The 71,634-nt window shown below is 43.9% G+C and overlaps 3 protein-coding genes, 1 long non-coding RNA gene, 8 other non-coding genes and 1 pseudogene across 14 annotated transcripts; 2 read left to right on the forward strand and 11 right to left on the reverse strand.

The window, feature by feature from the left end:
• The first annotated feature begins 1,023 nt into the window (after positions 1 to 1,023).
• LOC147973100 (triphosphate tunnel metalloenzyme 3-like) lies at positions 1,024 to 1,676 on the forward strand (annotated as a pseudogene).
• Positions 1,677 to 21,243: 19,567 nt separating this feature from the next.
• On the reverse strand, positions 21,244 to 23,865 carry LOC125507398 (uncharacterized). 3 transcript variants are annotated; one of them, XR_015602765.1, is made up of 3 exons: positions 23,103 to 23,117; positions 22,373 to 22,725; positions 21,244 to 21,563 (listed from the first exon to the last, which is right to left on the reverse strand). It is a non-coding gene; the product is annotated as an uncharacterized LOC125507398 (long non-coding RNA). The 3 variants fall into 3 exon arrangements; XR_015602766.1 differs by having other exon boundaries at positions 22,373 to 22,728; XR_015602764.1 differs by having other exon boundaries at positions 22,373 to 23,865.
• Positions 21,661 to 21,741, reverse strand: LOC125511729 (small nucleolar RNA SNORD18). The gene has a single exon (XR_007285084.2). It is a non-coding gene; the product is annotated as a small nucleolar RNA SNORD18 (small nucleolar RNA).
• LOC125511751 (small nucleolar RNA Z105) lies at positions 21,840 to 21,906 on the reverse strand. The gene has a single exon (XR_007285103.1). It is a non-coding gene; the product is annotated as a small nucleolar RNA Z105 (small nucleolar RNA).
• Positions 21,969 to 22,055, reverse strand: LOC125511909 (small nucleolar RNA SNOR75). The gene has a single exon (XR_007285179.1). It is a non-coding gene; the product is annotated as a small nucleolar RNA SNOR75 (small nucleolar RNA).
• LOC125511923 (small nucleolar RNA SNOR75) lies at positions 22,152 to 22,242 on the reverse strand. The gene has a single exon (XR_007285192.2). It is a non-coding gene; the product is annotated as a small nucleolar RNA SNOR75 (small nucleolar RNA).
• A 2,274-nt stretch (positions 23,866 to 26,139) lies between the features above and the next one.
• LOC125510807 (large ribosomal subunit protein eL42z/eL42y) lies at positions 26,140 to 28,495 on the reverse strand. Its single transcript, XM_048676070.2, has 4 exons — positions 28,367 to 28,495; positions 26,694 to 26,873; positions 26,470 to 26,544; positions 26,140 to 26,389 (listed from the first exon to the last, which is right to left on the reverse strand). Exons 1-4 carry the CDS (start codon positions 28,367 to 28,369, stop codon positions 26,330 to 26,332), a joined length of 318 nt encoding a protein of 105 aa, XP_048532027.1. The 5' UTR covers positions 28,370 to 28,495; the 3' UTR covers positions 26,140 to 26,329.
• On the reverse strand, positions 27,034 to 27,105 carry LOC125511774 (small nucleolar RNA R66). The gene has a single exon (XR_007285113.1). It is a non-coding gene; the product is annotated as a small nucleolar RNA R66 (small nucleolar RNA).
• LOC125511747 (small nucleolar RNA Z105) lies at positions 27,827 to 27,893 on the reverse strand. The gene has a single exon (XR_007285099.1). It is a non-coding gene; the product is annotated as a small nucleolar RNA Z105 (small nucleolar RNA).
• Positions 27,955 to 28,040, reverse strand: LOC125511917 (small nucleolar RNA SNOR75). Its single transcript, XR_007285186.1, has one exon. It is a non-coding gene; the product is annotated as a small nucleolar RNA SNOR75 (small nucleolar RNA).
• On the reverse strand, positions 28,129 to 28,216 carry LOC125511921 (small nucleolar RNA SNOR75). The gene has a single exon (XR_007285190.2). It is a non-coding gene; the product is annotated as a small nucleolar RNA SNOR75 (small nucleolar RNA).
• Positions 28,496 to 28,661: 166 nt separating the features above from the next.
• Positions 28,662 to 39,779, forward strand: LOC125510806 (uncharacterized). The gene is made up of 4 exons (XM_087521880.1): positions 28,662 to 29,031; positions 35,001 to 35,843; positions 36,764 to 36,847; positions 38,673 to 39,779. Exons 1-3 carry the CDS (start codon positions 28,668 to 28,670, stop codon positions 36,832 to 36,834), a joined length of 1,278 nt encoding a protein of 425 aa, XP_087378006.1. The 5' UTR covers positions 28,662 to 28,667; the 3' UTR covers positions 36,835 to 36,847; positions 38,673 to 39,779.
• Positions 39,615 to 41,994, reverse strand: LOC125506048 (serpin-Z2B). Its single transcript, XM_048670926.2, has 2 exons — positions 41,512 to 41,994; positions 39,615 to 40,521 (listed from the first exon to the last, which is right to left on the reverse strand). The coding sequence occupies exons 1-2, from the start codon at positions 41,920 to 41,922 to the stop codon at positions 39,736 to 39,738; spliced, it is 1,197 nt and encodes a 398-aa protein (XP_048526883.2). The 5' UTR covers positions 41,923 to 41,994; the 3' UTR covers positions 39,615 to 39,735.
• Between the last annotated feature and the right edge of the window lie 29,640 nt (positions 41,995 to 71,634).

The raw sequence follows: 71,634 nt of genomic DNA on the forward strand, positions 1-71,634 counted from the left end.
TGCAACGGTTGCCAAAAGTTGTGTTAAAAAAATAGGCCCACCTTCATAAGGATGATGTAAATTGCAGCCATACTCAGGTTTATTCTTTGTTCCCTGCATATTTTTATTTAACCACGTTATGTTTTAGCCACTAGATGGAAAATAGAAAAAGGAAACGGAGAGAATCACTTATTTTCGTGATATGATATTTATTTAATAGTGATTGCTATTTGTTTTGAATATTTAAGCATAAGGATACCACAATTAAATTATGGTTACAACACGAAAGTTGTAGAGTAGTTAATCTCTATCTCTACTCCTAAAGGGGGAGTTGGTAGCCCGGTGCGCAGGTTTATTTTCGCCTCACCGATTTATTCTCCCTCACCTCCCACCATCCCCTCCACGCTGGGTTTTCTCCGTCCGACTAAAAACCGAATCAATTTGCATGATCCTCCTTGTTTGTTTTTCGGCTAATGTCCTCCTATCCTAGAGCATGTTCATCTGACTAATCTTCTTAGTTAATGCCCTCCTTGCCTGGATCATGTTCATCCGATTGACAAAGGCTTGGCCATCTTGTAATAGTAGATGGTGAAGTGGATATATATACTACTCCCTCCGTCCGAAAATACTTGTCATCAAAATCTCTACTCCTAATGGAGCAGTTGGTAGCCTGGTACTCCGGTTTTATTTTCGTCCGGTTTTATTTCGTCCCACCTCCCACCACTCCGTACTACTGGTTTTTTATCTATCTACAAATCTCCCCTCCCACTGGTTTAAGCCGGTTATCAATTTTTGGTAATGCAATAAAAGTCATACGGGAATAAATCATATCACGGTCGGCAGTTAATCTCAAACCTGCCAAGAGATTTGGTAACAGAATAAATTCAAAAGGAAGGGTGGGGGAATGTTCCTATACATAAGGATGGTAATCTCCATCGCATACCATTTACTCCAGAATCAATCGCATTAATAATCTCCATCGCATAAATAATTACTCCAAAATCAATCACAATCATAATCTACATCGCATAATTAACTTCTTCTTATGACCACCTCGCTCCACCAATCCCACCTGCTGTTTTCTACCATCACGATCGATTTTCTCGCGTCCTCTCCTGCACGCACAAAAATATAGGTCCAGCCTCGACCGTGGGCTGGGACTCATCCGCCGCGCACCGCCTGCTCTGCAACGACGCCCAACGCAACCTCTTCTTTGATGCCCCCGCGCACCCCTCGCCGCCGCCAACGACGCCCTGCGCGTTCGCCTCTACGGCCTCGATGATTGCACCCGCTTTCGTGACGTCCTCGTGCTCAAGCGCCGCCGGCGCATCCACGCCTGCATCAGCCATGCCGAGGAGGTTGAGGAGCCCCTCGAGCAGGCCCTCGCCCTCGCCTACGTCAACGACCCCGCCCATCTTGGCGGGGTCGATTCCCCCATCGCCCGACTCACCTCCGACGAGTATGGCGTCGGTGGGTACGCCGCGTCGTTCGTATGCTTGGCAGGTTCCAGAACACCCCGCGACGTGTATGAGGCTGCTAAGCTTGACCATGGCGAGGGGCTCGTGCTCGAGCTCGACGAGACGCAATTCGATCTCGGAACCAACTACGAGCTGGATGGTGAGTTTGCAGAGCAGGCAGGGGGCGCGACGAAGATGGAAGTGGCGGAAGTTCAAGCTTGTCGCTGCCGAAGACCCTAGAGAGGTGCGTGAAGAGACCTGGTTAGATTTGTTGGGCCCCACTGGTAGATGCTCCATGTCTCCTCCTCTGGTTCCTTGTGCATTATTGGGTTGTCTTAATTTTCAGTCTGGAACACGTAGCCGTGAATTTTTTTGATTAGTATTGATGTCATCGTTACATATTGGTACCGGATAGATTTGATGTATTATCGTTAAGCTCTCACGACCAGGCCTGGTTTTACAGATGTTTAGCGCACCGGTTTCTGTTCATTTACAACACAGCCATGCGATCTATTAAGTGATGTTTCTCTGAATTTATGACAGGTAAACTGCGGTAATAACAAATCAGATGTCATCTCTCATCTTGCCGATTCAACCTTGGAAGATATGGTAGAGACGAGAGGCGGTTTGGTCCATCTGGTGGAAGGGGGAGTGGAGATAGTAGGAGTGGAAAGCAACTCAGTCCATCCTGGCGGAAGGGATATATATAGGCTGACATGTCATCGGTGCTGGGCACCACAGGCAAGTGCTGTTTAGTTGAGTCCCACTCACGAATTAGAAAAAAATTCTTTGGGTTCTTGGATAGATGCTTATGGTTTGTTGCGTCATTTTTCAGGTTCAATATGTTGGCTGGCGCCGAGCCTCACTACTGAGTTGAAGAAATACTTGCAACGGTTGCCAAAAGTTGTGTTAAAAAAATAGGCCCACCTTCATAAGGATGATGTAAATTGCAGCCGTACTCAGGTTTATTCTTTGTTCCCTGCATATTTTTATTTAACCACGTTATGTTTTAGCCACTAGATGGAAAATAGAAAAAGGAAACGGAGAGAATCACTTATTTTCGTGATATGATATTTATTTAATAGTGATTGCTATTTGTTTTGAATATTTAAGCATAAGGATACCACAATTAAATTATGGTTACAACACGAAAGTTGTAGAGTAGTTAATCTCTATCTCTACTCCTAAAGGGGGAGTTGGTAGCCCGGTGCGCAGGTTTATTTTCGCCTCACCGATTTATTCTCCCTCACCTCCCACCATCCCCTCCACGCTGGGTTTTCTCCGTCCGACTAAAAACCGAATCAATTTGCATGATCCTCCTTGTTTGTTTTTCGGCTAATGTCCTCCTATCCTAGAGCATGTTCATCTGACTAATCTTCTTAGTTAATGCCCTCCTTGCCTGGATCATGTTCATCCGATTGACAAAGGCTTGGCCATCTTGTAATGGTAGATGGTGAAGTGGATATATATACTACTCCCTCCGTCCGAAAATACTTGTCATCAAAATGAATATAAAGGGATGTATCTAGAACTAAAATATGTTTAGATACATCTCCTTTTATCCATTTTGATGACAAGTATTTCCGGACGGAGGGAGTGCTTCAGTTTGCATGAGAACAACCGCTTATATGTGTGCCTCAATAGTAAAGTAGGATTGCTTGGATTATTTTCTGTAGTATTTTGTCCAGTTTTAAATGTTTAGTTTCTTAACTTATTATGAGGCTTGCATCGATCAAAGAAATCATGCTCCCTTGGCTTAATCAAATGTACTTATGTTTGCTAATTTATTTTTAGTGTGTGTTTCCTCCTACTATCTTATTATTCTATAGCTAACTATATTTTGGAATCTGGTGGGTGCAAAGAAAATGGCAGTTTCTAGATTTCTGTAGTATTTCTGGGTAACAACAGGTTCCAAAGTGACGGGCATTGCTAAATCAGATAACATACTATTCAAAAAGAGAACACATTCATCCCTTCATTTTAGAGATTCAATAAAGCAAGCAAAACTTGGAATCCAAGTCAGAATACCAACTATTGTACTACTGAATGCACATTTATTTGCCGACATGAAACTATCTATCACATGTAGGTGTGTTTGCTCCTCGGAGCATAGCAAAATGATATGCTCTTACATAAACATTATCTTGCTTACAGTGTTAATTCAAAGCCTTAATTCAAGGTCGGATCTTGCTTACAATGTCAATATAATCGCTTTTAATCTCTTTCAAGATTAATAAACTGCACATGCATGGCACGCAAATAGGACAAACTTGACTAGATCCACACATATATTTTTATCACTTCTAATATCTCATCGACTGTTTACATGCCATATTGCATACCAAGAATACAAGAGTGCTGACTTTATTTTATTTTATTTTATTTTATTTCTGAAATAGTTCCCAATTAGGCTTACAATTATTTTATATTAGTGTTTTTTCCTTTGTCAAGCTTATGAAGAATGTATTCCCTTGAACAGTATTTCATCCATTTGGATTTAGGTGACATGTGTGGTGGCACGAGAAAATGGAAGGCCCTAAGCTGAAGGAGATCATCAATTGACATGAGTGATAAGCAATATCTATTAGAAACACATACTATCAGGCTAATGCAAACCACTTGGGTATGAAGTATACTTACCACAACTTTCTATGTGTTGATCAACTTGTGTTTTCTTGTTAGTAAAAGAAACATGTTGTTTTTTTGTGGTTCATGGATTCATGCTCAATGTTGAATTATTATCTGATCTGCAGAAGCATGTCTTACTGCTGCTCAAGGTCACATGATTTATAATTTATAACTACAATTATTTAAATCAGTATCTTGCACAAAGTCCTGACATCTGGCTTTATCAAAGATTCCACTATGTTTATTTCTCCATCATATCGCACAATGAATAATAACAGTAGATAGATATCCCCTTTTTATGCAATGAATTTCATGAAATAAAACAGCGTCCATCACCGTCTCTGATGTAATCTTAAGTGCACATGCATGGCTTAATGTCACTGCTATCTCGTAGTTTCACATGCTATTCAAGTTTACGGCATATAGTACTTAACATATAAGTTGTGTCATAGTATTAGTGTCATCTTTGGCTGCTTCCTTTCTTGAATTTTCCGATGACAGTGTACATGCCTTAACATATTCGAAGTTGTTGATTTTTTTTGTTGCAAATATAATATTTAGTAATTTAACGTGAGCCCTTGCAGGTCCAATTAAAGCTATTTGACCAGAAGCTAGGTGATATGTGCTCAAAAGAATCTACCCCTGTTATGCACCAGTTTTTTGCCTTAACATTGTTTCTGCAATTACGCTATATATCTTGTATTAACTGGATTTTTAAGATGACGATTAAGGAATTCATCTACAATTAGGAACTTACTTCGCGACAAGGAAGGTCCAGTGGTTGGGCAACAACATGTGGAAGGATAATTACTGGATACATTTTTTTTAGCGAACAACAGTGGAGCGATTTGATGTCTCAAAACATGTAAGCTGACTTGCCCTCCATGGAATGGAATGACTACAAAAACTTTTGTCATTTCATCTAAGAATATTTTAAATTAGTTAATAAATCATACAGACTTGGTGTTTTCTTGGTCTCATGCAACTATGTGTGGTTTCTTACTTTACTCCACAATCATCTGTGGCAATTATGAGGTATTTTTCGCCATTCGTATTTATTCCTTAATTTTACTATGAATATATGAGACTACACACCAAGGGGTTCGCAAAAAGTACAAAAAAACTAGGAGACAAGCACGAGTCATCTTATGAGGTGATGATGTAGGAGACACAATGAGGTGAAAGAGACGTGATGGACATAGAAGAGTAAACCCACGAGGATAAAGAGATGTCATGCACATAGAAGGAGGAAGCGAGGACCTCGATCCACATTATCAAAGACATAGATAAGAACAAGAGTATCACACTTCCCACATCGACCAACTAATGACACATGTTGCTATTGGGGCATATCACCCTCCCTTGCATTATACATATTAATATTAAGATGAAACACTTCGTTGAATGCATTTCTCTTATATTGTTCTATGGCAAAACCCGAGCATTCTGCTAGAAAGGATGCTCGGGTGTAGACAGAATCATATATTATATCATTATTAGTATCAACATGTTTCTAAATGTTTTCATACTCAGTATATGATGTTAGATTCAACATGAGATCTAAAGTTTTGTGTGAAGCCAAATATGCAGGTGTTAGCAATACTGTTTGATAGCTTGGGGGTACGATGTGGCAAACGCGCAACGGCTGGCTAGCTGTGTGGGAGAGCAAGAGATGTCCAGCGAGAAACATCCCACTACAAGTTGGGGAACGTAGTAATTTCAAAAAATTTCCTACGCACACGCAAGATCATGGTGATGCATAGCAACGAGAAGGGAGAGTGTTGTCTACGTACCCACGCAGACCGACTGCGGAAGCGTTGACACAACGTAGAGGAAGTAGTCGTACGTCTTCCCGATCCGACCGATCTAAGCACCGTTACTCCGGCACCTCCGAGTTCTTAGCACACATACAGCTCGATGACGATCCCCGGGCTCCGATCCAGCAAAGCGTCGGGGAAGAGTTCTGTCAGCACGACGGCGTGGTGACGATCTTGATGTTCTACCGACGCAGGGCTTCGCCTAAGCACTACAACGATATGATCGAGGTGGAATATGGTGGCAGGGGGCACCGCACACGGCTAAGGAACGATCTCAAGGATCAACTTGTGTGTCTAGAGGTGCCCCCCTGCCCCTGTATATAAAGGAGCCAAGGGGGAGGGGCTGGCTGGCCAAGGAGGGTGCGCCAGGAGAGTCCTACTCCCTCTGGGAGTAGGATCCCCCCCTCAATCCTAGTTGGAATAGGATTCCTTAAGGGGGGGGGAAGAGAGAGAGGGGGGCCGGCCACCTCTCCTAGTCCTAATAGGACTAGGGGAGGGGGGAGGCACGCGGCCACCTTGGGCTGCCCCTTTCTTCTTTCCACTAAAGCCCACTAAGGCCCATATAGCTCCCGGGGGGTTCCGGTAACCTCCCGGTACTCCGGTAAAATCCCGATTTCACCCGGAACACTTCCGATATCCAAACATAGGCTTCCAATATATCAATCTTTATGTCTCGACCATTTCGAGACTCCTCGTCATGTCCGTGATCACATCCGGGACTCCGAACTAACTTCGGTACATCAAAATGCATAAACTCATAATAACTGTCATCGTAACGTTAAGCGTGCGGACCCTACGGTTCGAGAATAATGTAGACATGACTGAGACACATCTCCGGTCAATAACCAATAGCGGGACCTGGATGCCCATATTGGCTCCTACATATTCTACGAAGATCTTTATCGGTCAGACCGCATAACAACATACGTTGTTCCCTTTGTCATCGGTATGTTACTTGCCCGAGATTCGATCGTCGGTATCCAATACCTAGTTCAATCTCGTTACTGGCAAGTCTCTTTACTCGTTCTGTAATACATCATCCCGCAACTAACTCATTAGTTGCAATGCTTGCAAGGCTTATGTGATGTGCATTACCGAGAGGGCCCAGAGATACCTCTCCGACAATCGGAGTGACAAATCCTAATCTCGAAATACGCCAACCCAACATCTACCTTTGGAGACACCTGTAGAGCTCCTTTATAATCACCCATTTACGTTGTGACGTTTGGTAGCACACAAAGTATTCCTCCGGCAAACGGGAGTTGCATAATCTCATAGTCATAGGAACATGTATAAGTCATGAAGAAAGCAATAGCAACATACTAAACGATCGGGTGCTAAGCTAATGGAATGGGTCATGTCAATCAGATCATTCAACTAATGATGTGACCTCGTTAATCAAATAACAACTCTTTGTTCATGGTTAGGAAACATAACCATCTTTGATTAACGAGCTAGTCAAGTAGAGGCATACTAGTGACACTCTATTTGTCTATGTATTCACACATGTATTATGTTTTCGGTTCATGCAATTCTAGCATGAATAATAAACATTTATCATGATATAAGGAAATAAATAATAACTTTATTATTGCCTCTAGGGCAGATTTCCTTCAGTCTCCCACTTGCACTAGAGTCAATAATCTAGATTACACTGTAATGATTCTAACACCCATGGAGTCTTGGTGCTGATCATGTTTTGCTCGTGGAAGAGACTTAGTCAACGGGTCTGCAACATTCAGATCCGTATGTATCTTGCAAATCTCTATGTCTCCCACCTGGACTAGATCCTGGATGGAATTGAAGCGTCTCTTGATGTGCTTGGTCCTTTTGTGAAATCTGGATTCCTTTGCCAAGGCAATTGCACCAGTATTGTCACAAAAGATTTTCATTGGACCCGATGCACTAGGTATGACACCTAGATCGGATATGAACTCCTTCATCCAGACTCCTTCGTTCGCTGCTTCCGAAGCAGCTATGTACTCCGCTTCACATGTAGATCCCGCTACGACGCTTTGTTTAGAACTGCACCAACTGACAGCTCCACCGTTTAATGTAAACACGTATCCGGTTTGCGATTTAGAATCGTCCGGATCAGTGTCAAAGCTTGCATGAACGTAACCTTTTACGGTGAGCTCTTTGTCACCTCCATATACGAGAAACATATCCTTAGTCCTTTTCAGGTATTTCAGGATGTTCTTGACCGCTGTCCAGTGATCCACTCCTGGATTACTTTGGTACCTCCCTGCTAGACTTATAGCAAGGCACACATCAGTTCTGGTACACAGCATTGCATACATGATAGAGCCTATGGCTGAAGCATAGGGAACATCTTTCATTTTCTCTCTATCTTCTGCAGTGGTCGGGCATTGAGTCTGACTCAACTTCACACCTTGTAACACAGGCAAGAACCCTTTCTTTGCTTGATCCATTTTGAACTTCTTCAAAATCTTGTCAAGGTATGTGCTTTGTGAAAGTCCAATTAAGCGTCTTGATCTATCTCTATAGATCTTTATGCCTAATATGTAAGCAGCTTCACTGAGGTCTTTCATTGAAAAACTCTTATTCAAGTATCCCTTTATGCTATCCAGAAATTCTATATCATTTCCAATCAGTAATATGCCATCCACATATAATATCAGAAATGCTACAGAGCTCCCACTCACTTTCTTGTAAATACAGGCTTCTCCGAAAGTCTGTATAAAACCAAATGCTTTGATCACACTATCAAAGCGTTTATTCCAACTCCGAGAGGCTTGCACCAGTCCATAAATGGATCGCTGGAGCTTGCACACTTTGTTAGCTCCTTTTGGACCGACAAAACCTTCCGGTTGCATCATATACAACTCTTCTTCCAGAAATCCATTCAGGAATGCAGTTTTGACATCCATCTGCCAAATTTCGTAATCATAAAATGCGGCAATTGCTAACATGATTCGGACAGACTTAAGCATCGCTACGGGTGAGAAGTTCTCATCGTAGTCAACCCCTTGAACTTGTCGAAAACCTTTTACGACAAGTCGAGCTTTGTAGACAGTAACATTACCATCAGCGTCAGTCTTCTTCTTGAAGATCCATTTATTCTCAATTGCTTGCCGATCATCGGGTAAGTCAACCAAAGTCCATACTTTATTCTCATACATGGATCCCATCTCAGATTTCATGGCTTCAAGCCACTTTGCGGAATCTGGGCTTACCATCGCTTCTTCATAGTTTGTAGGTTCATCATGATCTAGCAGCATGATTTCCAGAACAGGATTACCGTACCACTCTGGTGCGGATCTCGCTCTGGTTGATCTACGAGGTTCAGTAGTATCTTGTCCTGAAGTTTCATGATCATCATCATTAAATTCCTCACTAATTGGTATAGGTGTCGCAGAAACAGTTTTCTTTGATGTACTACTTTCCAATAAGGGAGCAGGTACAGTTACCTCGTCAAGTTCTACTTTCCTCCCACTCACTTCTTTCGAGAGAAACTCCTTCTCTAGAAAGGATCCATTCTTAGCAACGAATATCTTGCCTTCGGATCTGTGATAGAAGGTGTACCCAACAGTCTCCTTTGGGTATCCTATGAAGACACATTTCTCCGATTTGGGTTCGAGCTTATCAGGTTGAAGCTTTTTCACATAAGTATCGCAGCCCCAAACTTTAAGAAACGACAACTTTGGTTTCTTGCCAAACCACAGTTCATAAGGCGTCGTCTCAACGGATTTTGATGGTGCCCTATTTAACGTGAATGCGGCCGTCTCTAAAGTATAACCCCAAAACGATAGCGGTAAATCAGTAAGAGACATCATAGATCGCACCATATCTAGTAAAGTACGATTACGACGTTCGGACACACCATTACGCTGTGGTGTTCCGGGTGGCGTGAGTTGCGAAACTATTTCACAATTTTTCAAATGTACACCAAACTCGTAACTCAAATATTCTCCTCCACGATCAGATCGTAGAAACTTTATTTTCTTATTACGATGATTTTCAACTTCACTCTGAAATTCTTTGAACTTTTCAAATGTTTCAGACTTGTGTTTCATCAAGTAGATATACCCATATCTGCTTAAATCATCTGTGAAGGTGAGAAAATAACGATATCTGCCACGAGCCTCAATATTCATCGGACCACATACATCGGTATGTATGATTTCCAACAAATCTGTTGCTCTCTCCATAGTACCGGAGAACGGTGTTTTAGTCATCTTGCCTATGAGGCACGGTTCGCAAGTACCAAGTGATTCATAATCAAGTGGTTCCAAAAGTCCATCAGTATGGAGTTTCTTCATGCGCTTTATACCGATATGACCTAAACGGCAGTGCCACAAATAAGTTGCACTATCATTATCAACTCTGCATCTTTTGTCTTCAACATTATGAATATGTGTGTTACTACTATCGAGATTCATCAAAAATAGACCACTCTTCAAAGGTGCATGACCATAAAATATATTACTCATATAAATAGAACAACCATTATTCTCTGATTTAAATGAATAACCGTCTCGCATCAAACAAGATCCAGATATAATGTTCATGCTCAATGCTGGCACCAAATAACAATTATTTAGGTCTAATATTAATCCCGAAGGTAGATGTAGAGGTAGCATGCCGACCGCGATCACATCGACTTTGGAACCGTTTCCCACGCGCATCGTCACCTCGTCCTTTGTCAGTGTTCGCCTAATCCGTAGTCCCTGTTTCGAGTTGCAAATATTAGCAACAGAACCAGTATCAAATACCCAGGTGCTACTGCGAGCTCTAGTAAGGTACACATCAATAACATATATATCACATATACCTTTGTTCACCTTGCCATCCTTCTTATCCGCCAAATACTTGGGGTAGTTCCGCTTCCAGTGACCAGTCTGCTTGCAGTAGAAACACTCAGTTTCAGGCTTAGGTCTAGACTTGGGTTTCTTCTCCTGAGCAGCAACTTGCTTGTTGTTCTTCTTGAAGTTCCCCTTCTTCTTCCCTTTGCCCTTTTTCTTGAAACTAGTGGTCTTGTTAACCATCAACACTTGATGCTCCTTCTTGATTTCTACCTCCGCAGCTTTCAGCATTGCGAAGAGCTCGGGAGTAGTCTTGTTCATCCCTTGCATATTATAGTTCATCACGAAGCTCTTGTAGCTTGGTGGCAGTGATTGGAGAATTCTGTCAATGACGCAATCATCTGGAAGATTAACTCCCATCTGAATCAAGTGATTGTTATACCCAGACATTTTGAGTATATGCTCACTGACAGAACTGTTCTCCTCCATCTTACAGCTATAGAACTTATTGGAGACTTCATATCTCTCAATCCGGGCATTTACTTGAAATATTAACTTCAACTCCTGGAACATCTCATATGCTCCATGACGTTCAAAACGTCGTTGAAGTCCCGATTCTAAGCCGTAAAGCATGGCACACTGAATTATCGAGTAGTCATCAGCTTTGCTCTGCCAGACGTTTATAACATCAGGTGTTGCTCCAGCAGCAGGCCTGGCACCCAGCGGTGCTTCCAGGACGTAATTCTTCTGAGCAGCAATGAGGATAATCCTCAAGTTACGGACCCAGTCCGTGTAATTGCTACCATCATCTTTCAACTTTGCTTTCTCAAGGAACGCATTAAAATTCAACGGAACAACAACACGAGCCATCTATCTACAATCAACATAAACAAGCAAGATACTATCAGGTACTAAGTTCATGATAAGTTTAAGTTCAATTAATCAAATTACTTAAGAACTCCCACTTAGATAGACATCCCTCTAATCCTCTAAGTGATCACGTGATCCAAATCAACTAAACCATAACCGATCATCACGTGAGATGGAGTAGTTTTCAATGGTGAACATCGTTATGTTGATCATATCTACTATATGATTCACGCTCGACCTTTCGGTCTCCGTGTTCCGAGGCCATATCTGCATATGCTAGGCTCGTCAAGTTTAACCTGAGTATTCTGCGTGTGCAAAAACTGGCTTGCACCCGTTGTAGATGGACGTAGAGCTTATCACACCCGATCATCACGTGGTATCTGGGCACGACGAACTTTGGCAACGGTGCATACTCAGGGAAAACACTTCTTCATAATTTAGTGAGAGATCATCTTATAATGCTACCGTCAATCAAAGCAAGATAAGATGCATAAAAAGATAAACATCACATGCAATCAATATAAGTGATATGATATGGCCATCATCATCTTGTGCTTGTGATCTCCATCTCCGAAGCACCGTCATGATCACCATCGTCACCGGCGCGACACCTTGATCTCCATCATAGCATCGTTGTCGTCTCGCCAATCTTATGCTTCTACGACTATCGCTACCGCTTAGTGATAAAGTAAAGCATTACATCGCGATTGCATTGCATACAATAAAGTGACAACCATATGGCTCCTGCCAGTTGCCGATAACTCGGTTACAAAACATGATCATCTCATACAATAAAATTTAGCATCATGTCTTGGCCATATCACATCACAACATGCCCTGCAAAAACAAGTTAGACGTCCTCTACTTTGTTGTTGCAAGTTTTACGTGGCTGCTACGGGCTTAAGCAAGAACCAATCTCACCTACGCATCAAAACCACAACGATAGTTTGTCAAATAGACTCCGTTTTAACCTTCGCAAGGACCGGGCGTAGCCACACTCGGTTCAACTAAAGTTGGAGAGACAGTCGCCCGCAAGCCACCTATGTGCAAAGCACGTCGGGGAAACCGGTCTCGCGTAAGCGTACGCGTAATGTTGGTCCGGGTCGTCTCGTCCAACAATACCGCTGAACCAAAGTATGACATGCTGGTAGGCAGTATGACTTATATCGCCCACAACTCACTTGTGTTCTACTCGTGCAAATAACATCAAACCATAAAACCTAGGCTCGGATGCACTGTTGGGAAACGTAGTAATTTCAAAAATTTCCTACGCACACGCAAGATCATGGTGATGCATAGCAACGAGAAGGGAGAGTGTTGTCTACGTACCCACGCAGACCGACTGCGGAAGCGTTGACACAACGTAGAGGAAGTAGTCGTACGTCTTCCCGATCCGACCGATCCAAGCACCGTTACTCCGGCACCTCCGAGTTCTTAGCACACGTACAGCTCGATGACGATCCCCGGGCTCCGATCCAGCAAAGCGTCGGGGAAGAGTTCCGTCAGCACGACGGCGTGGTGACGATCTTGATGTTCTACCGACGCAGGGCTACGCCTAAGCACTACAACGATATGATCGAGGTGGAATATGGTGGCAGGGGGCACCGCACACGGCTAAGGAACGATCTCAAGGATCAACTTGTGTGTCTAGATGTGCCCCCCCTGCCCCTGTATATAAAGGAGCCAAGGGGGAGGGGCTGGCTGGCCAAGGAGGGTGCGCCAGGAGAGTCCTACTCCCTCTGGGAGTAGGATTCCCCCCCCCCCCCCAATCCTAGTTGGAATAGGATTCCTTAAGGGGGGAAAGAGAGAGGGGGGGCCCGGCCACCTCTCGTAGTCCTAATAGGACTAGGGGAGGGGGGAGGCGCGCGGCCACCTTGGGCTGCCCCTTTCTTCTTTCCACTAAAGCCCACTAAGGCCCATATAGCTCCCGGGGGGTTCCGGTAACCTCCCGGTACTCCGGTAAAATCCCGATTTCACCCGGAACACTTCCGATATCCAAACATAGGCTTCCAATATATCAATATTTATGTCTCGACCATTTCGAGACTCCTCGTCATGTCCGTGATCACATCCGGGACTCCGAACTAACTTCGGTACATCAAAATGCATAAACTCATAATAACTGTCATCGTAACGTTAAGCGTGCGGACCCTACGGTTCGAGAATAATGTAGACATGACTGAGACACATCTCCGGTCAATAACCAATAGCGGGACTTGGATGCCCATATTGGCTCCTACATATTCTACGAAGATCTTTATCGGTCAGACCGCATAACAACATACGTTGTTCCCTTTGTCATCGGTATGTTACTTGCCCGAGATTCGATCGTCGGTATCCAATACCTAGTTCAATCTCGTTACCGGAAAGTCTCTTTACTCGTTTTGTAATACATCATCCCGCAACTAACTCATTAGTTGCAATGCTTGCAAGGCTTATGTGATGTGCATTACCGAGAGGGCCCAGAGATACCTCTCCGACAATCGGAGTGACAAATCCTAATCTCGAAATACGCCAACCCAACATCTACCTTTGGAGACACCTGTAGAGCTCCTTTATAATCACCCATTTACGTTGTGACGTTTGGTAGCACACAAAGTATTCCTCCGGCAAACGGGAGTTGCATAATCTCATAGTCATAGGAACATGTATAAGTCATGAAGAAAGCAATAGCAACATACTAAACGATCGGGTGCTAAGCTAATGGAATGGGTCATGTCAATCAGATCATTCAACTAATGATGTGACCTCGTTAATCAAATAACAACTCTTTGTTCATGGTTAGGAAACATAACCATCTTTGATTAACGAGCTAGTCAAGTAGAGGCATACTAGTGACACTCTGTTTGTCTATGTATTCACACATGTATTATGTTTCCGGTTAATACAATTCTAGCATGAATAATAAACATTTATCATGATATAAGGAAATAAATAATAACTTTATTATTGCCTCTAGGGCATATTTCCTTCACTACAATGGGAAACCGAGCGGGAAGGGGAGAGTCGGACAGGAAAACCGAAGTTTTTGTCGTGGGATGGGGGTTTTGTGTTGCGCCCGTGGGTTGGAGATAACTAATGGCGGATAGTCCGGACAATGACATTTCTCCCCCACATATGATCTGGATTTCGGAAAGTCTGGACTGTCCAGACGGTTGAATTTTGGGGAGCCCGTTGGGCACCGGACGTATGAGGAAGAAATGAGTTTCGAATTTAAAGACGACTTTAATCATTTATTTAATTCATTTATGTGTGTTGTAGCCCGTAGCAACGCACGGGCATTCTACTAGTATAAGTTATAACTCTGCTATACTGGCAATTTCTTGCATGCTCATATGTATGTTGTATGGCGTTTAATTTCTTTTGGTGGTCCTTTCCCTCTTTGAATTGAATGCCAACATAGTAGAACATGTACTGCATAAGGTTCAGCAGGCTGGGTCTAACAAGGTAAATCATTATTTCTCATGCGGAAGTTTGCAGGATTATGCACACACATTGTTTTGTTTCGTTGACCATAGAACATGATTTTCTCTTTATTTTCTCTCCTATGCCTAAGGCTTTGAGCTCCTTCGAAATCATTACTATAATGAAAAGGATGAGAAGTGAGTCCTTTAGACATGGAACACACATAAGTTCTTTGAAGATCATTTTATTTGGGATGTCAATAACAGTTCTACCAATTTGCATCAATTGTTTATATGCTATACAAACCATCACTTGGCCCTCTATTGTCATTAATCAGATGCACGGAATTTGTGAATATATAAATATTCTGGCTGAAGATAGAACCAACTTGTGATGGTTCCATGTGGTACATATAACTGAAATTGGTCAGATGTTTCTATATTTCTTTCGTTAAGACATCTTTTTTCCTTTTTTAAGATGTGTCTAAGATGGGCGGGTGCCGCAACGCGCGCCTTTATGATCTAGTACAGCGTGATGGCGCTGGTGCGCAACTGTTGGTGCAGCACATTCACCATTAATTATATTGTTTTTAACACAGTATAAACGTAAGTGCTCATATATTTATACGCGCATATATTCACCCCTTGTGAATGCACGTACGCACACCCTATCCCTATGAGCACCTCTGAAAGACTGAGTTAGTATATTATCTAAATTTTACAAAGTCACCATAGGCGCCTATCCAGGATAAATGCAAGCATCATGACTTGAATTCTGATGGGCTGGGGATATCACTGTGCTCCTAACCATTCAACCACATATTGGTTCGCCAGGACTAATCATACCGGTGTAGCCAAGTCTTATTTAAAAACTATGGACCAAACTTCATCCCATATAGTTGAACAACACTAGGGGTGGAAACGGATCGGATGCGGATCGGATAGTGCTCTTGCCACTTCCATTTTCATATTTTCAAAACGAATATGAATTCGAATACGGATGTTATCAGATACGGATGTGGCTCGGATATTATTCAAATACGGATACGTATCGGATATTTTCTTGATTCGGAACGGATACGAATAATATCAACATATTGCTTAAGTAAATCAGTCGATAGTTATGTGAACTGAAATAATCAACTTGTGACATACAATAAGTCAATGATAAATAGGTTTATGAATAAATACTATTGTAATGCATAATAATTTATAAGTTTAATCATATAAAGAGTAAAATTTGACCACTTATTTGGCTTTTATGTTGGATAATTGGAATATTGAGTCTAGAAATTTGAAAATTACCTTCCATAATCTTATTCGGATACGGATATATCCACTTCCATATCCATATTTGTCTCAAAATCTCCTACCATATTTTATTTTTTATTTGTTTAATAAATTCGGATACGGATAATTTCCATTTCCATTTTGGTTCGGATGCGGATGTTTCGGATACAAATAGGCATTTTCTCAAATACGAATATCGGATATTTCGGATTATTCGCTACCAATTTCCACCCCTAAACAACACGCTGTTGCGGTCTGATGTAGTTGCTACTCATTTGTTTCTAAAGTAACTTGTAATCAACTACTTCTTTCGTTTTGAAATAGATGACTCAACTTTATACAAAGTTAGTATAAAGTTGAGTCATCTATTTTGGAACGGAGGGAGTACTTCTGATGAGAACAAATCGATAAAGTACCTTGTAATCAAACTACTGAGATAATTTGTACCTTCTCTCCGTACCCATGTATAATCAAGTAGCCTCTTAATGTACTTTTCCTTTTTCTTCTTTGAAGCAAGTTTATGAAGAAAAGAATGATGTATTCTGATCTCCATGAAGCAACCAATTAGCTCGTCCTCTCTATAAAAACAATTCTTCATGATACCGAAGATTCTCAATATCTAGCCTAACAAAAAGAAGGTTATCAATATTTGAAGATCTTTTTTATCCCTAATCTCCCCGTCAGATCACTTTGTCTCCATTTCTGAAGGTCTTTTTTTAGCTTCGATATCCTCTTATTTGGGCCTTTCAGAACCTCCAGATCCCTCTGGTGTAGATCTTTATGAACAGCCTTGGTACAATCAGGCAAGGGTGGCCTAGCTTGCTGGATCCCAAGCCAATTGGACTACCGCATTGACGGTTTCTTCACACAACCAACGGGCTTCAAACTATTTTCGGGCCTTCGGTTGTTGAGACAAAACAGATTTTAAAAAAATATGAAGGAGAATAGGTCGATGGTCTGAATGGACACGGTGCTCATGAACCAACGCATATGGCAATTTATCCGCACACGCCTCATTACTTGGTGATGCCCTGGCTCCAGGTAAACTGATCACCAATAACAGTGGTCTGTTGAAGTCCACACAACCTCTGAAATTATGCATCAACTGTTGAGGTCGAACATTACCACCCTCCTTCTCACTTGCAACCAATCTCATTAAAATCACAGTAACTAACCATGGACCAGCCGCATTCCGTTGCGCAAGTATGTCCAGGACAGGTGCTTCCTATCCCAAGTTGGTTGTCCATAATATCCTGTCAAGCGCCATGAAGCATCATTTTCACCCATAACAATTGCATCAATAAATTTTTCAGAAGAATAGTTCAACACCACTTTATTAGATTGGTTATAAAAAGGGACAAGGTTCCCCGAGCGACCATCACTCTTTTTTTTTCAAGAAACTTCCAATCTATTTATCGTCAATCATGGTGGTACAACAAACACCAGAAATAATAAAAATTACATCAAGATATGTAGACCACCTAGCGACGACTACAAGCACTGAAGCGAGCCGAATGCGCGCAGCCGTCATTGCCCCTCCCACACACGCATACCTTACCACTATGAGTACCTCCGACAAACTGAGGCGGCATATCATCTTGAGATGGACGAAGTCACCAAAGGCGTCTCGTAGTCGACGGGAACGTCTCCTCCCATTGAACGCGCATCGCCGAAAATCCTGAAATAAATCCAGCAATAAATGTGAGCAAAAGGATATGAACTCTGGTGGACTGGGGATACCACTGTCCACCTAACCATTCAACCACAGATTGGTATTGCTATGTACAATTTGGGGTCATGATGACCGGATAGCAGATTGTGGAGCTTGTATTTTTTTGTTTCTATAATAGCCGCATGACCTGAAAGGTTTCTTTCCATCCGGGGCAATTATCGTGTCAGTTAATGGGAGGTGGGGGTGGATAAACTGGTCACACGATGCATAGTTTTAACTTTCTACACCGTGATAAAATAAAGGAAATGATTTTCTTCACCTGGCCTATCCATCGCGAGGCATCCGCCGCCTCTAGTGTGCAGACGCGTGTCCTATGTGGACCCTATGCGTCGCTCTATATTTTTTCTTATTCCCACCCATGGTTGACCTTTGTTGAAGAAAAAGCTACAACAAGACCTCTGTTGCAAAAGTTTATATATGCAGAAGACCTCTATTTTTGCAAAAAAAAAAGGATTCTACAACATGACCTATGTTGCAATGATAGGCAATAAAGAAAAAGAACAAAAGATTAAACAATTTGCAACAACTCTCTTGTTGCAGAAGGCAAAGCACAATAAGGCTCATGTTAGATAGATCGGAGGAAGAGAAAAATGGTTTGAGGCTTTTTACGGTTAGTCCGTAGTTCGAAGCCTTTTGCAACAAGTCCTCTGTTGTAGAGAGACGGGTGCAACAACATGCTTGTTGCAACTTCGTTTGCTCATGTGAAGAAGATATAGTGACTTTCTTTGTCTTAGTCCGACGGCTATGGAGGTGGACGATCTTTTCCATTGCTTAAACCGGCCAACACCTAGTGCAGCCCATAAAATAATTCCCGATGCCTTTCAAGCCTATGCAACTCGTATGGAACACACTTTCTACTCTCTTGATGTATGGATTGTCTCATCGTTTCTAGAGGAAAATAATTTGAAATTGAGAGGCACGGAAGAGATTGATGTTTATCAGTTGAGAATTGATGACATGAAGGTGCCCCGCTGCCCACCGCATTGCATGGTTTTGTGTGGGCCCATAATATTTCAGCACCTATAAATGAGCTCAGTTTGGGCATCATGACATTTATGTGTGTCAAACCACATATTTGTCGCGTCATAGGCTCTCACCGATTCCACGCCTCCCAACTATAAACATTCACGAAGAATTAAAGCATACAACCAGCCTACTATATCAAGTTGTGCTGAGAGCAGAGCATCTCCAATAACTGCCCTATAATAGGGCACCAAAATTTGCTTGAAGTAAAATTTGGGATACAAAAAAATGTTTTTAGGGCACGAGAAAGTGAGTGTCTCCAAAAGTTGCCCTAAAATGGGGTATTGAATAGGGCACCATTGCTCCAACAACTGCCATAAAAATAGGGCAACCGCACCACATCTTTCTTCTCCACATATGGATAGAAATTAAACTTTGCAAGATTTCCTTGAGTGTCTTCTCCACCAACAGCTGCTCAAAAAATTCAACTACTAAAACCAAATCTAACAGGAAGACCGACAAAATCAAAGTAGATACTAAATTTGAGTGTCTTCTTTTAATTTCTTTGTATTGCACAGAACTACACACCAAAATGGCATGGGATACAATTTCAGCGAATAACAAACGAAATTGACAAGAAGTTCCTTTGTAACTTTCTTCAGTAAAAGGAACACCGAAAGTCTGAACTTTCTGAAAACTAACACCTGCATCTTGGCCTCTTACACTTTCGTCAGAAAAAGGAAAGCTGGAAACTGAACTTTACTAATGAATTACATCGGGACTAGCAGCGGCGCATTCAAGCAGCACCTCCACGACCCGTACAAACTCCAACAACCCATTCTGCAGCACCACCACACAAACCACTAACTAGCCATCAGGCTTTCATTTAGCTTTGTACTCTCTCTGTAAACTAATATAAGATTATTTAGGTCACTAGAGGGAATATATGATAAATGTGTTTGCTTTCGCGAAAAAATATATATGATAAATGTGTTTGAAAGAGGGCTAACTTGCTTTATTTGGAATCGCCAAGGTGAATCTAACTTCCTTTTTTTTGGCAAAACAAAATAACTGCACTATCGTGCTACAATCAGCAACAGAATTGGTCACTACCCATGCCATGCAATTCAGCTCAATTCACTCTATTAAAAAACTTCAAGTCATAGCACGAGAAATTTCCACTTTAAAGGAATCGAAACATCCTCACCACGCAACCCAGTAGAAATGCATTTCTACTCTATGAAACAATCCTACATGCTCAACCCACAACAACGGAAGCTCCGAGCCGCACTAGCCCCGGGTCACCGCAATTGCATTTGAGAACTTAGCCATGGCCTCGACAACAACATTGAAGAAGGCGTCGGAGCCAAAGCCCTTTGTCTGGATGTGCTAGCAAAGCTCCGCCACCACCCATGGAGCTCGCTCAGCTTGGATGGGTGGCCGGAGCCGAATCTCGCAGGGATAGAGATCAAATCGGACCTAGGGAAGAGGGGACGAGGTAAGGGGCGCTAGAGTTGGGGGAGGCATCAACCGCAGTGATGCTCGCAAGAGTAGAGGCAGGAAGGGCACGTGGGAAAACACCCGACCGACGATTTTGCGACAGCAGCCCAAGTGTAGAGTTGGATCAGCCGACGGTGATTTGCAGGTGTAGAGGCAGGAAGGGTGCGTGGAAAACGCCCGACCGGCGGTTTTGCGACAGTACTTTATGCTGTATTTTTGGGCAGCGCTGGAAATTTTGGAGCAAATTTTACATTAAGGGCAGGTATTGGAGCAGTGTTTCTGGCCCCAAATGCCCTAAATACGTGTTTACACACATTCCAAATCACAAGTCTTACAACGGTTGTTTCAGGCCCTAAATAAACACACTTGAAAAATCCGTCAGGCAGATTAACGTCTTACACCCACACAAACGGTAATCTTACACCCACACAAACGGAAGCAATTTGCTTGGCTTTACATCCATCCAAGGTAACATTTCTAGATCTGTTGGAGAAGCTCGTATACATTGGGTGCATGCTGCATGGAGAAGCTCATACAAGTTAAATGTGCATGCTGAATTTGGTATCCAAGTCGATCAGCTCAGGTACAATGAGGAAAAGTACTTAGTTTCACAGTATCTCTAACAATGGTTGGAGAAGCTACACATTTAAATCTCAGACATGCATGTATTTCGGAACGGAGGCAGTAGTTTTTTACAGAATGTGACATTTGGACCTATAGACTGTTCTTTTCAACTACTCAGAAGGCATAACAGATATTAACTAAAATTTCAGAAACATCTATGAGAAAGAAATAGAACAGCATCACATCAAAAAAAAAGATGGACGCAGGGCAGAATTACATATATCAAGAGTACTGCAAAATTAATAGCTGCATAAAATTCAGTCACAAACACATATAATCCCACATTACATAAAACTCAGTCTTGGAACAAAACCAGACCAGCATTAAACAGCTAAATTGGACAGAACACAGGTAAAACAGCTTCCACAGCCATAGCAGCAAACACGCCAGGAATCACTAGACCATGCCGTCCTCCCTCGATGCCTGGCAGCCTGGATGTAGGATGATGCTTCCCGTGCTCAAGGCGCCTACTTGGATCGCTGCCTCATCTTTCGGCGCTTCCTCTTGAGCCTCCTCATCCTCTTCTTCTTCCACTGCAAATTTAAGTAACCGCACAGTTCATCAGCACAAATTGCGTAGTACTACTCTAGGAGATGCATAGCCAAATAACAAGAAAGTACAATTTGTTTTGGAATCAGAAGATTGAGTGTTTCATTGGATATCATCACGTGATTTTCAGAAACACGGACCAATTGTTCTTCATCATTTCCCAAAGACTGACAATGTTGAGAAGGCAAATAGGAAACAATCAAACTAAGATATCTAAAGAACTAGCTAAGCAAATTAGAGATCTGCAGTCGGTTTGACATTCAGAATGAGTAGGAGGATTTTATCATCAAATGGATCAGACGCCAATAGTCATCCTCATCATGCCAACCGACGCAATTGAACGAAAGAAAGAACAAATCTAGAAAGAAACACTGGCAAAGAAAACACTGTTCTCTCAGACAAATGCCTCGATTGTCCACATGGTTTTATAGAATGGATTACATCGGACTCGTCATCTGTTTTCATCATCACAGAGAACAATGGACAAACATGCGCAAAAAATATCAACTCAGTCAACAGAAACTACATCCTAGAATCTCTGGAGAACAGGCAAATCGAACTATAATAGCAGGTTCTTTCAGACAAATTTGCCTCATTTTTGTCCCCACGGTTGAATGGAATGGATTGGATCGGACATCTAATCAGTGTTGATCATCACAGAGAACCACTAATTACGACATCGAGCAACAGCAACAGCAGGAACGAAAGCTCGATAAACACTAGCACATGCCCAGATCTACCGCGGTCGCGAAGCAGCTAATAGGAGAGAAGGTAGACGAAGGGCAGTACGAACCTTGGCCCTCATCGCGGCGGCGGAGTCGGCCTCGCTCTCCTTTTCGCGGCGGCGGCGGCGGCGGCGGAAGGGTGTGGACGATCCCGATCTCCGTAGATTGTTGGCGGCGGGGGCTCTGGACTCGTACTTTATAGGGGTGGGGTGCTGGGAAGGGGGGAAGCCCTAGCGGGTGGACGGCTCGGATCAGCCGCTGAGCGGCGTTCTGATCCGATTTGGTCGGTCTCTGGTTCGCAGGCCTAATGGGCCTTCAAACCAACGTCTCGGCCCACGGTCACATCTAAGATGATGGGCTTCCCTTCACCTGTTCTTAAACTGGGCCTCCTCCTCGCTTGCTTGACTCGGCCTGATCGGTTCTGCTAAAAAGAAACAAGAATTTCTCATCTCAGAACTAAAAAACAAGATGAAAATCATCCGTGGCTCGACTGCTTGATGTTCTCCATGTGTTGATGAGGAGCTAGTTGAACGACTTGCAGGATGCAGATCATGTATCATGTTCCACCACTGGCAAGGTTTTTAGGAGACCGCTTGTCGCACTTCATGAGAAGATCTTTCAGAGAGTGAAACAGGGGAGGCAAGCATGCACTGGAGGGAAGCTCTTTTTGGAGCTAGATGAATAGCAACTTGCCGACTTCAACAGCTCGTTTATACACACGTCATGGAGACAAAAGAATTGATGAAAATGCACAAACATGACGGTAATAACTTCAAAAGGATGATCACAGCTGCGCACCTCAGAATTCATAATCGCATAAGATTAACTCGGACAAACAACAACTACCACGGACCGAGCACTCCCCTCGGTCGCTCCCGTGGGCGACCAGGGAGTGAACCCCGCCCAGCCGCCAGCGCCTCTCACCGGCGCTCCTTCCCCTCGCCGCCGCCGGCAGGGGGCGCCGGGCGAAGCCCGCGCGGCTCGGCGATGGCAGGGCCCTCTTCCTCCTCCTCGTGGTCGCGCAGCGTGGCGCGTCACATCGGGGGAGCTCCGACTCGTGGTCGCTGCGGGCGGCGCGGCGAGGCGACAAGGCGGCGCAGTGTGGCGGCTGAGCAGCGACGCTTGGTGCGCGGGCTGACGCGGTCGGGTGTGGGGTCCCGCGGCGTGGGGCGCTAGCCCAAGGACGGCCGGATGTGCAGCGAGCGGTCGCGGCGGATCTGGCGCTGTGCGGCTGCGTTCGGTCGCGGGGAGGCGTGCACGCGTGGTTACGACAGGAGAGGCCGCGGATCTGGCAGGGTCTGCGCATGTTTGAGAGGTGCGGCGGCTGCTGCACCACGATGAGGAGTCGGTGGACGTCGACTGGAGATTGTGTGCTGCACAGTGCTTCGGATCTGCTCGGATTCGGAGGTTGAAAGGATCGATATGGTTGACTAGAGGGGGGTGAATAGGCAACTAACAATTTTTAACTTTTCTTTACCAAATTAAACTTTGCATCAAAGTAGGTTGTCTAGAAGTGCAACTAGGTGAGCAACCTATATGATGCAATAACAACAAGCAAACAAGCAAGTAAGAGAAGTAACACTAAAGAGATTGCACAAGTAAAGGTAAGAGATAACCAAGAGTGGATCCGGTGAAGACGAGGATGTGTTACCGAAGTTCCTTTGAGGGGAAGTACGTCTCCGTTAGAGCGGTGTGGAGGCACAATGCTCCCCAAGAAGTCACTAGGGTCACCGTATTCTCCTCACGCCCTCACACAATGCGAGATGTCGTGATTCCACTATTGGTGCCCTTGAAGGCGGCAACCGGACCTTTACAAACAAGGTTGGGCAATCTCCACAACTTAATCGGAGGCTCCCAACAATACCACGAAGCTTCACCACAATGGACTATGGCTCCGTGGTGACCTCAACCGCCTAGGGTGCTCAAACACTCAAGAGTAACAAGATCCGCTAGGGATGAGTGGGGGAATTGAAAATCCCTTGGTGGAAGTGTAGATCGGGGCCTTCTCAACCACGCCCGAGCAAATCAACAAGTTTGATTGGCTAGAGCCAGCGGTACTGCCGCGCAGAGGAGAGCAACAGGGATCTGGACCCAGAGCGGTACTACCGCGGTGGTAAGGGCGGTACTACCGCTCCGAAACGGTACTACCGCCTCTACTGCCGCAACTAGTGCCGCAAAACCCGACACGAGAAAAGGAGCCCTCGAGTCGAGGCGGTAGGAGACAGACAGACCAGCGGTAGTACAGCTGCGGAGTCACGGGCGGTACTACCGCTGCGGAGCGGTACTGCTGCTTGTGACCCTTCGGCGGTACTACCGCTGGGTAGTGCGGTACTACCGCTGGGACACAGACAAGAGAGAGAGAGAGGATCTCTCCGTCGAGGCTGAGGACGAGGCGGTGGTGCCAGGCAGGCCAGCGGTAGTACCGCTGTGGAGTCACCGACGGTACTACCGCTGCGGAGCGGTACTGCCGCTTGTGACTCCTCGACGGTACTACCGCTAGGTTGCACGGTACTACCGCTGGAACCCAGACAGGACACAAAAGAGAAGAGATCTCTCCAACTAAGTGGAAGAGCTCTGAGAGTGAGAAGCTGATGTGTACGTGTTGATTCCACCCAAGCAATACCCCAGCGGACCCCCTCTCGATAGTACGGTGCCCTCTACGCAACTAGACCACCGAAAGAGAAACGAAAGAGCTACATCGTCTTGAATGACACTCCGAAGGGAAGAAATCGTCTCGTGCCAAGGATGAATCTGTGAAATACTCAAAGCACACGATTAGTCCGCAAACATGTTATCATCAATCACCAAAACTACATCGAGAGAGATATGCCTCAACAGAGGTGTGGCTCGCTCTCGACATTGGTTGGGTGGCATCCTTGTCCCGCTTGGGCGGTGGGGGTGTCGGCTCGGTCGATGCGCCCCAGAAGGGGCGGTCTGACTCTATGTCGGGGCGGCGGCCCCGGATATGGTGCGATATTTGTGGTCTGCGAGCGGTTGCCCTGAGCAGCGTGGGCTGCGGGCAGCTGGGCTGTGCGGCGTTGCTGCTCGAGTAGAGCGGTGGTATGTCGGGGCGGCGACCTCGGAAGGCGGTGCCGGTGGAGTGCACTGGGCGCGACGGAGCGGTAGATGTCGGGGCGGCGACCCCGAGAGGATCTCTGTGGCGACCAGGCTTTTGTGGCAACGATGATGGTGGGAGCGATGTTGGTGACGCGACAATGGTTGCGGTAGTCGGCTCTTCTCCGCCGTGTCCACGGTTTTGCCTCGGTTTGTTTGTTGCTGTGGAGTCGAAGCTGCGGCGGCGAGACCCTATGGTATACGATGACTGGCTGCAAGTGGCCCGTTCGGCAACAGCTTTCGTCTAGTTTTGTTCTTCTGAGTTCTCCGTCAAAGTCGGAGCGGCCACAGGTCGACATGTTGTCGATTAGGATGGGCTTTGCCCTGAATGTGCTTGTCTCTGGGAGTGGGCTTGGTCCTTATTATTCCTGTTTTTCCCGGTTTTCCGTAATTAACATGAGCAATTCTCTTCTGTTTAATTAATAGATGAGGCAATCTCTGCCTCCGTTTCAGAAAAAATAACTCAGACAAACATATAGACATAAGAACTCGCCAAAAGAAAACCTCACATATCTGAAACTCCCAGACAGCAAGCATATAAACAGCCCACGCCTTAGGATTCATTCCCTCAGGATTAATCACAAATCATCTCGCTGACACTGTCCACACTAGGATTTTTCTACTCCTGCCTGGAACAGTTATCATACATCTGTCCTCCAACAGCATATAAACAGTGGGAGCAAAGCTCAAATTATACCGATCGGGGCACAGGACATCCATATCCACGTTACGGCAATGCCTGAGATTAAAAGAGGATTCAAGCTACAAAAGATCATTCTGCCAAGTCGATCGTTGCTCAAATGCCAGATAAAGGGGTTTGGATACATGATTGATTCAACTCATAACATCAAAACATTACGACAAGTAGTAATAGTTTTTGAACACAATGACTACAGATAGGTGAAAGCAATCTAGAAGAGGGATGTTCCCTTGCCCTTCTTGTCTCCACCGATCTCAAAATGCTTGCACCTCTGCAAAGGAATAAAGACAGACTGAGCAAAGCATAACGGAACAAAAATAAATGTTCAGTTCAAGAAAAAAAGGAACAGACCTTGATGGCGCGCTGGGAGTAGTGCTTGCAGCTCTGGCACTGCAGCTTCAGCACAATCTTCTTGGTGGTTTTTGCCTGAAGAAAAGGTCACGTAATTAGCATTTCCCAACTGGCTTTAATCTTTATCTGATTTTACACTAACCAGACACACCATAAGTAGATGGCAATGAAATTGATAGACAAATCAGATCGATTGACAATCACACGCAAAGATGTTGCCATACCTTCTTGTGGAAAACGGGCTTGGTCTGACCACCATATCCCGACTGCTTCCTGTCATAACGACGCTTTCCCTGGGCAGACAGGCTGTCCTTACCCTTCTTGTATTGAGTGACCTTGTGAAGGGTGTGCTTCTTGCACTCCTTGTTTTTGCAGTAGGTTTTCTTGGTCTTCGGAACGTTCACCTATTTAGCATTCGCAACATAACTAATGTTGAAACAGGGTTTGCATGAAACTGCATACAGTTTCAGATGACACTGCAATAGCTAAAAAAGTAGCTCTAGAAACAAGTTCAGTAAATGTTCAAGAAATACTAAAAAAGCCACTACTACAATAAACAATTAGCTCCTCAGAAACATGCTTATGGTTGTCATCACAAGGATAATCAGGTCTCAAAGATTTCATGCCATCATAGGACCCCATAATTAAAATAGCAAACATTAAACAGTAAGAATTGAAATTGCAGCATTACTTGCATAACAAAATCATATTATCACATGGTAAGAAAGAAGTAATTAATGGCAGATGGTCTGCTTGGGGCAATACATGCAAACAATGGCTGTAAGTTTAGTTTTAGGTTAGCTAAGAATAAAAAGCTCGGATGTCAAACACACCAAACAAAATCACTAATACTCCACAATATGGCCAACTGCAGTGGGTTTTAGATGTATCACGTAATGTGAAGCTGCATGAAGCACGTTCATAATATGACAGAATGAAAGATGCATAAATACAAACTATAGTCGATCTAAACACATACTAAAAACTAAATCAGACTTGTTTCTGACACGACGATCAGTCCATTCCATCTTTGAAAAAAGACCAGCTGCCTGATATAAACTAGTACCAGCTTATACATATCTAAAGCACATCTCATACACAGTAACTAGAAACCTAGAGCAGTACTAAATTAAGCTAAAATACAGCTCATCAGTGCACAAAAATCCAGCGTGCACAGAGAGAATATAATTCAATTCTGTGCTTTTAGACATCATCACATGGTTTTCAGAAACACGGGCCAATTGTTCTTCATCATTTCCCAAACTGAAGTTAATTTCAAAGGCAAAGAGGAAACAACTATTCTATGATATCTACACAACTAGTTCAGCAAAGTAGAGATCTGCAGTCGGTTTGACATTCAGAATGAGTAGGAGGATTTAATCATCAAATAGATCAGACAAGAATTGCCTTCCTCATCATGCCACCAACGCAATTATACAAAAATGGTGGAAAAAGTGAGCAAAGGAAATGGCTAAGCAATCAATGCTCTCTCAGACAAATGCCTAGATTTCCACATGGTGTAACTGAATGGATTATATCAGACTCGTCATCTATTTTCATCATCACAGAGAACTATCAAAATAGCACTCTAGTCTTACACAATAAGCACATGGAATTCAAGCAGCAGCATGACAGGGCAAAGGCATAACAGAACCAGTGTTCTCTCAGACAAATGCCTCGTTTTGTCCCCATGTTTTAGCGGAATGGGTTGGGTCGGACATCTAATCGGTGTTGATCATCACAGAGAACCCACAAGCACCAGCGCGTGAGCCGCGGAGAAAAAGAGGCAACAATTGGTAAACACGAGCGCATCTACCGCAGTCGCAAAGTGATCCTCTAGCAGGAAATCGCATCCTAAGGTAGGTGGACGGGGGAGGAGCACAGGCGAGGGACAAACCATGGCGGCGGCGGCGGTGCTCGCGCTCGGTCGGTTAGCGTCGTCGTCGGCAGCGGCGGCGGCGGAAGCGTGTGGAAGATTGGCGGCGGGGGCTCTCGCCTCGTTCTTATAGGGCTTGGGTGCTGCGGAGGTGGACGGCTCTGATCAGATCGGCCGCTGCACGCAGTGATCCGGTCGCGTCTCTGGTTGGTGGGCCTAATGGGCCTTCGAACCGACTCCTAGGCCCACGCCCACGTAAGATGAGATGACTGCTCGACTTGATCTGTTCTGATCGGTTTCCCAGAGGAGTTTGTTGGGCGAGATGACCTGCGGCGACCTCCCCAGCTCGCCGGCGCCGGAGGTGGCGGCCCCGCTGGAGGACGAGAACCTCCTCCCGGAGATCCTCGTCCGGCTAGCCCCGCTGCCGTCCGCTCTCCCTCGCGCCTCTCTCGTCTGCAAAAGCTGGCGCCGCCTCGTCACCGACCGCCGCTTCGTCCGCCGCTTCCACGCGCACCACCTCCGCAGCCCACCTCTCCTGATCGGCTTCTTCGAGGAGGTGAGCCGCAAACCCGACGCCCCGAACCCCGCCCCGGACGCCCCCGAAGTCCTCTCCTTCACCCCTATCCTGGATCACCCCGACCGCGTCCCGGTCGAGCGCTTCTCCCTGCGCCTCCACGACGGCAGCGGTGTCAGGACCTAGCTATGATTTTGGGTATAGGAGAAGGAATCAGCGAGAATTCACGAAGAACGATATCCCGATCTGGGTGTTGTACTGACCTATCGGCATCGCCGTATCTGTTTTGGTTTTAGCCAACAGGCGAATTGGGGAAAAATCATAGCAGCTAAGCCACAACCCGGCCGCTTTATAGGTGAGCTAGTTACTACGCTCGACAGTCACTTATCGGAACGGTAACAGTAACTGGATCTAACGGCTAGCGATGAAAGTAACTTGAAGAGCTACCAGAACCGTCCGATAACTGAACCGGTATTTGCTAGATGGGCTATGGTTAACTGAATATGTATCTTCAGTGTTCAACAGGCCTGGCATTGCCTCCTCCTGAAGAAGCGACGTGACCTCACGGCGTTGTGTTGCTGGCCCTCCACTCTTCTGTAGTTGTGCGGAAGAACTGTGGAAATGCATACTTGATGAAGTCCGCATCTTCCCATGTAGCGTCCTCAGGAGCTAAATTTTCCCACTGAATTAGCCACTGCACCACAGGCAAGTTTCGTCGTGGTATTTGTCTGACTTCCAGTACTGCAGCCGGTCCCGTCTTGACAGTTCCATCATCATTCACCATAGGAAGATCAGGGGTAGGTATTGATTTCCGACCCAGGTGTTTCTTGAGCTGGCTAACATGAAACACTAGGTGCATCTTCACTCGGTCTGGGAGTTGTAATTTATAAGCACTGTTGCCAATCTTCTGAATGACAAGAAAAGGCCCATAATACTTGTTCTGCAATTTAAGTGCACCTCGGAATCCAAACGCAGCTAGCCTGTAAGGAGCCATCTTCAAATACACCAAATCTCCTTCCACAAATTGTCTTTCACTTCTTTTCAAATCAGCATACTTTTTCATTCTATTTTGCGCTTGCATTAGATTGTCTTTCAGCTGATCCAACATGTGCTGTCTAGAACTAAGGAAATCCTGAGCTTCAGTGTCCTCAGGTCCAGGTATAGCCATTTTAGCAATTAATGGAGGAGGGAATCCATATAATGCTTGAAAGGGTGACATTTTGAGAGCAGTATGGTATGTGGTATTATACCAGTATTCAGCCAGGGGAAGCCATGATAGCCACTTCTTTGGTTCCTGAGTTGTCATGCACCTCAAATATGTTTCCAAACATTGGTTTATCCTCTCTGTCAGTCCATCTGTCTGAGGGTGGTATGCTGAACTATATCTCAACTCAGTCTTATATGCAGCAAAAATGTCTTTCCACAGCTGGCTGGTGAAAATTCGATCTCTGTCAGAGATGATCACAGTAGGTGGCCCATGCAGTTTAATGATGTGATCAACAAAGGCCTGGGCTACAGTTTGTACTGAATAAGGGTGTGATAATGGAATAAAGTGGGAGTATTTAGTGAACCTATCCACCACCACTAAAATCACATCCTTGCCTTGAGAGTAGGGCAATCCTTCAATGAAATCCATAGAGATATGCTGCCAAGCCATATCTGCTATTGGTAGAGGATCCAATAAACCAGGTTGCAAGCAATTTTCATGTTTGGCTCTCTGACAAACAGGACAAGATGCAATGTATGTTTCTACTGCTTGTTTCAAACCAGCCCAATATAAAAGCCCTTTAATTCTCTGATAAGATGCTCTCATTCCTGAATGTCCTCCTACCGGAGAGTTATGCAGTGCAGCAATTAATCCGTCCTTCAGCTTGGGGTCATTTCCAACAAGGATTTTGCCTTTAAACCTGATAATTCCAGCATGAATACTGTAGCTAGAATTGTCCTCTGCTTTCTGTAATAACAGCTTCTCTTGCAGTTTCTTGGTGGTAGGATCCATTTGATAGCTGAGCAATAATTCTTCAGCCCAGATTGGTGTGACTGAAGAGATTGACATGCACTTAGGAAACATCCTGGAAAGAGCATCTGCTACTCTATTTGTTATGCCTTTCTTGTACTGAATTGTGAAGTTAAACTCCAACAACTTCATCATGAGTTTGTGCTGCACTCCTTTTGTGATTTTCTGATCAGTAATGAACTTGAGGGATTGTTGATCAGTTTTAATTATGACGCTGTTTCCCAACAGGTAGTGCCTCCATTACTTGAGGGCTTCTAGTATTGCCAATGCATCTTTCTCATAAGTAGAAAGAGCTGCATTCCTGGGACATAAGGCAGAACTGTAATAAGCAAGGGGCCTGCCTTCTTGCATTAATACTGCTCCAATTCCATGACCAGAAGCATCAGTCTCTAACACGAATGGTTTTGCAAAGTTAGGAAGGGCCAACACTGGAGCAGTGATCAAGGCTTGCTGGATTTTACTGAAAGCAGCATCATGCTCATTTGTCCAAGAGAATTTTCCTTTCTTTAAGAGATCATGAAGAGGTCGACAGATGATACCATAGTGCTGTATGAATCTTCTATAGTAACCTGCTAGTCCCAAGAAGCTTCTTAACTTGGTCACATCTGTAGGAGTGGGCCAAGCTGCAATAGCTGAGATCTTGCTAGGGTCTGTAGATAGGCCTTCTGCAGAAACTACATGACCTAGGTATTCCACCTGAGGAACAGCAAAAGAGCACTTAGAAAGTTTAGCATACAGCTGATTTTCTCTTAGAGTTTGCAAAACCAGTTTGAGATGTTCTATGTGTTCCTCCAAACTTTTGCTGAATATGAGAATATCGTCAAAGAATACTAAGACAAACTTTCTGTTGTACTTTGCAAAGATGAAGTTCATGAGGGCTTGGAAAGTTCCGGGGGCATTAGATAATCCAAATGGCATCACTAAGTATTCAAAGTGACCCAAAAATGTCCTGAAAGCTGTTTTATGAATGTCTCCAGGGTCCATTCTGATTTGGTGGTATCCAGACCTTAGATCCAGTTTGGAGAACACTTTAGCACCATGTAACTCATCCAACAGATCTTCTATTACAGGTATTGGAAATTTATTTTTGATGGTGACAGTATTGAGCTTTCTGAAATCAGTGCACAGCCTCATGGTGGTATCCTTCTTTTTTACTAACAGTACAGGAGCGGCATATGGGCTCTGACTATGTCTGATGAGATTGTTTTCCAATAAATGAGTTATCTGTTTTTCCATCTCAGCTTTCTGGTGATGAGGAACTCTATAAGGTCTGGAATGAGGAGGAGTGACCCCAGGCATCAGTTCTATCTTGTGATCCAATGCCCTTTTTGGAGGTAACTTGGTGGGTTCTGCAAACACATCCTTATATTCTTCCAAGAGCTTGTTAACTGCAGCAGGTATACAATGTTTCTCAAGTGTTTCTGCCACAATATTGTGAAGTTGTATTAAGAATGCTTGCACTCCTTTGTCCAACATTTTAGCTGCCTGCTCAGCTGATATTTCCACAATTTCCTCAGTTTTGTTGTACATGGCAGCAGTTACTGTTGTTTTCCCTTGCACTGTGAAGCTGAACTGATTTTGTGGCACATCAAAGGAAACTGGACTCACTAGAGTAAACCAATCATACCCCAATATCACATCATGACTTGGGAGGTTTAAAACTCTAAAAGAATGTTCCAGAGGAAGTTTGGCCATTTGAAAAGGACAATGGGGAACCACTGCTGCAGATATTAATGTGCCTCCTCCAGCCACAACAATTCTTCTGGGTTTAATTGGTAATAAATGGCAATTTGCTTTAAGGGCAAACTGTTCATTTATAAAGGAAGAGGAACTACCAGAATCCAGTAATGCTACTGCTCTTTTTCCATTAAGAGATATAATTACTGTAGGGCATTGTGTGGTTAAATGTTGGCCCATTGCATGAGAGGAAATGAACATTGCTTGTTCAGATTGTTCTGTTACTTCTTCCTGACTCTCTTGTTCATTTTCAACATCAGTTGGACCATTCTCCTCTAATTCCTGTTGCAACATGTGAACATTTGGAACTAAAGTGCATTTATGGCCATGGACCCATTTATCTCCACATCTCCAACATTCCCCCACTTTCCTTATTCTCTGAATGTTGGTGTTGATGTTTTCAGTGTGTTTGTTACTGTTTGTGCTCTGCACTACTGTAGAGGTGTTGGTAGCTTTAGCTGCTGAAGGTGTAGATTGCTTTTGATAGTAATTGTTGTAAGACACACTGGTCTTCTTCTGATGAACAGCTGGAGGGTGGCAAGGTTCTACATCCCTAGCCAAACAAAAAGCATCAGTCAGTGTTGTTGGTCTTAGTGGCCTCAGTTGGTACTTAATGCCCTCTCTCAATCCATTAATATAGCACCTGATGAACCAACCTTCCGATAAAGCCGGGTTCTCTTCTTGTATTTCTGACATTAAATCCTCAAACAGCTTTGTATACTCTGTCACTGTGCTATTGCCCTGTTTGAGTGTATTAAACTTTTCAGTCAAGTCATAAGAATTTTGTTGTGAAAACCTTTTTACAACTTCTTTTCCAAATTCTTGCCAAGACAATTGTTTCTTCAACAGACCCGATCTTCTCAACCAGACATCAGCTTCACCTGCCATGTACATCTGAGATAAAGAGACTTTATATTCCTCAGGAGCACCAGCCATTTGGAAATACTTGTTGCATTGTCTGATCCACCCCACAGGATCTTCACCAAAGAATTTTGGGAAGTCCATTTTAGGTCCTTTTGTCATTGACTTCATAAACTGGACCTGCATATCTTGTTCATAAGTTCTGAAGTAGCCTTGCCAAAGTTGACTGTCTCTTGCTGGTTGCTGGAATGAGGGTGTTGCACCTCCCCTTTCATGTGCTACAGGAGTGCCCAACATACTTGCACTATCTTGATGCACCTGAGTATTAAAACCAGGTGGAATAGCAGTTCTGCTAGTTCTGATGGCTGGTAAATTCTGCATTTGTAACTCTTCCAGCTATCTAGTTCTTTCTTTTTCTGCTTCTAGTTGTTGTCTGAGTTGGTCTGTTCTGATGTGTTGCCTAGGTACTTCCTCTTGTTGAAGTGTTGGCGATTTCGGTACAGTCTCAGGTTCAGTCTACCTTGCTCCTTGATTTGCAGAACTTGATGGTGCAACAATTGATTTTAACGCCATGTTCATAGCAGACAATTGTTTTCCCAATTCCAAAACCGCTTTCTCCACACTGCCCACTTGCAAAGAGATTTCCCCTTGCTTAGAGCTGATTGAGTGGACATCCTCCTGCAGTCTGGACACATCGGTTCGAAGCCCAAGATTATCTCTCTGTATCACACTAAAATCATCATGCAGGGACAAGATCTCTTGCAATTCTGCCTCGTCAGTCGTCTTCGCGCGTCCCATCGCCTTGATCTGAGGGAGAGAGAAGGAATTTTACTGCCGGACTTACCCGGTAACCCGGCTCTCAGCTCAGATCCTGCCGCCTACTCGATCCTCGCCTCCAAAACTGCACGAACCGGCGATGGACAGGGGATTTTACCGCCGGAGAAGTGATCTCCCGCAACCCTTCCGCGCTACTGGTTTGCAGCCGAATAATTCACCGCCACCTGCGCCACCCTGGTACAGATTGCCGCCACCAACGCCGCCCTGGTACAGATCAACGCCGCCCCGGCTCAGATCGAGCCAGATCGACTCATAGGGAGGGAATTGGGTGGGATTACTCTCTCTCTCTGGACAGAAAAATTTGTGGCCGAAGAAAACCTGGCTCTGATTACCACTTTGTCAGGACCTAGCTATGATTTTGGGTATAGGAGAAGGAATCAGCGAGAATTCACGAAGAACGATATCCCGATCTGGGTGTTGTGCTGACCTATCGGCATCGCCGTATCTGTTTTGGTTTCAGCCAACAGGCGAATTGGGGAAAAATCATAGCAGCTAAGCCACAACCCGACTGCTTTATAGGTGAGCTAGTTACTACGCTCGACAGTCACTTATCGGAACGGTAACAGTAACTGGATCTAACGGCTAGCGATGAAAGTAACTTGAAGAGCTACCAGAACCGTTCGATAACTGAACCGGTATTTGCTAGATGGGCTATGGTTAACTGAATATGTATCTTCGGTGTTCAACAGGCCTGACAAGCGGCCGCTCCAACATCGGCTGCCGCGACGGCCTCGTGCTCCTCATCGACCCGGCGGGCTTCGACATCGAGGTCCTCGTGTGGGACCCCGTCACGGGCGACCAGCACCGCTTCCTCATCCCCTGGGTGATCGACGACGGCCAGGGCACCGAGATCTTAAACGGGGCGGTCCTTCGCACCGCCGGAATCCTCGACGATCGCCCCTTCCGGTTCCAGGCGGTCTTGACCGGCGTCGACAGGCAGAACAAGCGGCTGTTCGCCTGCGTTTACTCGTCCGAGACCGGCAAATGGGGCGATCCAATCTGGGTATCCGCGGATTTTACGAGCGGCGTAACCACCATGATTGAGATGCGTGTTTCCAGTACCCTGGTCGGGAATTCCCTCTACTGGTCCCTTTGCTCAATTGCTTGGGAGGTAGCTGCCATCCTTCAATTTGATTTGGATACACAACACCTGGCTGTCATACACTTACCCTGCTTGGGTAAGTGTAGTAGGAATGGCAGCCGGACCTTCCGGGCTATGCCCGTGGACGGTGGTGAGCTTGGCGTCCTTGAGCTGTTAGACGCCAACCTCCATTTGTGGAAAAGGAAGATCGACCGTGATGGTGTTGTTTCATGGGTGCTGGGGAGGACTATTGGATTGGAGGAACTTCTTTATATAGATAAAAGGAAAATGGGCCCAATGATGCTCGGGTATTGCGAGGACAATAATGTGGTGTTTATATGGACATATCACGGCATTTTCATGGTCCAGCTTGAGTCACTGGAAGTGTACAAGCCTCCCATACAGACATTTTACTGTTTGGTTCATCCATTCACAAGTGTCTACACTGCAGGTAAATGCCCAAGTAATTTTCTATAATTGATTGATGAATTTTTTAACCCCTTGTTGTTAGACTAATAATATAAATTGAATATCTGTCAACTGTTATTTTGCTGCTTGACGGGTTATTTGAATAGATAATCATAATGTTTATCATATTATTATTGTTATGATGATGATGATGATTGTCAAACTATGTGGTTCAACCCAGAGGTAGCAAGCACTATATGTGAAGTCTATTTGATGAACAAGAAATATATTGTTATGCAAAAGCCATATGATGCCAGTGATTTACTTTCCCTCGAGATTAATACCAGCTGGAAACAGGAAAACTAAGCTTGAACCAACTGCAACAGTGAAATGCCCAAATGGGTAGCTCAATTGTCACATGTAAAGGCTTAAAACTAGTTATATCCTCTGGTCCATTTTTTGTTTATAGTAATCTTGCTAACTTAAATCCATAATGAAGGCTTAGTTTGATCTTGACAAGATAATTGTTCATTTTTACCACTTATTGAAGATTCGCAAGTGCCACAGTATATTTGTACTAGAGGATAAGTGAATTGAGTTTGTTTCATCTTTTCAAGCTAAAGTTATTTAACTCTGAATTGTCGTTATTTCTTTGTTCTTAATTTTTTTTGGTTTGAATACATTATATTTTGTCAACTTCAGATAACACAGGGCAAGATTAGAATAACTCTTTCTAATCAGCTAATATTATGTGCATGCCATTGTGTTTTAGGAGGTTACTTAGTATATATACCGTTCTCAGAAATATTCTTTGCAAGGCAATAGATGTGCTTTTGTGTTTATCTATTCTAATGTTGAAAAATGTGTTTTTCCTCTCTCAATTTTGTCTTGTGTAAATATCTCGTTGTTATCCCATCATATCTTTGGTCTAAATATCATTGGTTGTTTGGCTTATGCTTGTAGACACGGGCATTGGTGGTGAACCTGATGAAGCCAAATTTCTGAGCAATGCAATGCATAAGGTGACTTTATAACATTGGTTTACAGGTAATGGAAGCTTATCTTCGTATTTCAGTTTAGGGATCATAACCGTTACCTTTTGTTTTTGTTACAGAAATGTTCCCTTTACGACCATTTTTGAATAATTAAATTTTGAGTGAGGACTAATTCCCGACGACCCTTTGCTCAGCTGTTCCCTCCTTCCGTAATGCTATTATGGCAAGCTGCCACTGGGCTCTTTTATCCTGATGCTGCTTCTTCTATTCACCTTTTATGAGGCTTACCCTGCAGCTCCATTCCTTTCCTCAGCTGCTCTCTCATACCTCCTATCCTCTCTCCTGGACGAACTCTTTTGCTTAGCCTACATTCCATCCAGCTGCCTTGCTACCGGTTTGCCTCGTCCCTAGTGCTACTGCTCTAATGTTTGGTTGTTTCCTCCTTGTGGCTCCTCGGATGGCTGATAGCTTTGGACATTTCCCATTCCCAATTTGTGCATATGTTCTTAATTGCACATAGATGAGAATGCTGTCGTGCTATGCAGTATGTAATAGAATGGAACACAACCCTCTTTCCTCCCTATAGCTCGTGGGATGTATCACGTCCTATTGTGATTCTAAAGTTGTCACCTTGATGTAAATATTTGATAAGTAGCAATATACACGCTTATAACTACGCCCTTCCACATTGATGCTCATTTTGGATAGTTATGATACTTACTTTTCTGAGCGAAGTTCCAAAAACTCTGCGCATGTTTCATTATAAGAAGAGAAGAAGGTTTTGATTCGATACAAGAAAGCCATGTGTGGCTAATTCACTCTTAAGGAGAGGGAGATCACAATAAGAACCAAAACAACATGGAACGAAGGCTCTACTGCCTCCACTGTGGTTAATGCGAATTATTGTTGAAAGCATGATGACGTCTATCTGCCTCCAATTTATTCTTGGCCAACACCGTGTCCATGTATGTGCTCTCGCCTTAGAATGCGCTGCTCTTCCTCACAGAAATCCCTGCGCCGGTCCTTGTGCGCCTTCTTCTTCCTTGATAGCCACCATGCTGCATAGTGTCCAGTACACAAGATCGCAGCGTTGCTGCCATGGCCAGACCAGTGAGGATTGCTCAGCCAAATCTGGCAGATCTACGTGCATCACACAGAAAGATGCTTGGCCATCTCCTGATGCTGCGCAGCCCAGGTTTTTCAGCTTCTGGTGCTCGAGGTGGTTGGCAGTACAACAGCGATGCTGAAGGTCCACCAAATGAAGAAGCGGGTGACTTCGCCTTCCAGAGGACCTTTTGGCAGTTGTTATATTTTTAATGCTGTAGAGTGTTTGAAAAGGTAATGTCTATTTTGGACCGATGGAAGTATCAGTTTGTAGTACGATGCATGATCCCTTGTTTGAGGCTTCTACTGCATGATTTGGTTGATTTAAATTTTTTAATTAGTAACTGGCTATTTCTTACACTTCAAAAACATGTGACTTTGGGCTAGAAGGCAGATGTATCTGCTTTCAACTCCATGAATCCCTCGTATGCCCATGAGGCAGTCTTTTTCTATCTTTTTTTGAATCTTTTCTGATTTGGTGTCGGTTTTGTTCCACCTTTGGAGGTTTGATATAAGTTCCGCAAGCAATACAAACTTTGACTTTTAATGGCTTTTGCCTTATCAACCAGTGGTACAAATTGGTTTGACAAGTGACTGTTTCCGCAGGTATCTAGAGTTCTCATCCGGTTTCTGATTTTGTTGCCGGCTTGTAATGATGAAGTTGATGTTTATGCTTTTAAGTAATGCAAATGCTTTGACATATTATTACTTTAATGGCTTTTGCCTAATCAATCAGTGGTACAATTGGTTTGACAAATGAGACTGTTCTGCAGGTATCTAGAGCTCTTATTCGGGTTGCTGGGCAGCGGAATGGCTTACCGGTGCGGTGCAGGCTCCGTCCATCTTCTAGGCAGCAAGCATGTTCTGTCAACTGCGATGTAGACTTGTAGGATAGATTTATTTATTTGTCCAGTTTGGTAACTTCCTTGCGTACCTGAATAATTGTAGGACAAGCAGCAACTTGCTTGGCCTCATGAATAAGGCAGTGGCATAGGCTTTGCCTCTGTCAGCTCATTGCCGCCTCCAGTTTCATTCTCTCTGTGTCTTTCATGCAACTGATTGGTACAGAGTGCTTATGCTCCGTGTTTCCATGTTGTATGCTATGCGGAGACTTCAATCTCGAATCTCTGCTGCTGGTAGTACCAAAATGTTGTTGGATTGCTTGGCTTGAGGACGAGCTTGGAAATGTCTTTGGTTGCACAGCAACCCATGGCAGCGGCCACCGCCTTTTGCTGCCTGCTTGTTCTAAGGCTTGATCTCCACTCCTATCAACAGCTGAATGGCGTCCGGCTCCGGTTGTAGGACGATTGGTGGTTCAGTAATTGGCGAGCCTTGGCCCATGCTTGGAAAATGGATTTTTTTTTCTTTCATTCAGCAGCACTATTTATGTATTTGGTTCAGTGAATTGAGCAAAGAAAAAGTGGTGGGAATTCCTTTAATCTCACTTTTAAAGAAAAAGGAACTTTACCATCCACTTGGACCACTTTTTTGCAATGTTTGACAAGAATCTAGTTACAATTTCATGTGTTTTGACTTTGACTTGATTGTGTTTTTTCTATTCCTTTCAAACAAAAAAAGGTGAAAATGAGTGTGTTGAACCGCCTCTACCTCCCAATCTCGCAGGTAGTGGCATAGCTATATTCTGGGTCAAGGTGGTCCAATCCTCGATACAGAAAATTCCCACAAAAATAATATGCCGACAGACAAGCGTAATATTCATCAAAAGCATAGAACATTTTATTGGATTTATTGCATGGGCAGCATGCTTGATTGTCCAAACCCTCCCCTTACATGTAACAGCTGAGGCAAATGACAAGACACTTCAGAGCAAACACATTACGATGATAGGAGGGGATTGACCACATGACCGATGAATAGAACCACACCGGAAGTGTCTTCCCGGATAAGGAAGAGGAAAGGATGATCCGCGATGAAATCCAAGACCGAGGGCGGTGGTGCTTGTCGCAGGACTGCTTTAGCAATAGTTGTTGCCGCAGCCTCGGTTCCTGTTTCGTTCACTTCGACAAATGCTTTGTGGAAAATGGATGAGATGTAGAGGTTCTGTGCCATTGGGGAATCCACCATCTCTGAAAGATCTGCTTCAGCACCGAATGGCAGTTGCAGACCCAAACCTTTGAGCAAATCAGATGCCTCAATTCCAAATGATATCTTGAACTTGGGGAGCTTGAATTGCCTGAGTGCAACCTTCTGCCTTGGGATATGCTGCTCCAGGAACTCTGGTTCGGCACTCAACTTTTCTGCCAAGCTCCAGATACCACTTCGTGCTTCTGGAAGAAGGATGTACATGGAGAACTGCCTCTTGTCCCCACCTTGCTTGTAAGGAAGCTTCAGTACCTTCAAGCCATCAGAAGAAGAAATGTATTGTTTTTCTGAGCTGTACATGAATGGTGTTTGAATTGAGCTCCCATCAAGAAGGTAGAAGTAGTCGATTTCTGTTCCACGTGGATCAAATTGATCTGTCCAAGCTCCTTTGAAATAAAGGGCATTGCCAAGAACAAGTCTAGTGTTATTGTCAATAGATCCTGCGGGGAGAATATCTTTGATGAGACCGGTTGTGACTTTCTCTACCCATGAGTTCACTTGAGCAGTAACTTCTGCGGCCTAGACCAAGGCAAAATAAAGAAAGGTCAATTATGTAATGAAAATAAATTGAAAATACTGTTGCGCCACCAAAGTTTGAAAAACAAATCCTCTCAACGTATGAAATACTATAGTTGTGCCGAGTATGCAAAGCGGAATACTAATGTTTTGTAAAGCATTTTTATATATAGTAAGGTTTCTCCCACACATAGTAAAATCATCACATGCAACCATGGATGACAGTTTTTTTTTCATATGTGCACATGAAATTGATTAAATGGTCATCACAACATCTCGAAGCAATATTATGCAATACCTAAGGGAGTTCAGCTCATAGAGATCGATTATACATATTCCTATATGTATGCTACTCTGGAGTACAATAAGCAATATGACAGCACAACGATGAATGTTACCAAAGTATCATAAATTTATGTAAACAACAACTACAATTCAATAAGAACGCTGCTATGCGAACGACAAAGTTGTGCCCGATTGACGACCGACACACAGCGGCCACCATTGGATGCAGTTGGCCATCAATTCTACCCCGCTGGATTCAAGTGTCGGGTGCATATCGGCCAGAAAACATCGTGTGCACAGCAGTTTCGATTCAATAATTAAGTTGGACACGGTTTAAAAGTAGGATATATTAAGTCGAATCTATTTTATTTTACCCAACCGGCCGAAATACTATATGTATGTACCTATAGAAAGTTGGAAACTGTTCTAAACTTCTAGTGTTAAAAACAGTGGTGTAGAAATAACTGCTAAATTTCAATGGAAAGGACTATAACAAATCTTGAACAGTTATGAGGTTTAGCTAAATGTCAACATGAACACGGTACCTTTGGGAGAAACAATTGCATGACATACTTAAGCCTCAAAGTGATTTTACACTGTACATAATTATGCCATAGATAACGGACAAATTATTTTACTCTGTATTTGTTTACTGGTAAAAACCTTGCCATCATTTCGAGAAGGAGCTAGACAAGGAAGGGGGATCACCTTAGTTTGGAAGTCCACGGACTGGGCCTCGGCCTTGTACTTGCACACTGCGAGCTCCTGGAAGGATGGCTTGAGCTGCAGCGACGCGTCCACGAAAACGCCGTTGGCGAAGGCGACGCGCGGACCACCGACACTGGACGCGTCGGCGAGCACGAACTGCACCACCTGCTCAGCAAGCGCGTGGAGTCCCTCAACCTCGCCTTCTCCCAGTGTCGTGGCGAGTTGGTTGCGGGTGGCGCCCCCCGCGCCAGCGGTGATGAGGCTAAGCGCGACATGGAGGGAGACCGGAGAGAATGCGGCATTGTTGATAGTAGACTCGGGGTTGGATGAGATAGCGGAGGCGAGGCGGAAGGCAAAGCGGGTTTGGTGCGCAATGGAGAGGCGAACGTCAGTGGCGAGGGTGGTTGCCATGGCTGGGGTGGAGGTTCGCTGGGCTTTTGTTCGAGTTGAGAGGAAATCGGATGACTGGGAAGTGTTGTTTTCATGGCTGATTTGTGGCTATTTAACGGGAGCAACAAGCCCAAGATATGCAAAGCAGGTTCGAAGCATCTGCGCCATAAAGCAAGATAAGTGGTTTGTTGTCTCTTGTTTAATTAGTCATCGTCGTGTCATTTCGTATATATGTAAGAAACCTGAACTTATCCTATCTCGAGTTAGCTGGTGCTTGTGGTTTGTTATTCCCGTGCGTCTGAGTTTTGTAGAACATTGGATTTGTGGGAGATCACTACGCCCCTCGTAACCTTTTAACTGATCGTTTTAGAAGCATTGTTTGTTTTCTCAAAATCACACAACCGATTAGCAATACTAATTCCAAGCTTGAGATAGTGGTGCCAACCTGTAAAGTTGTAACTAGTAAAGAAGATGTGCATGTCATTGCATAATTAGGATTTGCATCACACAACTGATTAGTAGTACTAAATTCCAAGCTTGAGATAGCTATCCCTGTGTGTAAAGTTTTAACTAGAAAAGAGAATTTGCACAATATTGCATGACAAAGCCTAATTGGGATTTGCATCACTTGCCGTGGGGTGTGGGCTTAACTTGTAGTCAAATTAAAGTTTATGATCCAACGAATGACACTGTGGCATGTCCAACGCTAACCGTAGAAGATGACAAACTGATAATATGTGCTTTTCATCACTTTTGCTAGTTCCCCTAGAACATCCGATTTATGTAGAGTTTGCTACACGTCTCGTGACCTTTTTGTTGTTTAGAGTAATTTAGAAGCATGTTGTTTTCTTAAGATCACACAACTGATTATCAATACTGAATTCCAAGCTTAAGATAGTGGTGCCAACCTGTAAAGTTTTAACTAGTAAAGAAGATGTGCATGGCATAGCATAATTAGGATTTTCACCATACAACTAATTAGTAGTACTAAATTCCAAGTTTGAGATAGCCATACCAATGTGTAAAGTTTTAACTAGAAAAGATGATTTGCATGATATTGCATGACAAATCCTAATTGGGATTTGCATCACTTGCCATGGGGTGTGGGCTTAACTTGTGGTCTAATTAAAGTTTATGATCCAACGCATGAAACTGCGGTATATCCAACGCTACCCCTAGAAGATGACAAACTAATAATATTTGGTTTTCATCACTTTTGCTAGTTCCCCTAGAACATCCGATTTATGTGGGGTTTGCTACACGTCTTGTGACCTTTTTGTTGTTCAGAGTAATTTAGAAGCATAGTGTTTTCTTAAGATCACACAACTGATTCGCAGTACTAAATTCCAAGCTTGGATTTCCAATGCCAACGTGCAAAGTTTAACTTGTAAAGAAGATTTGCATGATATTGCACCATATACCAAATTGGGATTTGCATCATTTGCTGTGGGTGTGGGCTTAGTTTCTGGTAGTTAAAGTGTTATGATCCAAAGCAGGGACGGACCCAGAAAAAAATGGAGTGTGTGCACACTTTGTTTTAAAAAGAGGTTTATTTCAATTGGTTTGGATGGGCCTTGAAAATCAGTTTTTTTTGCGAGGAAAAGGTGAATTGAGTCATCAAGCAACAACCAAGTCTGCATTACATAGTTTCGGGACCTCGTCTGGACCCGATCGAAACCACTCTGTAGTGCGCTTCTTAATTCGACCAAAGTTTGCTAAAAAGTGAATAACAACGTTTTGTTCTCTCCTCACATGCTTGATTAAGAATTCACCACGATCCTGAAGAAGAGCAATAATGTCTCTAACCATCATCATATGCTCCAACCAGTCATCTACTCCTTCCTTGATCAGCTTTACCACTTCAAGGCAATATGTTTAAATCGCAATTAGCAACATAGACCACTGGGAAGCAAGGGAGATGCCCTCAAAACAAGCAGCTAATTATTACTACATGGAAAAAAAATATTTCCTAAAATTCTAGGTGTGTCATGGCACACCCCTTAGGTACATCCCCTAAGAGAAAATTCATAACATATAAAAAAATATGTTCGTGACATTTTCAAAAAATATTCTAGCACTTTAACATATGCATGCACGTTTAAGAAAACATTCATGTCACTTTAAAAAATGTTCAACATGTGTTTAAAACTTCTCACTATATATCTACAAAATGTACATTGTGCATTTTAATAATATCCAACATGTATTTAAAAAAATTTGAGCGGGTACCTTGAAATGTTTGATTTGATTTACAAAAAAACATTCATTTTTATTCACTGGATCCACCTCCCCTCCGCTTGCTACTCAGATAGCCACTGGATCCACCTCCCTACGCTTACTACTAAGATGGCCGGTGACCGGTAGATATGTGACTAGCAGATATGACATTCATTCGAGCTTGTGGATCCACCTCCCCTTTGCTTGCTACTCAGACCCGATGCCTTGGCTCTAACTAGTTGTTGTTGCGGAACGTAGTAATTTTAAAAAAATTCCTACGCACACGCAAGATCATGGTGATGCATAGCAACAAGAGGGGAGAGTGTTGTCCACGTACCCTTGTAGACCGAAAACGGAAGTGTTAGCACAACGCGGTTGATGTAGTCGTACGTCTTCACGATCCGACCGATCAAGTACCGAACGCACGACACCTCCGAGTTCAGCACACGTTCAGCCCGATGACGTCCCTCGAACTCCGATCCAGCCGAGTGTTGAGGGAGAGTTTCGTCAGCACTACGGTGTGGTGACGATTATGATGTTCTACTAACGCAGGGCTTCGCCTAAGCACCGCTACAGTATTATCGAGGTGGACTATGGTGGAGGGGGGCACCGCATACGGCTAAAAGATCAAACGATCAATTGTTGTGTCTCTAGGGTACCCCCTGCCCCCGTATATAAAGGAGCAAGGGGGGAGGTGCGGCCGTCCTAGAGGGGGCGCGCCAGGAGGGACTCCCTCCCTTTTCCTTGTTGGACTAGGAGTGGAGGGGGAAAGAGGAGGGAGAGAGGAAGGAAAGGGGGGGGGGGCGCCCCCCCTCTCCTTGTCCTATTCGGACTAGGGGGGAGGGGCGCGCAGCCCTGCCCTGGCCGCCTCTCCTCTTCTCCACAAGGCCCACTATGGCCCATTAAGCTCCCGGGGGGTTTCGGTAACCTCCCGGTACTCCGGTAAAATCCTGATTTCACCCGGAACACTTCCGATATCCAAACATAGGCTTCCAATATATCAATCTTCATGTCTCGACCATTTCGAGACTCCTCGCCATGTCCGTGATCACATCCGGGACTCCGAACAACCTTCAGTACATCAAAACATATAAACTCATAATATAACTGTCATCGAAACGTTAAGCGTGCGGACCCTACGGGTTCGAGAACTATGTAGACATGACCGAGACACGTCTCCGGTCAATAACCAATAGAGGAACCTGGATGCTCATATTGGCTCCCACATATTCTATGAAGATCTTTATCGGTCAGACCACATAACAACATACATTGTTCCCTTTATCATCGGTATGTTACTTGCCCGAGATTCGATCGTAGGTATCTCAATACCTAGTTCAATCTCGTTACCGATAAGTCTCTTTACTCGTTCCGTAATACATCATCCCGCAACTAACTCATTAGTTGCAATGCTTGCAAGGCTTAAGTGATGTGCATTACCGAGAGGGCCCAGAGATACCTCTCCGACAATCGAAGTGACAAATCCTAATCTCGAAATACGCCAACCCAACAAGTACCTTCGGAGACACCTGTAGAGCACCTTTATAATCACCCAGTTACGTTGTGACGTTTGGTAGCACATAAAGTGTTCCTCCGGTAAATGGGAGTTGCATAATCTCATAGTCATAGGAACATGTATAAGTCATGAAGAAAGCAATAGCAACATACTAAACGATCGAGTGCTAAGCTAACGGAATGGGTCAAGTCAATCACATCATTCTCCTAATGATGTGATCCCGTTAATCAAATGACAACCCATGTCAATGGCTAGGAAACTTAACCATCTTTGATCAACGAGCTAGTCAAGTAGAGGCATACTAGTGACACTCTGTTTGTCTATGTATTCACACATGTATTATGTTTCCGGTTAATACAATTCTAGCCGAATAATAAACATTTATCATGATATAAGGAAATAAATAATAACTTTATTATTGCCTACAGGGCATATTTCCTCCAGTCTCCCACTTGCACTAGAGTCAATAATCTAGATTACACAGTAATGATTCTAACACCCATGGAGCCTTGGTGCTGATCATGTTTTGCTCGTGGAAGAGACTTAGTCAACGGGTCTGCAACATTCAGATCCGTATGTATCTTGCAAATTTCTATGTCTCCCACCTGGACTAAATCCCGGATGGAATTGAAGCGTCTCTTGATGTGCTTGGTTCTCTTGTGAAATCTGGATTCCTTCACCAAGGCAATTGCACCAATATTGTCACAAAAGATTTTCATTGGACCCGATGCACTAGGTATGACACCTAGATTGGATATGAACTCCTTCGTCCAGACTCCTTCATTTGCTGCTTCCGAAGCAGCTATGTACTCCACTTCACACGTAGATCCTGCCACGACGCTTTGTTTAGAACTGCACCAACTGACAGCTCCACCGTTCAATGTAAATACGTATCCGGTTTGCGATTTAGAATCGCCCGGATCAGTGTCAAAGCTTGCATCAACGTAACTGTTTACGATGAGCTCTTTGTCACCTCCATAAATGAGAAACATATCCTTAGTCATTTTCAGGTATTTCAGGATGTTCTTGACCGCTGTCTAGTGATCCACTCCTGGACTAGACTTATAGCAAGGCACACATCAGGTCTGGTACGCAACATTACATACATGATAGAGCCTATGGCTGAAGCATAGGGAACATCTTTCATTTTCTCTCTATTTTTTGCAGTGGTCGGGCATTGAGTCTTACTCAACTTCACACCTTGTAACATAAGAAAGAACCCTTTCTTTGCTTGATCCATTTTGAACTTCTTCAAAACTTTGTCAAGGTATGTGCTTTGTGAAAGTCCAGTTAAGCGTCTTGATCTATCTCTATAGATCTTGATGCCCAATATATAGGCAGCTTCACCGAGGTCTTTAATTGAAAAACTCTTATTCAAGTATCCCTTTATGCTATCCAGAAATTCTATATCATTTCCAATCAACAATATGTCATCCACATACAATATCAGAAATGCTACAGAGCTCCCACTCACTTTCTTGTAAATACATGCTTCTCCAAAAATCTGTACAAAACCAAATGCTTTGATCACACTATCAAAGCGTTTATTCCAACTCCGAGAAGCTTGCATCAGTCCATAAATGGATCGCTGGAGCTTGCATACTTTGTTATCTCCCTTTGGATCAACAAAACCTTCCGGTTGCATCATATACAACTCTTCTTTCAGAAATCCATTCAGGAATGCAGTTTTGACATCCATTTGCCAAATTTCATAATCATAAAATGCGGCAATTGCTAACATGATTCGGACAGACTTAAGCATCACTACGGGTGAGAGGGTCTCATCGTAGTCAATCCCTTGAACTTGCCGAAAACCTTTCACAACAAGTCGAGCTTTATAGACAGTAACATTACCGTCAGCGTCAATCTTCTTCTTGAAGATCCATTTATTCTCAATTGCTTGCCGATCATCGGACAAGTCAACCAAAGTCCATACTTTGTTCTCATACATGGATCCCATCTCAGATTTCATGGCCTCAAGCCATTTCGCGGAATCTGGGCTCACCATCGCTTCTTCATAGTTCGTAGGTTCGTCATGGTCTAGTAACATAACTTCCAGAACAGGATTACCGTACCACTCTGGTGCGGATCTTACTCAGGTTGACCTATGAGGTTCAGCAACAACTTGATCTGAAGTTTCATGATCATCATCATTAACTTCTTCACTAATTGGTGTAGGTGTCGCAGAAACCGGTTTCTGCAATGAACTACTTTCCAATAGGGGAGCAGGTATAGTTACCTCATCAAGTTCTACTTTCCTCCCACTCACTTCTTTCGAGAGAAACTCCTTCTCCATAAAGATTCCGAATTTAGCAACAAAAGTCTTGCCTTCGGATCTGTGATAGAAGGTGTACCCAACAGTCTCCTTTGGGTATCCTATGAAGACACATTTCTCCGATTTGGGTTCGAGCTTATCAGGTTGAAGCTTTTTCACATAAGCATCGCAACCCCAAACTTTCAGAAACGACAACTTTGGTTTCTTGCCAAACCACAGTTCATAAGGCGTCATCTCAACGGATTTCGATGGTGCCCTATTTAACGTGAATGCGGCCGTTTCTAAAGTATAACCCCAAAACGTTAGCGGTAAATCAGTAAGAGACATCATAGATCGTACCATATCTAGTAAAGTACGATTGCGATGTTCGGACACACCATTACGCTGTGGTGTTCTGGGTGGCGTGAGTTGCGAAACTATTCCGCATTGTTTCAAATGAAGACCAAACTCATAACTCAAATATTCTCCTCCACGGTCAGATCGTAGAAACTTTATTTTCTTGTTACGATGATTTTCAACTTCACTCTGAAATTCTTTGAACTTTTCAAACGTTTCAGACTTATGTTTCATTAAGTAGATATACACATATCTGCTTAAATCATCTGTGAAGGTGAGAAAATAACGATGTCCGCCACGAGCCTCAACATTCATCGGACCACATACATCTGTATGTATGATTTCCAACAAATATGTTGCTCTCTCCACAGTTCCGGAGCACGGCATTTTAGTCATCTTGCCCATGAGGCATGGTTCACAAATACCAAGTGATTCATAATCAAGTGATTCCAAAAGTCCATCAGGGTGGAGCTTCTTCATGCGCTTTACACCGATATGACCTAAACAGCAGTGCCACAAATAAATTGCACTATCATTATCAACTTTGCATCTTTTGGCCTCAATATTATGAATATGTGTATCACTACTATCGAGATTCAACAAAAATAGACCACTCTTCAAGGGTGCATGACCATGATGTCTACTACACAACCTTCTTCTTGTAGACGTTGTTGGGCCTCCAAGTGCAGAGGTTTGTAGGACAGTAGCAAATTTCCCTCAAGTGGATGACCTAAGGTTTATCAATCCGTAGGAGGCGTAGGATGAAGATGGTCTCTCTCAAGCAACCCTGCAACCAAATAACAAAGAGTTTCTTGTGTCCCCAACACACCCAATACAATGGTAAATTGTATAGGTGCACTAGTTCGGCGAAGAGATGGTGATACAAGTGGTATATGGATAATAGATAAAGGTATTTGTAATCTGAAAATATAAAAACAGCAAGGTAACTAATGATAAAAGTGAGCTTAAACGGTGTTGCAATGCGTTGAAACAAGGCCTAGGGTTCATACTTTCGCTAGTGCAAATTCCCTCAACAATACTAACATAATTGGATCACATAACTATCCCTCAACATGCAACAAACAGTCACTCCAAAGTCACTAATAGTGGAGAACAAACGAAGAGATTATGGTAGGGTACGAAACCACCTCAAAGTTATTCTTTCCAATCAATCCGTTGGGCTATTCCTATAAGTGTCACAAACAACCCTAGAGTTCATACTAGAATAACACCTTAAGACACAAATCAACCAAAACCCTAATGTCACCTAGATAATCCAATGTCACCTCAAGTATCCGTGGGTATGATTATACGATATGCATCACATAATCTCAGATTCATCTATTCAACCAACACATAGAACCTCAAAGAGTGCCCCAAAGTTTCTACCGGAGAATCACGACGAAAACGTGTGCCAACCCCTATGCATAGGTTCATGGGCGGAACCCGCAAGTTAATCACCAAAACATACATAAAGTGAATCACGTGGTATCCCATTGTCACCACAGATACGCACGGCAAGACATACATCGAGTGTTCTCAAATCTTTAAAGACTCAATCCGATAAGATAACTTCAAAGGGGAAACTCAATCCATTACAAGAGAGTAGAGGGGGAGGAGTGAAGGAAATATGCCCTAGAGGCAATAATAAAGTTATTATTTATTTCCTTATATCATGATAAATGTTTATTATTCATGCTAGAATTGTATTAACTGGAAACATAATACATGTGTGAATACATAGACAAACATAGTGTCACTAGTATGCCTCTACTTGACTAGCTCGTTAATCAAAGATGGTTATGTTTCCTAACCATAAACAAAGAGTTGTTATTTGATTAACGGGATCACATCATTAGGTGAATGATCTGATTGACATGACCCATTCCATTAGCTTAGCACCCGATCGTTTAGTATGTTGCTATTGCTTTCTTCATGACTTATACATGTTCCTATGACTATGAGATTATGCAACTCCCGTTTGCCGGAGGAACACTTTGTGTGCTACCAAACTTCACAACGTAAATGGGTGATTATAAAGGTGCTCTATAGGTGTCTCCAAAGGTAGATGTTGGGTTGGCGTATTTCGAGATTAGGATTTGTCACTCCGATTGTCGGAGAGGTATCTTTGGGCCCTCTCGGTAATGCACATCACATAAGCCTTGCAAGCATTACAACTAATGAGTTAGTTGCGAGATGATGTATTACGGAACGAGTAAAGAGACTTGCTAGTGACGAGATTGAACTAGGTATTGAGATACCGACGATCGAATCTCGGACAAGTAACATACCGATGACAAAGGAAACAACGTATGTTGTTATGCGGTCTGACCGATAAAGATCTTCGTAGAATATGTAGGAGCCAATATGGGCATCCAGGTCCCGCTATTGGTTATTGACCAGAGAGGTGTCTCGGTCATGTCTACATAGTTCTCGAACCCGTAGGGTCCGCACGCTTAAACGTTCGTTGACGATATAGTACTATGTGAGTTATGTATGTCGGTGACCGAATGTTGTTCGGAGTCCGGGATGAGATCACGGACATGACGAGGAACTTCAGAATGGTCCGGAGATAAAGTTTGATATATGTGATAATAGTGTTTGGTCACCGGAAGAGTTCCGGAAATCACCGGAAGGGGTCCGGATGTTTCCCGAAATGTTTGGGTATGAGAACACTTTATTTGGGCCAAAGGGGAAAGCCCACAAGGTTTTTGGAAAGCGCAAAAGGAAGTTTTGCGGAGTCCAGGGGCCAGACGCCATGGTCCCTGGCGTCTGGGTCCAGACGCCGGGAACCCTGGCGTCTGGCCCTGGAGTCCGAGAAGGACTCTTGCCTTTCGGGTGAAACCGACTTTGTGGAGGCTTTTACTCCAAGTTTCGACCCCAGGGCTCAACATATAAATAGAGGGGCAGGGCTAGCACCAAAGACACAACAAGAAACACCAAGCCATCTCGATCATAGTGATACACATATTCATAATATTGAAACCAAAAGATGCAACTTATTTGTGGCACTGCCGTTTAGGTCATATTGGTGTAAAGCGCATGAAGAAACTCCATGCTGATGGGCTTTTGGAATCACTTGATTATGAATCACTTGATGCTTGCGAACCATGCCTTATGGGCAAGATGACTAAAACGCCGTTCTCCAGAACAATGAAGCAAGCAACAGATTTGTTGGAAATCATACATACTGATGTATGTGGTCCGATGAATATTAAGGCTTGCAGCAGGTATCATTATTTTCTGACCTTCACAGATGATTTGAGCAGATATGGGGATATCTACTTGATGAAACATAAGTCTGAAACATTTGAACAGTTCAAAGAATTTCAGAGTGAAGTGGAAAATCATCATGACAAGAAAATAAAAGTTTCTACGATATGATCGCAGAGGTAAAATATTTGAGTTACGAGTTTGGCCTTCAATTAAAACAATGTGAAATAGTTTCACTACTCACGCCACCTGGAACACCATAGTGTAATGGTGTGTTCGAACGTCATAACCGTACTTTATTAGATATAGTGCGATCTATGATGTCTCTTACCGATCTACCACTATCGTTTTGGGGTTATGCATTAGGGACAGCTGCATTCACGTTAAATAGGGCACCATCTAAATCCGTTGAGACGACACCGTGTGAACTATGGTTTGGCAAGAAACCTAAGCTGTCGTTTCTTAAAGTTTGGGGCTGCGATGCTTATGTGAAAAAGTTTCAACCTGATAAGCTCAAACCCAAAATCGGAGAAGTGCGTCTTCATAGGATACCCAAAGGAAACTGTTGGGTACACCTTCTACCACGGATCTGAAGGCAAGACATTCGTTGCTAAGAATGGATCCTTTCCAGAGAAGGATTTTCTCTCGAAAGAAGTGAGTGGGAGGAAAGTAGAAAACTTGATAAGGTAATTGTACCTTCTCCCTTATTGGAAAGTAGTTCATCACAAAAATCTGTTCTTGTGACTACTACACCAATTAGTGAGGAAGCTAATAATGATGATCATGTAACTTCAGATCAAGTTACTACCGAATCTCGTAGGTAAACCAGAGTGAGATCCGCACCAGAGTGGTACGGTAATCCTGTTCTGGAAGTCATGTTGCTAGACCATGACGAACTTGCGAACTATGAGGAAGCGATGATGAGCCCAGATTCCGCGAAATGGTTTGAGGCCATGAAATCTGAGATATGATCCATGTATGAGAACAAAGTTTGGACTTTGGTTGACTTGCCCAATGATCAGCAAGCAATTGAGAATAAATGGATCTTCAAGAGGAAGACGGACACTGATAGTAGTGTTACTATCTACAAAGCTAGAATTGTTGCAAAAGGTTTTCGACAAGTTCAAGGTGTTGACTACGATGAGAGTTTCTCACTCGTATCTATGCTAGAGTCTGTCCGAATCATGTTAGTAATTGCCGCATTTTATGAAATCTGGCAAATGGATAAACAAAACTGCATTCCTTAATGGATTTATTAAAGAAGAGTTGTATATGATGCAACCAGAAGGTTTTGTCAATCCGAAAGGTGCTAACAAAATGTGCAAGCTCCAGCGATCAATCTGTGGACTGGTGCAAGCATCTCGGAGTTGGAATATACGCTTTGATGAGTTGATCAAAGCATATAGTTTTATACAGACTTGCGGTGAAGCCTGTATTTACAAGAAAGTGAGTGGGAGCACTACAGTATTTCTGATAAGTATATGTGAATGACATATTGTTGATTGGAAATAATGTAGAATTATTCTGTAAAGCATAAAGGAGTGTTTGAAAGGAGTTTTCCAAAGAAAGACTTCGGTGAAGCTGCTTACATATTGAGCTCCAAGATCTATAGAGATAGATCAAGACGCTTGATAAGTTTTTTCAATGAGTACATACCTTGACAAGATTTTGAAGTAGTTCAAAATGGAGCAGTCAAAGAAAGAGTTCTTGCCTGTATTACAAGGTGTGAAGTTGAGTAAGACTCAAAGCCCGACCACGACAGAAGATAGAAAGAGAATGAAAGTCATTCCCTATGCCTTGGCCATAGGTTCTATAAAGTATGTCATGCTGTATACCAGATCTATTGTATACCCTGCACTGATTTGGCAAGGGAGTACAATAGTGATCTAGGAGTAGATCACTGGACAGCGGTCAGAATTATCCTTAGTGAAATAAGGATATGTTTCTCGATTATGGACGTTACAAAAAGGTTCGTCGTAAAGGGTTACGCCGATGCAAGTTTTGACACTAATCTAGATGACTCTAAGTCTCGGTCTAGATACATATTGAAAGTGGGAGCAATTAGCTAGAGTAGCTCCATGCAGAGCATTGTTGACATAGAAATTTGCAAAATACATGTGGATCTGAATGTGGCAGACCCGTTGACTAAGATTCTCTCACAAGCAAAACATGATCACACCTTAGTACTCTTTGGGTGTTAATCACATAGCGATATGAACTAGATTACTGAATCTAGTAAACCCTTTGGGTGTTGGTCACATGGCGATGTGAACTATGGGTGTTAATCACATGATGATGTGAACTATCGATGTTAATCACATGCTGATGTGATCTAGATTATTGACTCTAGTGCAAGTGGGAGACTGAAGGAAATATGCCCTAGAGGCAATAATAAAGTTATTATTTATTTCCTTATATCATGATAAATGTTTATTATTCATGCTAGAATTGTATTAACCGGAAACATAATACATGTGTGAATACATAGACAAACAGAGTGTCACTAGTATGCCTCTACTTGACTAGCTCGTTAATCAAAGATGGTTATGTTTCCTAACCATAAACAAAGAGTTGTTATTTGATTAACGGGATCACATCATTAGGTGAATGATCTGATTGACATGACCCATTCCATTAGCTTAGCACCCGATCGTTTAGTATGTTGCTATTGCTTTCTTCATGACTTATACATGTTGCTATGACTATGAGATTATGCAACTCCCGTTTGCTGGAGGAACACTTTGTGTGCTACCAAACGTCACAACGTAAATGGGTGATTATAAAGGTGCTCTACAGGTGTCTCCAAAGATAGATGTTGGGTTGGCGTATTTCGAGATTAGGATTTGTCGCTCCGATTGTCGGAGAGGTATCTCTGGGCCCTCTCGGTAATGCACATCACATAAGCCTTGCAAGCATTACAACTAATGAGTCAGTTGTGAGATGATGTATTACGGAACGAGTAAAGAGACTTGCCAGTGACGAGATTGAACTAGGTATTGAGATACCGACGATCGAATCTCGGACAAGTAACATACCGATGACAAAGGGAACAACGTATGTTGTTATGCGGTCTGACCGATAAAGATCTTCGTAGAATATGTAGGAGCCAATATGGGCATCCAGGTCCCGCTATTGGTTATTGACCAGAGAGGTGTCTCGGTCATGTCTACATAGTTCTCGAACCCGTAGGGTCCGCACGCTTAAACGTTCGTTGACGATATAGTACTATGTGAGTTATGTATGTTGGTGACCGAATGTTGTTCGGAGTCCGGGATGAGATCATGGACATGACGAGGAACTTCGGAATGGTCCGGAGATAAAGTTTGATATATGTGATAATAGTGTTTGGTCACCGGAAGGGGTTCCGGATGTTTCCCGAAATGTTTGGGTACGAGAACACTTTATTTGGGCCAAAGGGGAAAGCCCACAAGGTTTTTGGAAAGCGCAAAAGGAAGTTTTGCGGAGTCCAGGGGCCAGACGCCAGGGTCCCTGGCGTCTGGGTCCAGACGCCGGGAACCCTGGCGTCTGGCCCTGGAGTCCGAGAAGGACTCTTGCCTTTCGGGTGAAACCGACTTTGTGGAGGCTTTTACTCCAAGTTTCGACCGCAGGGCTCAACATATAAATAGAGGGGCAGGGCTAGCACCAAAGACACAACAAGAAACACCAAGCCGTGTGCCGGCAACCCCGTCTCCTCTAGTTTATCCTCCGTCATAGTTTTCACAGTGCTTAGGCGAAGCCCTGCGAAGATCGTTCTACACCAACACCGTCACCACACCGTCGTGCTGCCGGAACTCATCTACTACTTCGCCCCTCTTGCTGGATCGAGAAGGCGAGGACTTCACCGAGCCGTACGTGTGCAGAACTCGGAGGTGCCATGCTTTCGGTACTTGGATCGGTCGGACGTGAAGACGTACGACAACATCAACCGCGTTGATATAACGCTTCCGCGAACGGTCTACGAGGGTACGTAGACAACACTCTCCCTCTCGTTGCTATGCATCACCATGATCTTGCGTGTGCGTAGGAATTTTTTTGAAATTACTACGTTCCCCAACAAGGAGAAACATAAGATCCAACTATAATAGCAAAGCTCGCGATACATCAAGATCGTATCACCTCAGGAACACGAGAGAGAGAGAGAGAGAGATCAAACACATAGCTACTGGTACATACCCTCAGCCCTGAGGGAGAACTACTCCCTCCTCATCATGGAGAGCACTGGGATGATGAAGATGGCCACCGGAGAGGGATTCCCCCTCCGGCAGGGTGCCGGAACGAGTCTAGATTGGCTTTTGGTGGCTACGGAGGCTTCTGGCGGCGGAACTCCCGATCTATTGTGCTCCCCGATAGTTTTAGGGTACATGGGTATATATGTTGGGGAACGTAGTAATTTCAAAAAATTTCCTACGCATACGCAAGATCATGGTAATGCATAGCAACGAGAGGGGAGAGTGTTGTCCATGTACCCTTGTAGACCGAAAGCGGAAGCGTTAGCACAACACGGTTGATGTAGTCGTACGTCTTCACGATCCGACCGATCAAGTACCGAACGCACGGCACCTCCGAGTTCTGCACACGTTCAACTCGATGACGTCCCTCGAACTCCGATCCAGCCGAGCTTTGAGGGAGAGTTCTGTCAGCACGACGGCGTGGTGACAATGATGATGTTCTACCGACGCAGGGCTTTTCCTAAGCACCGCTACGATATGACCGAGCTGGATTATGGTGGAGGGGGGCACCGCACACGGCTAAGAGATCCAAGGGATCAATTGTTGTGTCTTTGGGGTGCCCCCTGCCCCCGTATATAATGGAGTGGAGGAGGGGGAGGGCCGGCCCTCTCTATGGCGCGCCCTAGGGGAGTCCAACTCCCACCGGGAGTAGGATTTCCCCTTTCCTAGTAGAACTAGGAGCCGTTCCAAGTAGTAGGAGTAGGAGGGAAGGAAAGGGAAGGGAAAAGGAGAAGGAAGGAAGGGGGCGCCCCCCTCCCTAGTCCAATTCGGACCAGCCCATGGGGAGGGGTGCGGCCACCCTTTGAGGCCTTTCTCTCCTTTCCTGTATGGCCCATTAAGGCCCAATACGAATTCCCGTAACTCCCCGGTACTCCCGAAAATACCCGAATCACTCGGAACCTTTCCGATGTCCGAATATAGTCGTCCAATATATCGATCTTTACGTCTCAACCATTTCGAGACTCCTCATCATGTCCCCGATCTCATCCGGGACTCCGAACTCCTTCGGTACATCAAAACACATAAACTCATAATATAACCGTCATCGAACTTTAAGCGTGCGGACCCTACGGGTTCGAGAACTATGTAGACATGACCGAGACATGTCTCTGGTCAATAACCAATAGCGGAACCTGGATGCTCATATTGGCTTCTACATATTCTACGAAGATCTTTATCGGTCAAACCGCATAACAACATACGTTGTTCCCTTTGTCATCGGTATGTTACTTGCCCGAGATTCGATCGTCGGTATCTCAATACCTAGTTCAATCTCGTTACCGGCAAGTCTCTTTACTCGTTCCGTAATACATCATCCCGTAACTAACTCATTAGTTGCAATGCTTGCAAGGCTTAAGTGATGTGCATTACCGAGAGGGCCCAGAGATACCTCTCCGACAATCGGAGTGACAAATCCTAATCTCGAAATACGCCAACCCAACAAGTACCTTCGGAGACACCTATAGAGCACCTTTATAATCACCCAGTTACGTTGTGACTTTTGGTAGCACACAAAGTGTTCCTCCGGTAAATGGGAGTTGCATAATCTCATAGTCATAGGAACATGTATAAGTCATGAAGAAAGCAATAGCAATATACTAAACGATTGTGTGCTAAGCCAACGGAATGGGTCAAGTCAATCACATCATTCTCTAATGATGTGATCCCGTTAATCAAATGACAACTCATGTCTATGGTTAGGAAACGTAACCATCTTTGATCAACGAGCTAGTCAAGTAGAGGCATACTAGTGACATTCTGTTTGTCTATGTATTCACACATGTATTATGTTTCTGGTTAATACAATTCTAGCATGAATAATAAACATTTATCATGATATAAGGAAATAAATAATAACTTTATTATTGCCTCTAGGGCATATTTCCTTCAGTCTCCCACTTGCACTAGAGTCAATAATCTAGTTCACATCGCCATGTGATTTAATACCAATAGTTCACATCACCATGTGATTAACACCCATAGTTCACATCGACATGTGACCACACACCGAAAGGGTTTACTAGAGTCAATAATCTAGTTCACATCGCTATGAGATTAACACCCAAAGAGTACTAAGGTGTGATCATGTTTTGCTTGTGAGAGAAGTTTAGTCAACGGGTCTGCCACATTCAGATCTGTAAGTATTTTGCAAATTTCTATGTCAACAATGCTCTGCACGGAGCTACTATAGCTAATTGCTCCCACTTTCAATATGTATCCAGATTGAGATTTAGAGTCATCTGGATCAGTGTCAAAATTTGCATCGACGTAACCCTTTACGACGAACCTTTTGTCACTTCCATAATTGAGAAACATATCCTTATTCCACTAAGGATAATTTTTACCAATGTCCAGTGATCTACTCCTAGATCACTATTGTACTCCTTTGCCAAACTCAGGGCAGGGTATACAATAGGTCTGGTACACAGCATGGCATACTTTATAGAACCTATGGCTGAGGCATAGGGAATGACTTTCATTCTCTCTCTATCTTCTGTCGTGGTCGGGTTTTGATTCTTACTCAACTTCACACCTTGTAACACAGGCAAGAACTCCTTCTTTGACTGTTCCATTTTGAACTACTTCAAAATCTTGTTAAGGTATGTACTCATTGAAAAACTTATCAAGCGTCTTGATCTATCTCTATAGATCTTGATGCTCAATATGTAAGCAGCTTCACCGAGGTCTTTCTTTGAAAAAACTCCTTTCAAACATTCCTTTATGCTTTGTAGAATAGTTCTACATCATCTCCGATCAACAATATACATATACTTATCATAAATGTTGTAGTGCTCCCACTCACTTTCTTGTAAATACAGGCTTCACCGCAAGTCTGTATAAAACTATATGCTTTGATCAACTTATCAAAGCGTATATTCCAACTCCGAGATGCTTGCACTAGTCCATAGATGGATCGCTGGAGCTTGCATATTTTGTTAGTACCTTTAGGATCGACAAAACCTTTTGGTTGCATCATATACAACTCTTCTTTAATAAATCCTATTAAGGAATGCAGTTTTGTTTATCCATTTGCCAGATTTCATAAAATGCGGCAATAACTAACATGATTCGGACAGACTTAAGCATAGATACGAGTGAGAAAGTCTCATCGTGGTCAACACCTTGAACTTGTCGAAAACCTTTTTGCGACAATTCTAGCTTTGTAGATAGTAACACTACTATCAGCGTCCGTGTTCCTCTTGAAGATCCATTTAATCTCAATGGCTCGCCAATCTTTGGGCAAGTCAATCAAAGTCGATACTTTGTTCTTATACATGGATCTCATCTCAGATTTCATGGCCTCAAGCCATTTCGCGGAATTTGGGCTCATCATCGCTTCCTCATAGTTCGTAGGTTCGTCATGGTCAAGTAACATGACCTCCAGAATAGGATTACCGTACCACTCTGGTGCGGATCTCACTCTGGTTTACCTACGAGGTTCGTGTTGGAAATATGCCCTAGAGGCAATAATAAAATGGTTATTATTATATTTCTTTGTTCATGATAATTGTTTATTGTTCATGCTATAATTGTGTTACCCGGAAATCGTAATACATGTGTGAATACATAGACCACAACACGTCCCTAGTGAGCCTCTAGTTGACTAGCTCGTTGATCAAAAGATAGTCATGGTTTCCTGACTATGGACATTGGATGTCATTGATAACGGGATCACATCATTAGGAGAATGATGTGATGGACAAGACCCAATCCTAAGCATAGCTCAAAGATCGTGTAGTTCGTTTGCTATAGCTTTTCCAAATGTCAAGTATCATTTCCTTAGACCATGAGATTGTGCAACTCCCGGATACCGTAGGAGTGCTTTGGGTGTGCCAAACGTCACAACGTAACTGGGTGACTATAAAGGGACACTACAGGTATCTCCGAAAGTGTCTGTTGGGTTGGCATGAATCGAGACTAGGATTTGTCACTCCGTATGACGGAGAGGTATCTCTGGGCCCACTCGGTAATGCATCATCATAATGAGCTCAATGTGACCAAGTGGTTGATCACGGGATCATGCATTACGGTACGAGTAAAGTGACTTGCCGGTAACGAGATTGAACGAGGTATTGGGATACTGACGATCGAGTCTCGGGCAAGTAACGTACCGATTGACAAAGGGAATTGTATACGGATTGATTGAATCCTCGACATTGTGGTTCATCCGATGAGATCATCGAGGAGCATGTGGGAACCAACATGGGTATCCAGATCCCGCTGTTGGTTATTGACCGGAGAGTCGTCTCGGTCATGTCTGCGTGTCTCCCGAACCCGTAGGATCTACACACTTAAGGTTCGGTGACGCTAGGGTTATTGAGATATTAGTATACGGTAACCCGAAAGTTGTTCGGAGTCCCGGATGAGATCTCGGACGTCACGAGGAGTTCCGGAATGGTCCGGAGGTGAAGATTTATATATAGGAAGTCAAGTTTCGGCCATCGGGAAAGTTTCGGGGGTACTCGGTATTGTACCGGGACCACCGGAAGGGTCCCGGGGGTCCACCGGGTGGGGCCACCTATCCTGGAGGGCCCCATGGGCTGAAGTGGGAGACGAACCAGCCCCTAGTGGGCTGGTGCGCCCCCTTGGGCCTCCCCCTGTGCCTAGGGCTGGAAACCCTTGGGGTGGGGGGCGCCCCACTTGGCTTGGGGGGCAAGCCACCCCCTTCGCCACCGCCCCCCCTTGGAGATTGGATCTCCTAGGGTTTCCCCCCCTAGGGACCCTATATATAGTGGGGGGGAGGGAGGGAAGCCGCACCCTAGCCCCTGGCGCCTCCCTCTCCCTCCCGTGACACTCCTCCCTCTCCCTGTGCTTGGCGAAGCCCTGCCGAGATCACCGTTGCTTCCACCACCACGCCGTCATGCTGCTGGATCTTCATCAACCTGTCCTTCCCCCTTGCTGGATCAAGTTGGAGGAGACGTCTTCCCAACCGTACGTGTGTTGAACGCGGAGGTGTCGTCCGTTCGGCGCTAGGTCATCGGTGATTTGGATCACGACGAGTACGACTCCATCAACCCTGTTCTCTTGAACGCTTCCGCGCGCGATCTACAAGGGTATGTAGATGCACTCCTCTCTCCCTCGTTGCTAGATGACTCCATAGATTGATCTTGGTGATGCGTAGAAAATTTTAAAATTCTGCTACGTTCCCCAACAGTGGCATCATGAGCTAGGTCTATGCGTAGTTTCTATGCACGAGTAGAACACAAAGCAGTTGTGGGCATGGATATTGTCAATTTGCTTGCCATTACTAGTCTTATCTTGATTCGGTGGCATCGTGGGATGAAGCGGCCCGGACCGACCTTACATGTACGCTTACGTGAGACTGGTTCCACCGATTGACATGCACTAGTTGCATAAGGTGGCTGGCGGGTGTCTGTCTCTCCCACTTTAGTCCGATCGGATTCGATGAAAAGGGTCCTTATGAAGGGTAAATAGAAATTGGCATATCACGTTGTGGTTTTGGCGTAGGTAAGAAACGTTCTTGCTAGAAACCTATAGCAGCCACGTAAAAACTTGCAACAACATTTAGAAGACGTCTAACTTGTTTTTGCAGCATGTGCCGTGTGATGTGATATGGCCAAAAGGATGTGATGAATGATATATGTGATGTATGAGATTGATCATGTTCTTGTAATAGGAATCACGAATTGCATGTCGATGAGTATGACAACCGACAGGAGCCATAGGAGTTGTCTTTATTTATTTATGACCTGCGTGTCAACATAACGTCATGTAATTACTTTACTTTATTGCTAAAGCGTTAGCCATAGTAGTAGAAGTAATAGATGACGAGACAACTTCAAGAAGACACGATGATGGAGATCATGGTGTCATGCCGGTGACAACGATGATCATGAAGCCCCGAAGATGGAGATCAAAAGGAGCAAATGATATTGGACATATCATGTCACTATTTGATTGCATGTGATGTTTATCATGTTTTACATCTTATTTGCTTAGAACGATGGTAGCTTAAATAAGATGATCCCTCGTAATAATTTCAAGAAAGTGTTCCCCCTAACTGTGCACTGTTGCGAAGGTTAGTTGTTTCGAAGCACCACGTGATGATCGGGTGTGATAGATTCTAACGTTCGAATACAACGGGTGTAAGCCAGATTTACACACGCAATACACTTAGGTTGACTTGACGAGCCTAGCATGTACAGACATGGCCTCGGAACACGGAAGACCGAAAGGTCGAGCATGAGTCGTATAGAAGATACGATCAACATGAAGATGTTCACCGATGTTGACTAGTCCGTCTCACGTGATGATCGGACACGACCTAGTTAACTCGGATCATGTTTCACTTAGATGACTAGAGGGATGTCTATCTGAGTGGGAGTTCATTGAATAATTTGATTAGATGAACTTAATTATCATGAACTTAGTCTAAAAATCTTTACACTATGTCTTGTAGATCAAATGGCCCACGCTAATGTTGCCCTCAACTTCAACGCGTTCCTAGAGAAAACCAAGCTGAAAGATGATGGCAGCAACTATACAGACTGGGTCCGGAACCTGAGGATCATCCTCATAGCTGCCAAGAAAGATTATGTCCTAGAAGCACCGCTAGGTGACGCACCCATCCTAGAGAACCAAGACGTTATGAACGCTTGGCAGTCACGTGCTGATGATTACTCCCTCATTCAGTGCGGCATGCTTTACAGCTGAGAACCGGGGCTCCAAAAGCGTTTTGAGAGACACGGAGCATATGAGATGTTCGAAGAGCTGAAAATGGTTTTCCAAGCTCATGCCCGGGTCGAGAGATATGAAGTCTCTGACAAGTTCTTTAGTTGTAAGATGGAGTAAAATAGTTTTGTCAGTGAGCACATACTCAAAATGTCTGGGTTGCATAACCGCTTGGCTCAGCTGGGAGTTAATCTCCCGGATGACGCGGTCATTGACAGAATCCTTCAGTCGCTTCCACCGAGCTACAAGAGCTTTGTGATGAACTTCAATATGCAGGGGATGGAAAAGACCATTCCTGAGGTATATTCAATGCTGAAATCAGTAGAGGTGGAAATCAAAAAGGAACATCAAGTGTTGATGGTGAATAAAACCACTAAGTTCAAGAAAGGCAAGGGTAAGAAGAACTTCAAGAAGGACGACAAGGGAGTTGCCGCGCCCGGTAAGCAAGCTGCCGGGAAGAAGCCAAAGAATGGACCCAAGCCCGAGACTGAGTGTTTTTATTGCAAGGGAAGTGGTCACTGGAAGCGGAACTGCCCCAAATACTTAGCGGACAAGAAGGCCGGCAACACTAAAGGTATATGTGATATACATGTAATTGATGTGTACCTTATCAGTACTCGTAGTAGCTCCTGGGTATTTGATACCGGTGCGGTTGCTCACATTTGTAACTCAAAGCAGGAGCTGCGGAATAAGCGGAGACTGGCGAAGGACGAGGTGACGATGCGCGTCGGGAATGGTTCCAAGGTCGATGTGATCGCCATCGGCACTCTACCTCTACATTTACCTACGGGATTAGTTTTAAACCTCAATAATTGTTATTTAGTGCCAGCTTTGAGCATGAACATTGTATCAGGATCTCGTTTAATTCCAGATGGCTACTCATTTAAATCCGAGAATAATGGTTGTTCTATTTATATGAGAGATATGTTTTATGGTCATGCTCCGTTGGTGAATGGTTTATTCTTAATGAATCTCGAGCGTAATGTTACACATATTCATAGTGTGAATACCAAAAGATGTAAGGTTGATAATGATAGTCCCACATACTTGTGGCACTGCCGCCTTGGTCACATAGGTGTCAAACGCATGAAGAAGCTCCATGCAGATGGACTTTTGGAGTCTCTTGATTACGAATCATTTGACACGTGCGAACCATGCCTCATGGGTAAAATGACTAAGACTCCGTTCTCAGGAACAATGGAGCGAGCAACCAACTTATTGGAAATCATACATACTGATGTGTGCGGTCCAATGAGTGTTGAGGCTCGCGGTGGCTATCGTTATGTTCTCACCCTCACTGATGACTTGAGTAGATATGGGTATGTCTACTTAATGAAACACAAGTATGAGACCTTTGAAAAGTTCAAGGAATTTCAGAGTGAGGTTGAGAATCAACGTGACAGGAAAATCAAGTTCTTGCGATCAGATCGTGGGGGAGAATACTTGAGTCACGAATTTGGCACACACTTAAGGAAATGTGGAATAGTTTCACAACTCACGCCGCCTGGAACACCTCAGCGTAATGGTGTGTCCGAACATCGTAATCGCACTCTATTGGATATGGTGCGATCTATGATGTCTCTTACCGATTTACCGCTGTCATTTTGGGGCTATGCTTTAGAGACTACCGCATTCACTTTAAATAGGGCTCAGTCGAAATCCGTTGAGATGACACCGTATGAATTATGGTTTGGGAAGAAACCTAAGCTGTCGTTTCTAAAAGTTTGGGGATGCGATGCTTATGTCAAGAAACTTCAACCTGAAAAGCTCGAACCCAAATCGGAAAAATGCGTCTTCATAGGATACCCTAAAGAAACTATTGGGTATACCTTCTACCTCAGATCCGAAGGCAAGATCTTTGTTGCCAAGAATGGATCCTTTCTAGAGAAAGAGTTTCTCTCGAAAAAAATAAGTGGGAGGAAAGTAGAACTTGATGAAGTATTACCTGTTGAAACGGTAAGTGGCGCAGCTCAAGAAAATGTTCCTGAGGTGCCTGCACCGACTAGAGAGGAAGTTAATGATGATGATCATGAAACTTCAGATCAAGTTGCTACTGAACTTCGTAGGTCCCAAGAACACGTTCCGCACTAGAGTGGTACGGCAACCCTGTCTTGGAAATCATGTTGTTAGACAACGGTGAACCTTCGAACTATGAAGAAGCGATGGCGGGCCCAGATTCCGACAAATGGCTGGAAGCCATGAAATCCGAGATAGGATCCATGTATGAAAACGAAGTATGGACTTTGACTGACTTGCCCGATGATCGGCGAGCCATAGAAAATAAATGGATATTTAAGAAGAAGACAGACGCGGATGGTAATGTAACCATCTATAAAGCTCGGCTTGTCGCTAAGGGTTATCAACAAGTTCAAGGGGTTGACTATGATGAGACTTTTTCACCCGTAGCGAAGCTGAAGTCCGTCCGAATCATGTTAGCAATTGCCGCATTCTATGATTATGAGATATGGCAAATGGACGTCAAAACGGCATTCCTTAATGGTTTCCTTAAGGAAGAATTGTATATGATGCAGCCGGAAGGTTTTGTCGATCCTAAGAATGCTGACAAGGTGTGCAAGCTCCAACACTCGATTTATGGGCTGGTGCAAGCATCTCGGAGTTGGAACATTCGTTTTGATGAGATGATCAAAGCGTTTGGGTTTACGCAGACTTATGGAGAAGCCTGCATTTACAAGAAAGTGAGTGGGAGCTCTGTAGCATTTCTCGTATTGAATGTGGATGACATACTGTTGATGGGAAATGATATAGAATTCTTGGAAAGCATAAAAGCCTACTTGAACAAGTGTTTTTCAATGAAGGATCTTGGAGAAGCTGCTTATATATTAGGCATCAAGATCTACAGAGATAGATCGAGACGCCTCATTGGTGTTTCACAGAGCACGTACCTTGACAAGATATTGAAGAAGTTCAAAATGGATCAGTCAAAGAAGGGGTTCTTGCCTGTATTGCAAGGTACGAGATTGAGCACGGCTCAATGCTCGACCACGGCAGAAGATAGAGAAAAGATGAGTGTCATCCCCTATGCCTCGGCCATAGGGTCTATCATGTATGCTATGCTGTGTACCAGACCTGATGTAAACCTTGCCGTAAGTTTGTAGGAAGGTACCAAAGTAATCCCGGCATGGAACACTGGACAGCGGTCAAGAATATCCTGAAGTACCTGAAGAGGACTAAGGATATGTTTCTCGTTTATGGAGGTGACGAAGAGCTTGTTGTAAAGGGTTACGTCGATGCTAGCTTCGACACAGATCTGGATGACTCTAAGTCACAAACCGGATACGTGTATATTTTGAATGGTGGGGCAGTAAGCTGGTGCAGTTGCAAGCAAAGCGTTGTGGCGGGATCTACATGTGAAGCGGAGTACATGGCAGCCTCGGAGGCAGCAAGAGGCAATCTGGGTGAAGGAGTTCATTACCGACCTAGGAGTCATACCCAATGCGTCGGGCCCGATGACTCTCTTCTGTGACAACACTGGAGCTATTGCCCTTGCCAAGGAGCCCAGGTTTCACAGGAAGACCAGGCATATCAAGCGTCGCTTCAACTCCATTCGTGAAAGTGTTCAAAATGGAGACATAGATATTTGTAAAGTACATACGGACCTGAATGTGGCAGATCCGTTGACTAAACCTATCCCTAGAGCAAAACATGATCAACACCAGAACTGCATGGGTGTTCGATTCATCACAATGTAACTAGACTATTGACTCTAGTGCAAGTGGGAGACTGTTGGAAATATGCCCTAGAGGCAATAATAAAATGGTTATTATTATATTTATTTGTTCATGATAATTGTCTATTGTTCATGCTATAATTGTGTTATTTGGAAATCGGAATACATGTGTGAATACATAGACCACAACACGTCCCTAGTGAGCCTCTAGTTGACTAGCTCGTTGATCAAAAGATAGTCATGGTTTCCTGACTATGGACATTGGATGTCATTGATAATGGGATCACATCATTAGGAGAATGATGTGATGGACAAGACCCAATCCTAAGCATAGCCCAAAGATCGTGTAGTTCGTTTGCTATAGCTTTTCCGAATGTCAAGTGTCATTTCCTTAGACCATGAGATTGTGCAACTCCCGGATATTGTAGGAGTGCTTTGGGTGTGCCAAACGTCACAACGTAACTGGGTGACTATAAAGGTACACTACAGGTATCTCCGAAAGTGTCTGTTGGGTTGGCACGAATCGAGACTGGGATTTGTCACTCTGTATGACGAAGAGGTATCTCTGGGCCCACTCGGTAATGCATCATCATAATGAGCTCAATGTGACCAAGTGGTTGATCATGGGATCATGCATTACGGTATGAGTAAAGTGACTTGCCGGTAACGAGATTGAACGAGGTATTGGGATACCGACGATCGAGTCTCGAGCAAGTAACGTACCGATTGACAAAGGGAATTGTACACGGATTGATCGAATCCTCGACATCGTGGTTCATCCGATGAGATCATCGAGGAGAATGTGGGAGCCAACATGGGTATCCAGATCCCTCTGTTGGTTATTGACCGGAGAGTCATCTCGGTCATGTCTGCGTGTCTCCTGAACCCGTAGGGTCTACACACTTAAGGTTCGGTGATGCTAGGGTTGTTGAGATATTAGTATACGGTAATCCGAAAGTTGTTCGGAGTCCCGGATGAGATCCTGGACGTCACGAGGAGTTCCGAAATGGTCCAGAGGTGAAGATTTATATATAGGAAGTCAAGTTTCGGCCATCGGGAAAGTTTTGGGGGTACTCGGTATTGTACCAGGACCATCGGAAGGGTCCCGGGGGTCCACCGGGTGGGGCCACCTATCCCGGAGGGCCCCATGGGCTGAAGTGGGAGACGAACCAGCCCCTAGTGGGCTGGTGCGCCCCCCTTGGGCCTCCCCTGTGCCTAGGGTTGGAAACCCTAGGGGTGGGGGCGCCCCACTTGGCTTGGGGGGCAAGCCACCCCCTTGGCCGCCGCCCCCCCCCCCCCCTTGGAGATTGGATCTCCTAGGGCCGGCGCCCCCCTAGGGACCCTATATATAGTGGGGGGGAGGGAGGGCAGCCGCACCCTAGCCCCTGGCGCCTCCCTCTCCCTCCCGTGACACTCCTCCCTCTCCCTGTGCTTGGCGAAGCCCTGCCGAGATCACCGTTGCTTCCACCACCACGCCGTCGTGCTGCTGGATCTTCATCATCCTCTCCTTCCCCCTTGCTGGATCAAGTTGGAGGAGACGTCTTCCCAACCATACGTGTGTTGAACGCGGAGGTGCCGTCCGTTCGGCGCTAGGTCATCGGTGATTTGGATCACGACGAGTACGACTCCATCAACCCCGTTCTCTTGAACGCTTTCGCGCGCGATCTACAAGGGTATGTAGATGCACTCCCCTATCCCTCGTTGCTAGATGACTCCATAGATTGATCTTGGTGATGCGTAGAAAATTTTAAAATTCTGCTACATTCCCCAACAGTTCGGTAGTAACTTGATCTGAAGTTACATGATCATCATCATTAGCTTCCTCACTAATTGGTGTAGTAGTCACAGGAACAGATTTCTGTGATGAACTACTTTCCAATAAGGGAGCAGGTACAGTTACCTCATCAAGTTCTACTTTTCTCCCACTCACTTCTTTCGAGAGAAACTCCTTCTCTAGAAAGGATCCATTCTCAGCAATGAATATCTTGCCTTCGGATCTGTGATAGAAGGTGTACCCAACATTTTCTTTTGGGTATCCTATGAAGATTTACTTCTCCGATTTGGGTTCGAGCTTATCATGTTGAAATTTTTTCACATAAGCATCATAGTCCCAAACTTTAAGAAACGACAGCTTAGGTTTCTCGCCAAACCACAGTTCATACGGTGTCGTCTCAACGGATTTAGATGGTGCCCTATTTAACGTGAATGTAGTTGTCTCTAATGCATAACACTAAAATGATAGTGGTAATCGATAAGAGACATCATAGATCGCACCATATCTAATAAAGCACGATTACGACGTTCGGACACACTATTACACTGTGGTGTTCCAGGTGGCGTGAGTAGTGAAACTATTTCACATTGTTTTAACTGAAGGCCAAACTCGTAACTCAAATATTTTACTTCTGCGATCATATCGTAGAAACTTTTATTTTTGTTACGATGATTCTCCACTTCACTCTGAAATATTTTACTTCTTTGAAGTTTGAACTTTTCAAATATTTCAGACTTGTGTTTCATCAAGTAGATATACTCATATCTGCTCAAATCATCTGTGAAGATCAGAAAATGATGATACCTGCCGCGAGCCTCAATATTCATCGGACCACATACATCAATATGTATGATTTCCAACAAATCTGTTGCTTGCTCCATTGTTCCGGAGAACGGAGTCTTAGTCATCTTGCCCTTGAGGCATGTTTCGCAAGCATCAACTGATTCATAATCAAGTGATTCCAAAAACCCATCAACATGGAGTTTCTTCATGTGCTTTACACCAATATGACCTAAACAGCGGTGCCACAAATAAGTTGCACTATCATTATTAACTTTGCATCTTTTGGTTTCAATATTATGAATATGTGTATCACTACGATCGAGATCCAACAAACCATTTTCATTGGGTGTGTAACCATATATGTAAACAGAACAACAATTTATTCTCTTACTTAAATGAATAACCGTACTGCAATAAACATGATCAAATCATATTCATGCTCAACGCAAACACCAAATAACACTTATTTAGGTTCAACACTAATCCCGAAAGTATAGGGAGTGTGCGATGATGATCATATCAATCTTGGAACCACTTCCAACACACATCGTCACTTCACCCTTAACTAGTCTCTGTTCATTCTGCAACTCCCGTTTCGAGTTACTACTCTTAGCAACTGAACCAGTATCAAATACCGAGGGGTTGCTACGAACACTAGTAAAATACACATCAATAATCTGTATATCAAATATACCTTTGTTCACTTTGCCATCCTTCTTATCCGCCAAATACTTGGGGCAGTTCCGCTTCCAGTGACCAGTCCCTTTGCAGTAGAAGCACTTAGTCTTAGGCTTAAGACCAGACTTGGGCTTCTTCACTTGAGCAGCAACTTGCTTGCCGTTCTTCTTGAAGTTCCCTTTCTTTCCCTTTGACCTTTCTCTTGAAACTAGTGGTCTTGTCAACCATCAACACTTGATGTTTTTCTTGATTTCTACCTTCGCCGATTTTTGCATCACGAAGAGCTTGGGAATCGTTTCCGTTATCCCTTGCATATTATAGTTCATCATGAAGTTCTACTAACTTGGTGATGGTGACTAGAGAATTCTGTCAATCACTATTTTATCTGGAAGATTAACTCCCACTTGATTCAAGCGATTGTAGTACCCAGACAATCTGAGCACATGCTCACTGCTTGAGCTATTCTCCTCCATCTTTTAGCTATAGAACTTGTTGGAGACTTCATATCTCTCAACTCGGGTATTTATTTGAAATATTAACTTCAACTCCTGGAACATCTCATATGGTCCATGACGTTCAAAACGTCTTTGAAGTCCCGATTCTAAGCTGTTTAAGCATGGTGCACTAAACTATCAAGTAGTCATCATATTGAGCTAGCCAAACGTTCATAACGTTTGTATCTGCTCCTGCAATAGGTCTGTCACCTAGCGGTCCATCAAGGACATAATTCTTCTGTGCAGCAATGAGGATAAACCTCAGATCACGGATCCAATCCGCATCATTGCTACTAACATCTTTCAACTTAGTTTACTCTAGGAACATATAAAAATTAAACGGGGAGCAACATCGCGAGCTATTGATATACTACATAGATATGCTAATACTACCAGGACTAAGTTCATGATAAATTAAAGTTCAATTAATCATATTACTTAAGAACTCCCACTTAGATAGACATCCCTCTAATCATCTAAGTGATCACGTGATCCAAATCAACTAAACCATAACCGATCATCACGTGAAATGGAGTAGCTTTCAATGGTGAACATCACTATGTTGATCATATCTACTATATGATTCACGCTCGACCTTTCGGTCTCAGTGTTCCGAGGCCATATCTGCATATGCTAAGCTTGTCTAGTTTAACCTGAGTATTCTGCGTGTGCAAAAACTGGCTTGCACCCGTTGTAGATGGACGTAGAGCTTATCACACCCGATCATCACGTGGTGTCTGGGCACGACGAACTTTGGCAACAGTGCATACTCAGGGAGAACACTTTTTCTTGAAATTTAGTGAGAATTCATCTTATAATGCTACCGTCAATCAAAGCAAGATAAGATGCATAAAAGATAAACATCACATGCAATCAATATAAGTGATATGATATGGCCATCATCATCTTGTGCTTGTGATCTCCATCTCCAAAGCACTGTCATGATCATCATCGTCACCGGCGCGACACCTTGATCTTCATCGTAGCATCATTGTCGTCTCGCCAATCTTGTGCTTCCACGACTATCGCTACTGCTTAGTGATAAAGTAAAGCATTACAGGGCGATTGCATTGCATACAATAAAGCGACAACCATATGGCTCCTGCCAGTTGCCGATAACTCGGTTACAAAACATGATCATCTCATACAATAAAATTTAGCATCATGTCTTGACCATATCACATCACAACATGCCCTGCAAAAACAAGTTAGATGTCCTCTACTTTGTTGTTGCAAGTTTTACGTGGCTGCTATGGGCTTAGCAAGAACCGTTCTTACCTACGCATCAAAACCACAACGATAGTTTGTCAAGTTGGTGCTGTTTTAACCTTCGCAAGGACCGGGCGTAGCCACACTCGGTTCAACTAAAGTTGGAGAAACTGACACCCGCTAGTCACCTGTGTGCATAGCACGGTGCTAAAACCAGTCTCGCTTACGCGTAATGTCGGTCCGGGCCGCTTCATCCAACAATACCGCTGAACCAAAGTGTGACATGCTGGTAAGCAGTATGATTTATATCGCCCACAACTCACTTGTGTTCTACTCGTGCATATTACATCAACGCATAAAACCTGGCTCGGATGCCACTGTTGGGGAACGTAGTAATTTCAAAAAAATTCCTACGCACACGCAAGATCATGGTGATACATAGCAACGAGAGGGGAGAGTGTTGTCCACGTACCCTCATAGACCGAAAGCGGAAGCGTTAGCACAACGCGGTTGATGTAGTCGTACATCTTCACGATCCGACCGATCAAGTACCGAACGCACGGCACCTCCGAGTTCTGCACATGTTCAACTCGATGACGTCCCTCGAACTCCAATCCAGCCGAGCTTT

This window comes from Triticum urartu, chromosome 5A (genome assembly GCF_056163025.1).
Source record: "Triticum urartu cultivar PI428250 chromosome 5A, HENAU_Tu73, whole genome shotgun sequence".
In the NCBI taxonomy this organism is placed as follows: Eukaryota; Viridiplantae; Streptophyta; class Magnoliopsida; order Poales; family Poaceae; genus Triticum; species Triticum urartu.

Bases quoted from the DNA above. Each gene is read 5' to 3' on its own strand.
- LOC125510806 (XM_087521880.1), top strand. From the start codon at position 28,668: ATGACCTGCGGCGACCTCCCCAGCTCGCCGGCGCCGGAGGTGGCGGCC. The intron at 29,032-35,000 runs GTGTCAGGACCT...GGTGTTCAACAG, and splicing joins GCGCCTCCACGACGGCAGCG to GCCTGACAAGCGGCCGCTCC. The intron at 35,844-36,763 runs GTAAATGCCCAA...TTATGCTTGTAG, and splicing joins CACAAGTGTCTACACTGCAG to ACACGGGCATTGGTGGTGAA.
- LOC125510807 (XM_048676070.2), bottom strand. The intron at 26,545-26,693 runs GTATGGCAACAT...CCTTTTCTTCAG, and splicing joins AGCCCGTTTTCCACAAGAAG to GCAAAAACCACCAAGAAGAT. The intron at 26,390-26,469 runs GTCTGTTCCTTT...ATTCCTTTGCAG, and splicing joins ACTCCCAGCGCGCCATCAAG to AGGTGCAAGCATTTTGAGAT.
- LOC125506048 (XM_048670926.2), bottom strand. From the start codon at position 41,922: ATGGCAACCACCCTCGCCACTGACGTTCGCCTCTCCATTGCGCACCAA. The intron at 40,522-41,511 runs GTGATCCCCCTT...GCCTTGGTCTAG, and splicing joins CCGTGGACTTCCAAACTAAG to GCCGCAGAAGTTACTGCTCA.